The 60,948-nt window shown below is 33.0% G+C and overlaps 2 protein-coding genes across 7 annotated transcripts; both read right to left on the reverse strand.

The window, feature by feature from the left end:
* Positions 1-38,144: 38,144 nt before the first annotated feature.
* On the reverse strand, positions 38,145-43,400 carry LOC112290801 (nematode resistance protein-like HSPRO2). Of its 5 annotated transcripts, none has more exons than XM_024537503.3 (5): positions 43,309-43,400; positions 40,230-42,060; positions 39,745-40,060; positions 39,048-39,598; positions 38,145-38,782 (listed from the first exon to the last, which is right to left on the reverse strand). In XM_024537503.3, the coding sequence occupies exons 2-5, from the start codon at positions 40,923-40,925 to the stop codon at positions 38,687-38,689; spliced, it is 1,659 nt and encodes a 552-aa protein (XP_024393271.1). In that variant the 5' UTR covers positions 40,926-42,060; positions 43,309-43,400; the 3' UTR covers positions 38,145-38,686. The 5 variants fall into 5 exon arrangements, with proteins under 5 accessions (XP_024393271.1, XP_090110524.1, XP_090110523.1 ...); XM_090254398.1 differs by having other exon boundaries at positions 43,247-43,400; XM_090254397.1 differs by having other exon boundaries at positions 43,194-43,400.
* Positions 43,401-52,146: 8,746 nt separating this feature from the next.
* Positions 52,147-56,264, reverse strand: LOC112287874 (uncharacterized). Of its 2 annotated transcripts, none has more exons than XM_024531456.3 (4): positions 55,959-56,264; positions 54,222-55,258; positions 53,451-54,018; positions 52,147-53,239 (listed from the first exon to the last, which is right to left on the reverse strand). In XM_024531456.3, exons 2-4 carry the CDS (start codon positions 55,066-55,068, stop codon positions 52,561-52,563), a joined length of 2,094 nt encoding a protein of 697 aa, XP_024387224.1. In that variant the 5' UTR covers positions 55,069-55,258; positions 55,959-56,264; the 3' UTR covers positions 52,147-52,560. The 2 variants fall into 2 exon arrangements, with proteins under 2 accessions (XP_024387224.1, XP_090110531.1); XM_090254405.1 differs by having other exon boundaries at positions 55,838-56,209.
* Between the last annotated feature and the right edge of the window lie 4,684 nt (positions 56,265-60,948).

The following is a 60,948-nucleotide window of genomic DNA, read 5'->3' on the forward strand; positions in this document are numbered from 1 at the left end:
TGGTTGGAGTTGCTTCAACATCTGCACCAAACCATGTCCTTTCTCTTATGGTGGAACGCCCTTCAAATGTTAGAGAACCAAGAATTGTCCTACCCGAGAAGTTTGATGGCACCAGATCTAAGTTTCGAGGATTTATCAATCAAGTGTAATTGGTGATTGAACTTCAACCCCAAAGCTATCCAACTCCAAGATCACAAGTTAGATTTATTGGTACGCTTCTTTCAAGTTGAGCACTATCGTGGTTTTCATCTTTTCTTGAACGACAAGATCCAATATTGAATAATCTAGAGGCTTTTTCGGTGAAGTTTCGATCCATGTATGGAAAACATGATGCAATTCGTGTTGCAACCAATAAGATCCATATTTTACGACAAGGCAATCGATCAGTAATGTTATATGCTTCACAATTTTGACAACTTGCAACTAATATCAAGTGGGATGATGCTGCACTTATTAGCCAATTTCTCTACGGATTCCAATATGAGGTAAAAAAATTAATGCTCAACTTACCTGATCCTCAAACATTGAGTCAAGCAATTGACTTTGCTGTGAAGTGTGACAATCGCCTTTTTGAATTCCGATCTGAGAACCGTACAAGTGGATCTCAACGTTACTATAATTCAATGGCAATACCAATACCTCTTCAACACATACATTCGGAAGTAGAGGATATGCAAATTGATGCAGTACGTTTCAAACCTCTTACTGAGCAAGAAAAGACTCGTCGTTGTCAAAAAAGATTATGTTTATATTGTGGAGAACCAAAGCACACTGCTCAACATTGTCCAAAGAAACGACGCAATCACAAAATGAGGAATATGGCTGTGAAAGAAGACAATATGTCGGAAAACGAGTTTGTCCAGCTACAATAGGGACCGTGCGGCTGGAACCTTGTACAACATCTAGTAAAGGTCCTATTCTCTCCTCAAAGCCCTCTCCTTGTTTTACATTAAATGTTATTTTAGAACCTAAACATTACAAAGTCTCTGCCTTGTTAGATTCAGGAGCCTCAGCGTGTTTTTTAGATGAAGAATTTACTAAAAGACATAGCATATCTTTAGTAAAGAAAACTAAACCTATTCATGTAGAAGTCATAGATGGTCGTCCATTATCTTCTGGAGATATTACTCACGAAATCCTTCCTATAGAAATAATAATCAATGGTCATAATAGTTTTGTAGTATTTAATATTATTAGATCTCCTTCTAATCCAGTCATTTGAGGTTTATCGTGGTTAAAAAAATACAACCCTCAAATAGACTGGATTTCTAGAACTCTTACTTTCTCTAAAAATATAACTAATAGTGTAGTTAATCAAGTAGAGAGTCATAAGTCCAGTTCAATTAAACCCGTATTTATAGATGCAAAAGCTTTTTTGCATGCTGCTATGAAAGAATCATCATACATTATTTATGCTACACCCGTTTTTACTGGTGAAAAGACTTCAAGTGGCATTCCAAGCCAATATCAAGAATTTCAAGATGTATTTGAAAAAAAAAATGTGGATACACACCCTGAACATCGTCCCTATGATTGCTCAATTGACCTTCAAGAAGGAGCACAACTGCCATTCGGACCAATCTATAGTTTATCACAAAATGAGTTGGCTGAACTCAAGGAATATATATTGAAGAAAATCTAGCCAAGAATTTCATACACCATTCTAAATCTCCAGCAGGAGCTCCAATTCTATTTGTGAAGAAAAAAGATGGATCATTGCGGATGTGTATTGATTATCGAGGACTCAACAAGATTACCATCAAAAACAGGTATCCACTACTTTTAATACCTGGACTTCTTGATCAGCTGAATCAAGCTAAGATCTATATAAAAATAGATCTTCGGGGAGCATACAATCTAGTACGCATCAAAGAAGGAGATGAATGGAAGACTGCGTTTCGAACTAGGTATGGACATTTTGAATACAACGTCATGCCTTTTGGACTTACAAATGCACCAGCAGCTTTTCAACATCTAATGAATGATGTTTTTCGAGAGTTTTTGGACGATTTTGTGGTATGTTATCTAGACGACATCTTGATCTATTCTAAGAATCCAGAAGAATATGAACTTCATGTTCGTCATGTATTACAAAAATTAAGAGATGCAAGACTCTATGCCAAGATAGAAAAGTGTATATTCTATACTACTCAAGTCGATTTCTTAAATTACATCATTTCAAATGATGGACTTATGATGGATCCTAAGAAAGTTCGAACTATTATAGATTGGAAGATCCCAAAAACGGTAAGAGATGTCCAATGTTTTTTGGGATTTGTCAACTACTATCAGATCTTCATCAAAGACTTCTCTCGAGTTGTAGCTCCACTTACACGTTTGACTTATAAAGATAAACTCCAATGGAATCAAGAAGCGAAAGTTGCTTTTGAATCTTTGAAGACAGCGTTTGTTTCTGCACCAATCTTGTATCGTGTTGATTTTTCCAAAGCATTCTTTATGGAAACAGATGCATCGGACTTTGCTCTGGGTGCGGTTTTATCTCAAATGGGAACAGATGACAAACTTCATCCAGTAGCATTTCATTCAAGAAAATTCTCAGCAGTAGAAATCAATTATGAGATCCACGACAAAGAACTTCTTGCAATTGTGGATTCTTTTCAAGAATGGCATCATTATCTAGAAGGCGCTTCTAGTCCAGTCACCATGTATACGGATCACAAGAACCTCGAATATTTTATGTCAGCACGTGTATTAAATCGTCTCCAAGCTTGTTGGAGCATGTCTTTATCAAGATTCGAGTTCATCATCACTTATCGGCTAAAAAAACAACAAGGTTTATCCGATGCCTTGTCTAGACGTTCATATCTTGCACCAAAAGAAGGAGATGCAACTTTTGAGCAACAAAGAACGGTTCTCTTGAAGCCAGAGCAATTTCATCTTCGAGCAATAAAATCAACATTGACTGTTGATTTAACTTTTCTTAAGCAAGTCTAGTTAAGTATGTCTTCAGACCCTCTTGTTCGTGATATCAAGAACAATTCTTCTAAATCTCATGATCTATCTAAATTTGAATTCAAGAACAACCTACTCTATTTCGAAGGACGCCTATATGTTCCAGAAGGAGAAGCACGTTTACGTGTTTTTCGAGCTCGTCACGACTTCCCAGCAGCACGACATTTTAGATATAATAAGACTTTGGAGCTGATATCTAGGGATTTTTGGTGGCCTCGAATGTGGAAAGCAGTTAAAGATTTTGTACAATCATGTGATGTTTGCTCAAGATCGAAAACCCCTCGTCATCGACCTTTTGGACTTCTTCAGCCATTATCCATTCTAAAACAACTATGGTCTTGTGTTTCTATTGACTTCATCACGGATCTTCCAATCTCAGGTTCTTATGACTCTATATTCGTGATAGTAGATCGTTTTACCAAGATGGCACATTTTGTACTATGTACAAAATCTATCACAGGTGAAGAAACAACTAAGCTCTTTCTTGACAATATCTATCGCTATCATGGATTACCTAAGGATATTATATCAGAGAGGGGAACTCAATTTGTATCAAGATTTTGGTGGACTCTTTTTAAGATTCTTAAAGTCAATATAAAACTATCTTCGACATTCCATCCTCAAACTCATGGACAAACGGAGCGTGTTAATCAAGTTTTGGAGCGATATTTAAGATGTACCATTAATTACCAACAAGATGATTGGACAACTCTTTTGCCATTGGCAGAGTTTGCTTACAATAACACAGTACATTCTTCTACAAAACAAACACCTTTCTTTACTAATTATGGTTATCATCCACGACTTGATACTTTTGACTTTTCAAAAGTTGATAATCGTGCTGCAAAAGATTTGGCAATTCATTTATCAGAGCTACAAGCAACGATGAAGGCGCAGTTAAAAGAGGCTCAAGAACAACAAAAGGTCAATGTGGATGTCTATCGAAAGAAACAACCATCATTCATCTTGGGTGATAAGGTATGGCTACTTCGTCGCAATATCAAGACCACTCGTCTTTGTGACAAGTTGGACTATCGAAGGCTGGGACCATTTTCTATTTCTGCACAAATCAATCTAGTTGCATATCGTTTACATCTATCGGAGTCAATGAAAATCCATCCAGTATTTCACATGTCTCTTCTTGAACTATACAAGACAATGGACATACCAAGAAGACGACAAGCTCCACGTCCTCTTAAAGAAGTGGACAATAATGAAGAGTTTGAAGTAAAAGAAATCCTAGATTCAAGGCGACGTCGAAATAAATTAGAATATCTTGTCCATTGGCGCAGATATGGTATTAGTGAATGCACATGAGAGCCAATAAAGAATCTTGTAAATGCAACAAAGGCGGTGGAGGCTTTTCATCGATGACATCCATCAAAATTAAGATGAAAACCTTCTTTATAAAAGAAACAACATCTAGGCAAGATAACAATCTACTTTCAATTCTTGTTCGTAGCTTCATTGTAGTAGTGATGCTCAGGAGATGGAGAATCAACAACCAACGGATTCAATTCAAGAGCCTTCATTTGCTGACCTGCCGGACGAGACATTACAATTGTCACAACCTTCAAGACGACATAATCGAGATGAAGATCTTCAAGAATGACATGTTCTTCCTCGAATAGATGGCGAGATACAACGCATTTGGTATCACGATTTGGGAAGGGACTCCCGATGTTTGGTGATTTTGCTAGAGGTAGGAACAACTCCTGATGGTGTTCCAAATATTCTATTCGAAGGAAGTTACGAAGGCCTCAACAATGATCAAATAACTGGGTGGTCTTTCCGCCTTGGTATGGGACACTACCGATGGTTGAGAGGTCCTATCAATCATCTTCAAAGAGAACAAAGATCAGAATATTGGGCGAATACAATTCGTTGCATCATAGATTTTCTCAACATGTGATGATCGCTCCTTGTGGAACTCGTCTCTAGAAGGGAGGGTAATGTCACGGCCATAATCATGTAAGCTAATAATTACATATACAAATAGGTAGAAGTAAGTAAAAGTAGGTAAAAATAAGTTAATTCTATAATATTTAATATAGAAGCTTTTTAGAAGCTTCCTAGACGCTGCTTTGACTTCACAGGTGTCTTTAATTGACTTTTTGGATTAGAAACGTGGTCAACAAGTTGGCCATGTGCCACACATGTTGTTAGCTTGAAGATCAAGCTAACTATGTAGCCCACACGTAGAAAAACTTGCCTTGTAAGTCAAGGCATGTGTCCTACAAAGTCAACACATATTGGAGGTCCTATAGAACGTCGCCACATAGCCCCTAGTTAGATAGTATATATAGAGACAAGAGTGAAGGCTTCTTCACTCTTGTCAACTCCTTTCTTGCTTCTAGTCTAGTTTCAAGGGTCTCTAGTTTTCTTGTCTTTTGGCAATAGCCATTCCAGTTTCTATTTCAATATATATACTTGTTTATATATATTTTGTTACTTCTCTTTGAGTGAAGGCTCACTTGTCTGAATTGTTTTTTCATCGAGTTCTTATCCTTGACATTAAGAGATTAAGAGGTGTATAAAATTTTAAATAAGATTGACGGTTTAATCAAAAGATATCGAGGTTTTAAACTACCTTAGGATTTGATTTAGGATTTAGGATTTAGGATTTGGTTAGGATTTGGTTAGGATTTGGTTAGGATTTGGTTAGGATTTAGTTTGGGATTTAGAATTTGATTAGGGTTTGTCTAGGATTTTGGTTAGGATTTAAGATTGATTAGGATTTGGTTTAAGATTTAAGATTTGATTAGAATTTGGTTTAGGATTTAGGATTTAATTAGGATCTGATTTACGATTTAGAATTTGATTAGAGTTTGGTTAGGATTTATATAGGTTTTGGATTAGGATTTAGGATTGATTAGGATTTGATTTAGGGTTTAGGATTTAGCTAGGATTTGGTTTAGGATTTAGGATTTAGTTAGAATTTGGTTTAGGATTTAGGATTTGATTAGGATTTAATTTAGGATTTAAAATTTGATTAGAATTTTTTTAGGGTTTGATTTAGGATTTAAGATTTGATTAAGATCTAATTTAGGATTTATGATTTATTTAGAATTTGATTGAAACCTATTAGGATTTCAAGTACGATTAAATTAGAACTTAATTGAGTTTTATTTAAGATATATTTTGATTATTTTAATACTTTTTTAGGACTTATTAAGGATTCTTTTAAGATTTATTATGGATTATCTTTCAACTCCTTTAAGATTTTTTATTGTTTCTTTTGTAATTTTTTTAAGATTTTCTTTTGAATTTGATCAAAATTTGTTTAGCATTGTTAAGCTTTAATTAGAGTTTATTTAATATTATATTAGAATTAAGATTTTGTTATTATAATTTCTATTCTACCTTCTACAGCCAAGTATCCAATGCACTCTCAAGCAACACTTCACATATCACAACATATTTGGTGAACCTGAGGTGAACAACTTCAAGTAGGAGGTATTTGAAAAATTTCTTGGATTATTTAAATTATGAAGAAAGAAAGCAAGAGAGTTGAAGGAGGGGCTATGGATAGTGGTTCGATTAGAGCTACAAGTGGAGGTACTAGTGGAAGATAAGATATGTATTTTGATCCCAATTTTGTAAGCATGTTTGAGGCTTTTGCCTTATTCATGCAACAGCAACATGTAAAAGAACACAAAGAGGATATCACAAACAAAATATTACAAGCATTGTTGTATTGTAATATGACTATATGATAAAAGATAATAATATGGATCTTATTATAGAAGAGCCAAGTTAAAAGATAAAGTAGAAAAATATAGATAAAAGATAAGAAGGTAGTATAATTTTTAATAATAATACTATTATTTTAGAAAAGTACCTTCTACCTTCTTTGAAGGCCATAAATAAGGCAAAATAAGGTAGATTAGAAAAATAAAAGATATAGGCATATGTAAAAAAGAGTTAGGAATTGGTTTTAATAGAATTTACTTCAAATAGAACAAAAATTGATACTCGGAGAAGAACGGTTACCAACTAGGATTGAAATCAGACCCCAGTGCACAAAATTAAGCCTCGACAATGATTTTGGGATCATTTTGGAGATTGGAGAATAGAATTTGGAAGAAAAATTGATAGGATTTCTTTGAGCATTGATTTTGAGTGATTTGATTGTATATCAGCTTTGTAAGAGCTTTGCAAGATCACGGTTTGTTTTGGGTGACTGTGGATTTATATAATAAAATGGATGACATTTTCTGGAGAATTTTGTAAGTTTTGTAATAGATCTATGGGTGAAATTTTAAAAGTTTGTAGATACATATGTGCTTCATAATTATTGTAAGTTTGAGCTTGATCAAATAATTGAATTAACAATTATTGAATTTCAAGTAGGTTGAGGTCTCGAAAATTAAACTTTGAGAGGAAGTTAGAATTTCTAAGATCTTTAGCAATCTACCAGTTGGATTGGAATAAAATTTATTTGTGAAGGTAATAGACTTGATTTTCTACACATATATGAAATTTGAAAATAATTGAATGGTTTGAAAGGGAGATTTTGGTGCTAGAATTTCATTATTCAGATTTGAGTAGGAAGATGGCTGACACTTGAGCAAATTTTAGGGTTGATCTTCTTTTTAGTGAATTTAATCTTGAAAATTTTTGTACTTATTGTCAACTTAATTATTAAAAGGTTTAAACTTTCTATAAAAATTACTTGGAATTGATTAGCATTTGATTTAGAATCAAGATTAGGATTTTAGATTTGATTTAGGATTTATTTAGGATTTGGTTAGGATTTGTTTAAAATTTGTTTAGAATTTAACTAAGATTTATCTAGGATTTGTTTAGGATTTTTTAAGATTTGATTAGAATTTGACTAAGATTTGTCTAGGATTTATTTAAGATTTGATTAGGATTTGACTAAGATTTGTTTAAGATTTATTTAAAATTTGATTAGGATTTGATTAGGATTTAACTAAGATTTGTCTAGAGTTTGATTAAGACTTATTTAGAATTTGGTTAGGATTTTTTTAGGATTTGATTAGGATTTTTCTAGAATTCGATTAGAATTTATTTAAGATTTGATTAGGATTTGGTTAAGGTTTGTTTAGGATTTGATTATAGAATGATTAGAATTTGACTAGTATTTGACTAAGATTTGTTTAAGGTTTGATTAAGGCTTATTGAAGAATTGATTAGGATTTTACAAGGATTTGACCAAAGTTTGATTAAGATTTGATTAAGATTTGACTAGATTTTGATTAAAGTTTAATTAAAAATTTTATTTTAATATTTTATTAAAATTTCTATTTTAGCATACTTTTTTTTTGAATTTCTATGTTATTTCTTTATGATTTCTTTAAAAGATCTTTAGAAATTCTTTGTGTTTTTTATACAATTCCTTTGAAATTTTAATTAAATTTGATTGATATTTGATTATATTTGCTAATCTTTAATTATAATTTATTTAAGAATCTACTAGAATTTTTAGGACTTGTTGTTATGATTTTTCTTTTATCTTCCACAACTAGGTACCTGATGCATTTTCAAGCCAAACTTCATATAATATAACAACGGTTGAGGATAAGATTGATCAATTTGAAGAAAAAGACATCACAAAGTATTTAAGATACTATGTAAAGGAAATAGAATTGAAGCATGTTCCAAAAAGAGAGATGGTTCAATTATTTGAATTAGCTAGTATACCAAAGATAAAAAATCATGTAAGGTCTATTATAAGATATTCTAGAGGTTTATAGAAAAAATTATGTCAATCATCAAAGGATGAATTTTTCTTGAAAGATAGTAATTGAGTTACAAAGAAATCATTTTTTGAATGAGTTGAAAGGCTAAAGAAGGGTCTTTTAGTAACAAAACTATTAAGGAAGTTTAAAAAGCAATATTCTTTTTTATCAAAGAAAAAAAGACAATTATTAAATCTAAATAAAGTAGAGCTCTTTCTTCAAGTAGCTAATAGAAAGTTGTAAGAGAAGTTGGAAATCTTGCTTGAAGATAAAGAAGAAGATAAGAGATTGAGAATAAATTGAAAGGAAGTGGAAGATGCAGTAGGATTGTAAGCAAAAAGAAAAAAGAAAAAAGTTAGGATGAATAATCAAAGACCATTACAAATATCTAAAGTAAAAATTTCTATTACCCATCGAATATCTTTGATTCAACCTTCAATGGCTATATCAAAGAAAGAAGAAATGGACATTGATGAAATCATATGTGGAATGAGAGATTTGCAAATAAAATTTATAAAACTTGAAGAGAAGGACAAATCATCAAGAATATCAACAAGTTAAAGATTAGGGCCAATGGAAGATATAATACATAGGTGCATGTAGTATGATAGCACAAATCATCCAAAAAAAGAATGTGAGGATTTTATTAAGGTACTACATAAAGAAGTTATTTTTTTAAAAGATGGTATGATACACTTAAAAAAAAGTGGAAAAAAATTAGAGGAAAATTTTGGTAAAGAAAGAATAAAGGTATTTTTGAGAGATGCTTTTAAAGTGCATACAATCTCAAGTAATGAAGCATCAACATATTGAATAGAAGCAAATCTTAGTAAATATTTAAGTATAAATCTTGAGTTTCTAAGAGAATCTAGTTCTTTTTCGATAAGTAAAATGAGTTATGTTAAAAATATATATATTAGAGATGATTTAAAACGTGTTGATAATAACATTTGACAAATTATTGGATGGGATGATCGAGTAGATAGATTATTTTTGTATGCTCATATTACAAGGAGTCAACATAAAGCATTAACAGAAGAAAAATAAAAGAGAGATGAAATAATGAAGGACCTTCAAAAAAAACTGCAAGGAGAGAAAGAGTACGACAACAAAAGAATTCTATATATTGAGAGATAAAAGAGAATATTTCTATAAAAGAAAAAAAGAAATGGAGAAAAAAAAAATAAAAATGAAGGCCCTCTCTTATAAATTACAATCAGATATTGAAGGTGCTACAGATTTGAAGAAGGTATTGGATGAGCGGATTTTAAGTAAAAAGGTTGAATTTATAATTGATAAAATTTTAAGAATTGCAAAGCATGAATTTTATGAAGTCATTATTGAAAAAATAAAGAAAAAATAACAATCTATAGGAGACACTATGACATCAAATGCACAAGGAACAAGAACAATGGAAAGCAACAAAGATGAAGAAGATGAAATGCAAAATTTTATAGATGTCTTGTGAGTAAGATTTGCAAAAAGGTACAATATTATTCAAGCTTCTAGTCATTATTCTAGAAGTTATTGGATAAGAATTACTACGGAAATTTTGATAAAATTAAGAAAATTAAAAGAATCAATTGTAGCATTGATTGATTATAGTTTTAAAATCAATTTGATGTGCAAAGAATTATATAATAGGAAAAAATGGCCTATTAATATTGAACATGGGTGGATGATAAGAGCAACAAACAATTCAAAGGGAGATTTGTATATAGCTTGTCCAAATATCAAGATGACAATAGAAGATGTTATTCATGAATAAATTTTCTTTATGCAAGACATGTCTATATATCCTATTATATTAAAAAAAATCATATATTATTGCCACAAAAATGAAAATAAAGATAATAGATGATGGTTCAGCCTATAATAGAATAAGAAGCCAAGATAGAATAAAAGCAGTTTAATTTTTAACTATTTATGCTAATCATGAGAGAAATTGTAATAAATTGAGAGATTAGTCATTATCAAATGAAAAATTTGAAGACCTTAAAGGTTTTTACTACATACCATTGTAAGGCAAGATTGCAATAAATTAGAAAGAGAAATGCTTTCACTTAGTTCAAAAGAAGAGATATTATCTATTAAACTTATTAAGTTGATATAAGATTGTATATTATCTTTTAAGACTATTAACAATATGAAAAGGATGGATAAACATTATATTAAAAATATTGAATAAAACTTGAAAGAAAATAGAGAATTGATTGAAAATAAATTTATTTTAGGAGTATTTGAAGAAGTAGGTTTTGTAGATACTATAGGAAAATTAAATTATTTATTATAATGTGGATTATATAGAGAGAATAGAATTGCTAATGTATTTTCTAAAGAATTTTATGATAAAATTCAAAGATTTATAAAAAAATTAAGTCGCCAAGAGATATATATTGAAACTAAGTATAAATCAGTAGTAAAAAAGGTCAAACCAGTAGCTTTGCCACTACCATCAGATTGTAAAGAAAGGATAAGTGGAGCATCCACACAACCAAATTTAAGGGATCCAAGGAAGATAAGATATGAATTTACGGATGCTACATTAGATGGATTAAACATTGGATGTAATGAATTCTTGACAAAATATGAAGAAAAATATTTTAGAAATATGCTTTCACATCATGGAAAGGCTCTTGCATTTGAAGCACATGAAATTGAGTGTGCTGATTCAAGTATTATAGTATCTATGGTTATTTTTACTATTCTTCATGAACCATAGAATTTGAAATTAATTCCAATATCAAGAGCATATTTATCCAAATTAATAGATTTATTCAATGAAAAGATAAAAATGAAAATTTTGAAACCATCTATGACACCTTATTCTAATTGATGGTTTACAGTGCCAAAGAAAAATGAAATAATGAGATTTATATAAGACATGCAATATGTGAATAAAGTGACTATTAAAAATATGGATTCAAGTTTGATTGTGGATGAATTTTTAGAAGTATTTACTAGAAAAGTAATCTATTCAATGGATGATCTTTATTTAGGATATGATTAATTTCAATTGACAATGCAAAGTAGAGATTTGACAACTATAAAGATACTATTAGGAATGGTCAAAATGTGTACATTATCACAAGGAGCTACAAATTTTGTGGCACATATGATGAATGGAATGCATAAGGTATTAAGAGATTTTATTTCAAGAATAACAATGCATTTCTTAGATGATGTATCAATTAAAGGATGTGAAGGAAAAAGAAAGAATAAGATTTTGGATTCAAAGGGATGTAAAAATTTTGTGGTAGATCATATTGATGATTGTGAAAAGATTTTGAAAAGGTTAGAAGAAGTTCATTTAACCTTATTGGAGGCAAAATCAATATTTGGAATAAAAGAAGTTTTGGTGGTAGGACACATATATAGATCATATGGTTGCAAGCCAAGTATGAAAAAAGTTGATATTATTAAAAAGATGAAAGAATGTGCAAATATAACATAAGTGAGAAGATTTTTAAGAATATGTATTTTCTATCATATATAGATGCTTCATTTTACACGTATATAGCAGATCCATTGTATGAGTTATTAAGAAAGAATAAAAAATTTCAATAAAAAGAAGAACAAAGAAAAGCTATAAAAAAATTGAAAGAACTTCTTTCTTCACCTCCAATTTAGAAGAAAGTAAATTATAAAGGTGGAAGGTTAGTACTATTAACAGTTGATATAAATCCAATTGGAATAGGTTGAGCAATTGGTCAAGATGATGAACAAGAGAATGAATATGTAGTAAGATTTGGAGCAAAGGTTTTGAATGGTAAGCGAAGGGCATATGTGTCTATCAAAAGAGAATTATGGAGTGTAGTAATAGCTATGAAAAATGAAAAAGAGTACTTGGTTGGAATATCAACAGTTATAGAAATAAATTGTCTATTTTTATTAGACATGATTATAAGTTGTTCAACTCCTGATATTGCTATGTTAAGGTAGATAGCATATATCAAATCTATGAATCCAGAATTTAAACACATTTCAAAAAAAGAAAATTTGGTCGCAAATACATTATCAAGAGTAAGGTATTATGATGAAAAAGAATGATAGATTTGGAAGATGATGTGGATACAAAATTTTATACTAATACATTATCAAAAGAAGAAGATATATGTTTGAATATACTATTGAAAATATTTTTAAGAAATTTATATGAAGATAAATAGAAAGATGTTGGAGAGTATTTAAGCACATTAAAGCAACAAGAAAGTTGGACAAATCAAGAATTCAAGAAAATTTGTAAGAAAGCCTATGGATATTTTTTTATATAATGGATATATATGGAAGTATCCAAAGAAGAGAGAGAAAGTATCAAAAAGAGTTATATGTGATTTAAAAGCATAAGAAAAGATTATTAAAGAATTTCATAAAAATTTATGAATAGGGCATTGAAGTATATAGACAACATTTACTAAATTGAGAGAAAAATATTGGTGGAAGGATATGCACAAAGTCGTACTAAATTTTATAGGATCTTGTGAAATTTACCAAGTATATTCAAATATTTGGCATCAAGATGGGTTACATCCAATATATCATTTGGCTTTATATTATAAGTAGGTGGTGGATTTAGTGGCAATGCCTATGAGACTTGGACAAATGAAGTATTTGTTACTTGTATAAGAAGATTTATCAAATATGATTAAAGGATGTACATTAAGAATAAAGAATACTGAAGGTGTATGCCAGTTTCTATTAGAAGATGTTATTTATTGCTATGATTGTATTGAAAAAATTACAACATATAGAGATGAATTGGATGCAAAAGAAGTATGAAATTTTTTTAATAGAATAGGAATTGATCTTTTTTTTCATAAAAACATATAATCCACCAAGTAATGATAAGAGTGAGCATGGGCATTCACCTATTGTTAAGGCATTAGTAAAGGCATGCAATGGCAAAGCACATGAATGGCATAGACTACTACCATTTGTACTATAGGCAAATTGTACAAGTCATAGTTTAGTAATAAATTATATGCATTTTTAATTAATATATGGACAAAAACTAATAATGCCAATAAAAGATATAGTACCTATATGGAATATATTGCCTTGGAAGAATGATCTCAAGAGAGAAGAATTTTTAGCATTACGGATTCAACAAATAGAAAGAAGATCTAATAATACTGAAGTGGTAATAGAGAGATTGAAAGAAGTAAGGAAAAAGAATAAAAAAAAATATTTGATAAAAAACATTGATTATGTCCTAAGGCAATTGAAGATGGTGATTGGATGTTAGTTTTTGATAGTAGCTTAGTCAATCAACATAACACAACAAAGAAGTTTGCAAAGAGATGATTTGGATCTTATATTGTCAAAAAGGCATACAACAATGGAACATACTTGTTACAAGAACTTGATGGTACAGAATTGAAGATACTTATAGCAAGAAAATGAATCAAGTTATTTAAATAAAGAAATGAAGACATTTGTTTTGATGAAGAAAAAAATTAAATACAAGATATTGAGATGGGAATAGATGAGCAAATTAAAGATCAAGAATATGAACAAGATGAAGAGCATTCTATATCAACATATAAAAGAATCATTGGAGCATGCCAAAGAATTTATACATTCAAGGAGGGTGGATGCTATGACATAATATGGCTAATAGGTGAAAGTATATAGAAATTATTATATTATAGAAGATCTTAGTTCAAAATATTATAGAAAATTATCTTAAAAATATAGATAATAGTCAAAAAGATAATAAATATAAAAAAAGGTATTACTATTATATTTTATAAAATAGACTTTTATTTACTTTATAGAACCATAAGTAAGATAAAATAAATAAATAATTAAATTAAATGATATAAGCATGTATAAGAAGAAATTAAGAATAGATTTTAGCAAATTTTACCTCAAGAAGCCAAGAATTGATTCCCATAGAAGATGAGTTGTCAACTTGGATTGAAATCAGACCCTAAGGTACAAAATTACACACCTACGGCAACTACCGAGTTCTTTTGGAGATCAAAGAGTGAAATTTGATAGCAAACTTGATAGGGTTTCTATAAAGGTTGATATTGTGTGATTTAAATTTGTAATGACTTTTTAAGACCCTTACAAAGTCAAGATTGTTTTGGATGACATGAATTTTTATGAAATAAAAGAAGGTTGATATTTTGGATAGTTTCAAGAGCTTTGTAGCAGATCTACAAATGAAATTTTGTGAATCAATGGTTATAGTTATTTTTAATATGTGTTTAGAATTTTAAATTGATCTAATAGTTGAATTAAGGATTATTGAGATTTAAATGGGTGGAGATTTCAGAAAAAAGAATTTTAGGTCTAGTGAAGATTTTTAAGATTTTTTACAATCTACTAGTTGGATTGGAGTGAAAGTTATGTATGTAGGTGGTAGACTTATTTTCTTACATATATGAGAAATTTGAGATCAATTTGATGGTACAAAGGAGAAATATTAGCATTGAAAGATGAGCATCAAGGTTAGAGAAGGAAGCTGGCCAACATTTAAATAGGTTTTAGGATTTTTCTTCTATTTGATAAATGTGATTGTCTTCAAATTTGTTATACTTCTTTGTAACTAAGAGATTAATAGGTGTATAAAATTTTAAATAATATCAATGGTTTAATCAAAAGATATTGAGGTTCTAAACTACTTTAGAGTTTGATTTAAAATTTAGGATTTGGTTAGGATTTGGATTAAGATTAGAATTTGATTAAAATTTGTTTAGAATTTGGATTAAGATTTAGGCTTAATTAAGATTTGATTTAGGATTTAGGATTTGATTAAATTTTGATTTAGGATTTAGAATTTGGTTAAGATTTAGTTTAAGATTTAGGATTTGATTAGGATTTTTTTAGGATTTAGTTTAGGATTTAAGATTTAATTAGAATTTAATTTAGGATTTAGAATTTATTTAGAATTTGATTAAAGTCTATTAGGATTTTAATTATGGTTAAATTAGAATTTAATTGAGATTTATTTAAGATATATTGTGATTATTTTAATACTTTTTTAGGGCTTCTTAAGGATTCTTTTAAGATTTATTATGGATTATCTTTCAACTCTTTTAAGATTTTTTATTGTTTCTTTTGTAATTTCTTTAATTTTTCCTTTGAATTTGATTAAAGTTTGTTTAGCATTATTAAGTTTTAATTAGATTTTATTTAGTATTCTATTAGAATTAAGATTTCATTATTACAATTTCAATTCTACTTTCCATAGCTATGTGCCTAGTGCACTTTCAAGCAACACTTCACGTATTATGACAACGTTCTATAGAACATCACTACATAGCTCTTAGTTAAATAGTATATATGGAGGCAAGCGTGAAGCCTTCTTTACTCTTGTCAACCTCTTTTTAATCATTAGTCTTGTTTCAAGTCTTTCTAATATTCTTATATTTGATAATAGTCATTTCAATTTAATATTATATCATCTTTGAGTGATTCTCTAGTCTATTTGAATAACAAAAGAGTGTATTCATCTTTTAGTTCTTTGAAATTTATGTCCTTGACAGTTTGACAAAATTGCTATCTCATTGTTTTTATTTTTTTTTAAAAGTGAATGGATTATCCCACTTTTATTATTGTATTTTGAAGGTTATAAATTATCTATCTTTAAAATAGTATTTATTTTTATAATATTATTTTTTTCCTTAAAAAAAAAGATATTCTTTTTGTAGAAATTTTCATTTGATATTAGAGGTTGTGCATTATCTTCCTCTAATTTGACTTATGAATTTGTTTGAATTGTCTATAGAAGGAAAAATTATGCATGTTACTTTCAATAGAAGTGAAAATAGATTTACAATTATTATATGTCTTCTCAAGCTTATCAATCTTCTTAAGATAAAAATCTCACATATTTCCAATGTGAATCATGGAGATACTATTTCTAAGCCTATCTATATTTATTCAAGTTCGATTCATAAATGCACTTCTATCTAGAAGTGTTCTTTTATACTTTGTACCATTGATAGAAAAATTTCTTAACTATTCTATGATTTGAATTCATTCTTCATAGTGTTTATGGCCATATTTGGAGAAAGTAATTGAGAAAGGATAGCAAAGACAAAACTTGTATTTTTATGACAATAATTACAATTAGCCATCATATATGCTACTAAATTATAAAATCTTGCTACAACGTGGATTGGAATGACAAAGCTCTTATCAATCAATTTTGTTATGGATTAAAAGATAATATCAAAGCTTTAATGTTAACAATGCCTGAATCAATTTTAATAGAGCAATTTATTACTCAAGCTATTACATGCAAAAATCAAGTTTTTAAAAGATGCTAAGAATAAAGATTTGATCAGAGAGGTATAAGACAAGTCATGGCAACACCTTCTAAGTTTTTGGAAGAATATTCATCTATGCCAAAGTCTATGAAAATTATCATAATACATTTTAAACTTCTTATTGTGCAAGAAAAGTCTTCATATCATCAAAAAGAATTGTGCTTATACTATGGAGAATCCAAGAACATTACTTAATATTATTCAAAGAAGCAATATAATCACAAAATGAGGAGCATAGTTACTAAAGAGGATAATATATTAAAAAATAAGTTTTTCTAAATATAATATAGATTATACAATTAAAATTTTGTACAACATTTAATATAGATTATATTTATTTTTTAAATCCCTCACTTTATTTTATAATAGAAATTTATTTTGGATCAAAAAATAACAGAACCTTTACCTTATTAGATTTAAGAGCCTCAACTTATTTTATAGATAAAGATTATGTCAAAAAACAAGAAATATCTTTAGTCAAGAAAACCAAATCTTTACATGTAAAAGTCATAGATAATCACTTGTTATCATTTATAGATTTTATGTATAAAATAATTCTTTGAAATATAGCAACTAAAGATCATAATAGCTTAATAATATATAATCTCATTAGATCTTCTTGTCAAGGACATAAATCTTGAAGAAAGAAAATCCTCAATACACTCTTATGTCATTGAAAAGAACTAGAAAGTCACTTAAAGATGATGTATTATTGAACTAGAATGGCTATTGCTAAAGACAAGAAGACTAGAAAGTCTTGAAATAAGACTAAAGACTAGAAAGTCATTGAGAAGAGTGAAGAAGGCTTCACTTTTGCCTTCATATATACTCTTAATTAGGAGCTACATGGCGATGTCCTATAGGACCTCCAAAATGTATCGACTTTGTTAGTCACATGTCTTAACTTACAAAGCAAGTTATCTATGTATGGACCACATAGTTAGCTTGTTCTATAAGCTATTATAGGGAGTTAAGTTATTCCACAAGCTACCAATACTTGATTAACTTGTTGGTCAAGTTTTTATCTTATAAATACATCTAAATTCAAAAATTCATCTATAATACTTTTAGAAAGCTTTTCTAAAAGACTTTATGAAATTATTCTATATTTACCTACATCTACTTAATTATATAAGTAACTATTGTGATAAATGTATATACCTGTGACACTCCCTCAATTCTAGTTATTTTAGGATTACTATAGTTAAGATATATAAGCCTCAAATAGATTACATTTTTTGTAACCTTGATTTTTTTCATAGTTTAATACAAGATTCTGCCAGTCAAGTAGAAATCCATAAATCCAATACAATTAAATCTTTATTGATAGTATAAGAGCTTTTATATATGTTCTAAAAAAATAGTCAAATTTTACTATATATATCACAATTATTTTCTATAGAAAAAAGACTTCAAGTAGTATTTCAAACAAATATTAAGATTATCAAGATATTTTTGAAAAGAAGAATTCCAATATTTTTTTAGAAGATTATTTTTATAACTATTCCATCAATCTTCAAAAAAGAGCTTAACTACCATTTGGACCAATCTATAGCTTAACATAGAACAAATTGATTGCATTCACAGAGTATATTGGCAAGAATTTGATTAAAAATTCTATATACTATTCTAAATTTCTAATAATTTATATTCTTCATAAATAAGATAAAATACAAATCTCTATGGATGTGTGTGAACTATCAAGAATTCAATAAGATCACTACTAAGAATAGATATCCTATATCTTTGATTATAAGACTTTTTGATTAATTCAATTAAACAAAGATTTATATAAAAATAAATCTATAAAGAATATACAACCTGGTCTGCATCAAAGAAGGAAATGAACAAAAAAATATGTTTTGAACCAGATATGGGAATTTTAAATATAATTTCATATTTTTTGGATTCACAAATACACCAATTTCTTTTCAAAATTTCATAAATGATATCTTTTGTAAATTTTTTAATGATTTTTTTATCTATTATCTAGACAACATTTTAATCTACTCTAAAGATATAAAAGAGTATGAATTTCATATTTTTTGTATATTACAAAAATTAAAACATGCATGATTAAATATCAAGATAGAAAAGTATATAATTCATACTACTCGAGTTGACTTCTTAAAGTACATCATTTCAGACAATGGCCTTATTATACATTCTAGGAAAGTTTAAATTATCATGGACTAGAAGATTCTAAAAATAATTAGAGATATATAATATTTTTTATAATTTTCCAATTATTATCAAATCTTCATTAAGAACTTTTTTCAAGTTACAACTCTTTTTACATGCTTAATATATAAAAATAAACTTGAATGGAGCAAAGAAACTAAAACATCTTTTAAAGCTTTGAAAATAGATTTTATTTTGCACAAATCTTATATCATGTTAACTTTATTAAGGTATATTTTAAGAAAATAGATGCATCAAAATTTACTATGGATGTAATATTATTATAAATGGAAGCAAATGATAAGCTTTACCTAATAGCTTTCTATTCTAAGAAATATTTACAAGGTAAGATCAACTACAAGATCTACAACAAAGAACTTCTTATAATTATAGATTTATTTTTAAAATAGCATCATTATATAGAAGGCACTTCCAATCCAATCACTATATATAAGAATCACAAGAATCTCAAGTATTTTATAGCAGCTTGTGTTTTGAATCATTTTCAAGTCCTTTAAAATATATATTTATAAATATTTGATTTCAAGATCACTTATTGATCCAAAAAACAACAAAATTTGTCAAATACCTTTTTTAGATGTTCTTATCTTGTTATCATGGACATACATAGATATTTTAGTAAATACTTATATGATTAAGTAGGAATAGATAAAAGTAGATAAAAGTAGATTAATTTCATAAGATCTTTTAGAATAGCTTCTTAGAAGCTTTATAGATGTTGTTTGACTTTACATATATTTGTAATTGATTGGTAGATTAAAAACTTGGTCAACAACTTAACCACGTATTAGTAGCTTGTGGAACAATCTAATTATGTAGTGCACATATAAAAACTTACCTTGCAAGTTAAGATACATGTCTTGTAAAGTCAACACGTTTTAAAGGTCCTATAGGACATCACCACATTGTTGTGTAATCATACGACTATATAATCAAAATATGACTAAAAATAATTTTTTAATTAATATTCTATTATCTTAATAATTCAATGAGAATTCAACATATTTTAATAAGGCTTTTATGAAAGCCTCTTAGCATATTTTTTATCTTAATAGCAAGTAGATAAAAATTAGATAGTATTTTTATCTTCTAGGATATATAAATTCTTTTACTACCTTAGAAAGACCTTAAATTGATAAAATCAAGATAAAAAAGATAAATGGTTGATATGGTTGATATGAGAGTTAAATTAAGGATAGGGTTGGATTAAATCCTTAGGATAGGTTAGATTGATATCTGAAGGTTCACCACTTATGTCATATTACGTGTTGTCTTGCTTAAAAATACACCAAGTACTTAGCTGTGGAAGGTGAGGTTGTGCTTCACAAACATCTAAGAAATCCTAATAGGTTTTACCCATATGAGAAGAATATAATCCAAATTCTGATTCAAATTTTTACATACTTTTAGAACACCTAATTATCCAAGTATTTTCAAAATTTGAACCATAGATGTGACACCAATTTTACGAACTAGGTGAGAGTGCTAGCCCTAATTTCATTGCATAAATCCCAAGTTGCCAATATAAACCTTGATTTCCAATAACAATAGCCAAGTCTCTCCAAATCCTACCAAAACAAACCTTACGTCTCTGAAATAAGCTCCAACTTAACTCTCAAATTCTAATCTTTGATCTTCAAATGAAATCCTATTTTGCCCTAGGCGGTTGTTTTAGTGGCCAAAGGTTTGATTTCAACCCTATCTCACAAACGATCAACCTCCATGTATCAATCTAACCTATCCTAAGGATTTTTTAGTCCAATCTTACCTTTAACTTAACTCTAGTATTAACTATATTAATTATTTACCTCTTCTAAAGTGATTTTATCAATTTCTGGTCTTTCTAAGGTAATAAAAGAGTTTCTACAATTAGAAGGTAAAATTACTAATTAACTTTCAATCTTCTAACTATTAAGATAAAAAAAATAACCTAAGAAGCTTTTATAAAAGCCATGTTTAGATACCTTGAATTATTATTGAACCAAGATAATTAAATATTAATTAGAAATTCAATTTTGATTATAGTTTCACTATATAGTTGTATTCCATCATGACATTGTTTGTAGGACTAGATCAAAATCAAATTTCTAGCCATAAAAACAATGACCTAGGACAAAGTATGGAAGATTTGGAAGATTGGCAATAAGGATTAAAGAGCTAGTTTTAAGTTATTTCCAAAAGAATAAGACTTATTTTTGTAAGATTTGTGAGGACTTTGTAATTATTTTTTAAAGTTAGGGTTTATATTGGTGATTTGGATTTTATATAAGACAATTATGGCTAGCACTTTTGGCTGACTCCTACAATTGGTGTAACATCTACGGTTCAAAATTTGATATTATTTGGATTGTTAGGTGTTCTAAATGTACATAAAATTTTGTGTTAATCTAATGGTGTGATTTAGAGATATCTGGTTTTTAACACAAGAGGGTTTTGGAAGTTGGTAGTTTTGGATTGGATAGGGTTTCTATGATATCTAAAGATCTATAAGTTAGATCAAGGTAAAATTTGGCATGGTGTTGGAAGACTTGAAGATCAAGCTATACACTAATTTTGAGTTGAAGCTAATGGTTGAAGTTAAAGGAGAAATCACTGCTGGAACTTTTGTATCACCTTTTAAGTTAGCAGCCGAGTGACATCAGTGCAATTTTTGGAAGTTTTTTCATAATTTGTAAGTTGGATTTGGCTGAAATTTATTAAGCGTATAGAAGACTTACATTGAAAATTATATGCAAAATTCCACATAAAGTAGACAATCAATTTAGAAGTTATAACTTGTCAAAGCTCACCAATTAGGGTTGGAGCTTATAAGAAAAATCTAAATTGCTTAAATATGAAAGTAACAAGATAATTGGGATTTATATATGATTGAGGCTATTAATAAGAGTATTTTTTAGTACTTATGAATTGAAATTTGGATTATATTCTTCTTATATGGATGAAACTTATTAGGATTTTTTTGAATACTTGTAAAATATAACCTCACCTTCCATAGCTAGGTACCCATTGCATTTCCAAATAAGAAAATATATAATATGACAACATAGCTCTTAGTTAAGAGTATGTATGAAGGCAAGAGTAAAGACTTCTAAACTCTTCTCAATGCCTTTCTAGTCTTTAGTCTTATTCTAAGACTTTTTAGTCTTCTTATTTTTGGCAATAGTCATTCTAGTTCAATATTATATCATCTTTGAGTGACTTTTTAGCTCCTTTTAGTGATACATGAGTATATTAAGGATTTTATTTCTTTGAGATTCATATCCTTAATAGTTTGACAACAGTGCTAACATATTATTGTACTGTGAAGATTGCAAACTACCTACTTTTAAACAAAAAATCTTATTTTTTGATACTGATTTTTTCCTTAAAGAGAGTGGATTATCCCTCTTTGTAGAAATTTTTATTAGAGGTTGTGGATTATCTTCCTTTAATTTAACTTTTTGAATATATTTGAGTTATCTATGGAAGGAAAGATTATGGATGCTATTCTTAGCAGAAGTGAGAATAGATTTGCAACTATTACAAATCATCATGAGCTTGTTAATATTCTAAGAGTAGAAATTTCACATGTTTCCAATATGAATCATGGAGATACTATACCTATGCCTATGAAAGAAGTTTAGAATCTGCGGCAAGAAATTGTGCACTTGAAGGAAGCAAATAGATCAAGCTTAGAATCAAATCTAAAGAGTTTTATTTCTACAAGTATGATGGAGATAAGAATTAGTATGCTTGAGAATTTTGATGGAATAAGTTCAAAATTTCAAGGATTTTTTTCAACAAGTCAAGCTCTATCTAAAGTTGCATTTTTTCCAATATTCCAATGGATTCACTCAAGTTGGATTCATATATGCAGTTTTATCAGGAAGTACTCTCTATTAGTTTGTACTTTTAATGAAAAAAGATTCTCCACTCTTATATGATTTGAATTCATTCCTAAAAGTATTTATAGTCACATTTGGAGAAAGTGATCGAGAAAGAGTAGCAAAAACTAAGCTCTTATCTTTATGGTAAGAGTCATGGTCAACCACCATATATGTTGCTGAATTCCAAAACCTTGCTTGCGACATGGACTGGAAAGACAAAGCCCTTATTAATAAATTTTGATATGGATTAAAAGATAATATCAAAGACTTGTTATTGATATTATCAAAGATAGAATCTTTGAAATAATTTATTGCTCATGCTATTGTATGTGTCAATCAATTATTTGAAAGATGTCAAGAACAAAGATATGGGTAAAAATGAACAAATCAAATTATAATGGTAGCTCTTAAGTTTTCAAAAACTTATTAATCAAAGCCAAAATAAATGAAAATTGATATAATATATTTTAAATCCTTCATAAAGCAAAAAAAGAGTTAACAACATCAAGAAGGCTTATGTTTATATTGTGTAGAAGTTAAATATACTACTCAACATTGTCTAAAGAAACAACGCAATTATAAAATGAGAAGCATGATTGCCAAAAAAGACAATGTGTGAAAAAATGAGTTGCTTTAGTTACAATAGGAACCATGCAGTTGAAATAATATGCAACATCTAGTAAAGGTCTTATTTTCTCCTCTAATCCCTCACCTTGTTTGACAATAGAAGTTTGTTTAGGACCAAAAAATTGCAAAGTCTTAACCTTGTTGGATTCAGGAGCCTCAACTTATTTTATTGATGAAGACTTTGTCAAAAAATAAGATATATTCTTAATTAAGAAAATCAAACTTATGCATGTAGAAATAATAGATAGACGTTCATTGTGTTCTAGAGATGTTACACATGAAACTATTCTTATAAAAGTAGTAACTAATAGTCACAATAATTTAGTAATATTTAATGTGATTAAATCTCTAAATCGAATCATTTTAGGATTATCGTGGTTAAAAAGATTTAATCCTTAGACAAATTAGATTTCTTGCAATCTTGATTTCTCCCATAGTTTAGTCCATGGTCTTACTAGGCAAGTAAAAATCCATAAGTCTAATATATTCAAACTCTTATTGGTAGGTGCGAAACTTTTATGCATGCAACAAATGAAGGGCCATCTTTTGTTATATATGCCATACCCATTGCTCATCGTAAGAAGATATCAAGTGATATTCCTAGCCAATATTAAGATTTCCAAGATGTTTTTGAAAAGAAAAATTCAGATATTCTTCCAGAGCATTGTCCTTATGATTGTACCATCGATCTTCAAGAAAGAATTCAATGACCATTTGGACCAATCTATAGCCTATCACAAAATGAGTTGGTTGGACTTAAGAACTTGGCTAAGATCTTTATATGCCATTTTAAATCTCTAGCTACTACTCCTATCTTATTTGTGAAGAAAAAAGACAAATCTCTATAGATGTATGGATTATTGAGGGCTTAATAAGATCACCATTAAAAATAGATATCTTCTAGCTTTGATTTCAAGACTTCTTAATCAACTAAATCAAGTAAAGATCTATACAAAAATAAATCTATGAAGAGCATATAACATGGTCTGCATCAAAGAAGGAGATGAATTAAAGTTTACTTTCTGAACTAGATATGAATATTTTGAATATAATATCATGCCTTTTGAATTCATGAATGCACCAGCTACTTTTTAACATCTAGTGAATGATGAATTTTGTGAGTTTTTTGATGATTTTATCATCTATTGTTTAGATAATATTTTAATTTATTCTAAGAACATAAAAGAGCATGAAATTCATGTTTGTTATGTATTACAAAAACTAAAAGATGCAAGATTATACACAAAGATGGAAAAATGTGTATTCCACACTATTCAAGTTGACTTTTTGAGATACATCATTTCCAATGAAGGCCTTATCATAGATCCAAAGAAGGTCCAAACTATCATAGATTGAAAGATTCTAAGAACAGTAAGAGATGTGCAATGTTTTTTAGGCTTTGCTCATTATTACCAAATCTTCATCTAGAACTTTTTTCAAGTTATACCTCCATTTATAGTTTTGACTTGTAAAGACAAACTTCAATGGAATAAAGAAGTAGAAGTATCATTTGTTGCTTTAAAGAAGAAATTTACTTCTACACCAACTTTGTATCACGTCAATTTTTCTAAAGCATTCTTTATAGAAATAGATAAATCAGACTTTGCCTTGGATATAGTTGTAGAATAAGTAATTATTTTTAGAATGTAGATACCTAGTGTATAGTGTAAACAAGGATAGATAATTACTGAAAAGGTGGTTCAGCAGGTAGAATGGATGAATAATCATGAAAAGTAGTTATCATCTGTAATATAGGAGTTGGTATCTCGGGGTAGTATAAAGAGGATGGGAGAGGGGAAGAAAATGCCAGACTATGATAGTCATGAGCCGAGGGCCAGATTGTGAGAGTCGTGAGCCGAGGGCCATCGTTGTGATAGTGTGAACCGGGGTAAGTTTGGTGCTACCTCTTTTCTTTTGTTTGTTATTTTCTTTGAATAAGAGGATTGAGAGTTTCTGAATATTGTGAAGTGAATTATGGAATGGAAATGTGATTGATATTATTTGAGAAGAAAAAAGATTGAATGCTGAAATCTGATTATAGTTCAGCAGAGAGAATGAGTTTGTGTTTGTATGAAATACTGTAATGTGAATGGCAGTTCTGTGTGAAGAATTCCAAAGATTGGAACGACGGTAATTGTATGCTGAAAGTTGTGAGGGCGTAGTATTACAGTTGGAGATTATGAGGGTGAATATATTGATGGAAATAACAGTTATTGGTATGACTGAATTGATGTAAGGAAGAGACTGATAAGGTGAAGGAGGAGATTATAGTTTCCTTGTGTGTTCAGATATTGAAAATAGAGATGATACATTCAGGAGGTAATTGATTGTATGATCCTAACGTGAACGCTTAAGCAACTAGTCATTCTCCGTGTTCGAATCCCCCTATACAGATTTATTCTGGGAGGTTTCTTCCAGAATAAGTAAAACGATAATCACATTTTGGCGCCGCTCCCGAGGAGTGATAATAGCTTTGAGTGTTAGGAATTAATTACCAAACATGTAAAAAAATTGGCAATAGAAGACGATTTCAGTAGTGTTTGAAGCAAGATTATGGTTAATAAGAACAAGAGCATTGCATCGAGGAAAATAAATCAGTTGAGAGAAAGACAAGGAAGAGCAAAAGGAAGGAACTTGCTTAGAGAGGAGCAAGAACTTAATCTTAAAAGGAAGCATCGACAGAATTGGATTAAACCATGGTTGCAAGCTTGTCGGTGCATCCAAATATATCAAGAATTGGATAGATTATTAATTTTGCAGTCGTATGTACCGTTAGAAAAACTACTAAGAACACTCACGAAAAATTTTGTTAACATTCCAGTGGAAATCTTGAGGCCATTAACTAAAAGAGAAGGAGGCATAGAAGAATTTGGTACTCCATTGGGTATTTTTCCAATAAATAGTACCATTGAAACGAGCAATAGTGGCTCTTCAGATTGGCACAAATTGGTCACCAATAAAGATAACTATATTATATTTCAAAATCAGACGTTTTCACCTGTAATTCAACCAATAAAACTAATTGTAGAAAATAACAGTAAATCGAGGAGCACTGAGAGCTTGGAAATTAGAATAAGGGAAAGCAGAGATTATTTTAAAATGAAGTTTAGCGGAACAAGAAATTCAATGGCATCAGAAGGACCAGTCGTTTTGATTGCAGTACAAATGGATGCAGTAGGCGATCGTACGACTTGTGTCACGCCACTATCTATTTTTTGGGGATTTTTGGGTGCGGATCCCAATCATCATTTGTCTTAGTTTCTTATAGTATGTATAGCTAATAATGGAAGAACAGAAGATATTTGGTTGAGATGGCTACCAGCGACATTGAAAGACACAACATTTGAGTGGTATAACCACCAACCTGTAGGACAATTTATCAATTAGAAGGCATTAAAAAATACATTTTTAGCCCATATTTGACCAATTGGTTTTGAAGAACATCTTAGAGAAAAATTAATGAAAAGCAAAATGGTACCAGGGGAAGCGATACAGTCATATTATGGTCGTGTAGCGGATATACTTCGAAAATGGCCAAATAACCAAATGCCAAAATCATTTGTGTTGTCCATATTGGTTAATGGACTACACCCACCAGAATTGAAGATGTTTGTAAAGAAGGCCCAATCAGCCACCATTGCATCATTTCTTGAGCAAACAAAAGTATGGGAGGAATGTCACTATGACCAGAACTTAATAGTTGGAGCCACGATGATTCTATCTCAAGAAGATTATCAAATGACAAATTGGAATGACGTATCGGGAAGTTATCTGGAAATGAATGATTATGATACAATTCCACAGGGAATAGTGGATGCCGTTCCATTGGAAGCTGTACCACCATCATCATCACACCCGTATGTGCCTTATTCCGTGTATCAAAAACCAATACCTATAAAGGAATTGCCAAATGCATTGGTATCAAGGAATCCCAATGAGTCATTATTGTTAACATTGATGAAAAAAATGGATGAATTGGTTGTGAATCTGACCAAGGATAAAGAAAAAAAGCATAAACCAACGAATATGTGTCCCAATGTCTAGTGTAGCAATTATAAGGGGCAAGGTCATGTAGTAACAGAATGTCGTTCACCACCCCAAATGACTATACAATGTACATTTTACGGGGGCAAGCATATTACCACCAATTGTTGGAATTTACGGAAGCAACAACAACTCAGTAACCAGATAATGACTCAACCAACTTTGTGGGATGTCAATCAAGTACAAACAAATAATAAGTTTGACTGGAATGGAAATCGAGTGAATAAACAAAATAGGAATTATTCCAATTTCCTAAACTCTGAATTTCACCAAGAAGGTGTATCCAATACTCACAGATTGGTGATGAATCAACCAGGATATCATCAATATCTATCCATGACGAAGCCAATGCCAAAGTCTACAATAACAATGGGTCAATCAAGATCCTTTACTCATCCAACATGGAACAGACCTAGTCGTTATATACCAATAGAGACATCCAATATCCATGAAGGAGTTGGTAGGAGACCACTTTGTTGTTTTCGATGCAAACAGATTGGTCATTATGCCAATGAATGTCCCAATCCAAGGGCCAGTGATGACTATGCTTCAATATGTGGAAATTATAAGCAGTCTGGTCACACTTATCAGCAGTGCAATATGCCCTCTAATTATAATAACTAAGACTAGCAAATGCAAACAAGCCAACTGGCAAAGGACAAAGGCCCTGTTCAACGAGACTCACTAGTACATCGTGTCGAGGTGGTGAACCCAGTACTTACCAGAGGCCAACAAAAAGACAAGAATCCAATTCAAGACCTGAATGAACCAATCGTAGGAGAGCAAGTAGTACCATCCATGGGGCTAAACGAACTAATATCAGTATTAGGACATATTTCAATATTGAGACTTCAACAGACTGAGGAACCCAATTCGGTCCCACGTGCCAATTTGTCGGGACCATCAAGATCGATCCCAACTGACCAAGTACTAATACCTGTACAGCCCAATAAAAAATCTTATGCATTAAAAGAACCTTTAGTGGTAGAAAAGTTGACAAAGTTACCAATGGCAATTCCAATTGCCAAAAAGGAATTGTTACCAAACGGAGTAAAATCGAAACCAAAGAAACGTAAAAGAGCATTGAGAATTATTCTCAATATGGAACACTACGACATTTTGAAGGATTTGGATGTTATTCAGCCTTCAATTACAAGGGAGAAACTTTTGGCTGTAGCACCGGAATGTCGATCTAAATTAAATTCAGCATTAATACGACGAAGATCCTGCACTAAAGAAATTCATGAAGTTAGCTTAAATCCAGATCCGGGAGCACCAACAATCGATGTATCAATCGATGGTGTTTTAATTCTAGGGGTACAAGTCGATGGTGGCTCCAGTGTGAATTTAATGAATGCGGATACAATGGAGGACTTGCATCTAAAGCAATTGCTACTTATGATATTGGTCTTGCGAATGGCAGATCATAGTTGGATAAAGCCAATGGGAAACTTACGCAATATTGCCACTGTAATCGCAGGACTGACATACAAAATCGATTATATTATATTCCGATTACAAAGTTCTACGTTATCGTATCCCATTTTATTGGGTAGACCTTGGCTTTATCAAGCCAAAGCTAAGAACGATTGGGGTCGAGGTACATTGACAATTGAAAAAGACCAAGACCAAATTATTCTACAGATGTATCCTGTACAATATCATGGAGAATCTTAATTGCCAGAATTAGAATTTACATCGGACAACAAGAGTCAATCGATTGAGGCAGATGACGATGCTGTAGGTTCACCGCAATTTGGGATAGGACAAAATACTTCAACAGCAAAGGCAAGAGTCTACCAATGTGGAGGTCCCGATGAATATTTACTGCATCAGGAGGATGCAACTAACTCGGATCATGCTATTGCCGAATGGATGAATAATTCCACAGTCAATAGAGTCAACACATTGGAACCAGATTTGAGTGGTTTCCATATGTCGGATAATACAAGATATTCAGATTAGGAGAAGAAAATTAAATTAGAGGTTGTTGAAGACCCTGTGTGTCAATCTATTAATATGGGCACCAACAAAATGCCACAGCTAATTAAAATATGTGTCGATATTATTGGTACAGAATTGGATGTTTGGAAATAATTTTTCATCCGTTACAAATCTGCCTTTGCGTGGTCATATGCGGATTTGAAAGGGATTCCAGTTGACTTGTGTGAGCACTAGATTATTTTGGAGGAGGGTGTTATGCTAGTTTGTCAAAGACAACATCGACTTAACCCAAAATATTTCCTTTTAGTGAAAGAAGAATTGGATAAATTTCTCGACGTGGATTTTATTTATCCAATTCCGCATAGTGCATGGATGTCGCCAATCGTGATGGTATCGAAGAAGAATGGAAAAATCAGGATATGTCAAAATTTCCAAAAGTTAAATGTGGCCACCAAAAAAGATTACTTTTCATTATCTTTCACGGACAGTATGGGTAACATGTTGTCATTATCACCACTAGGTAAAAGAATAGAAGTGAAGCACCAATTAAAGTCATTCTGTGGTGTTGTTTTGAGTTGGCTGGAGTATCATTTTCTTGTATTTCTTGTGTTTTCAAGAATAATAATTCCAGTTAAGATATAACAGTGAGGAGCCAGTCACAAGTATCGATTGAAGATGTTCTAGAATAGATGAGTCAACAGCAACAACAATTGGAATTTGAAGATGTCCAGATCTTGAAATTGGAAGCTCAAGTCTGTGTAATGGGCGAGTATAATGAAGACCTTTCAGCTCAGTTGAGGCAGGAGCCGATGGAAGGATTGGAGGAGGACAAAGATTTGCAATTGGAACCAAATTTGGTCGAACCTACATTCGATAATGCAGCAAATGATTAATTAGGTGGGCCAGAGGAACTAATAACTTTGTAAAGATTTATTAAGTAGTTTTTAGATAGGAATCAATTAAGTATTTGTGAGGACGCTGCACAATTAGGAGTGGGGCTATGTAGAATAAGTAGTTCTTTTTAAAATGTAGATACCTAGTATATAGTGTAAACAAGGATAGATAATTGTTGAAAAGGTGGTTCAGCAAGTAGAATGGATGAATAATCATGAAAAGTAGTTATCATCTGTAATATAGGAGTTGGTATCTCGAGGTAGTATAAGGAGGATGGGAGATGGGAAGAAAATGCCAGACTGTGATAGTCATGAGCCGAGGGCCAGATTGTGAGAGTCGTGAGCCGAGGGCCATCGTTGTGATAGTGTGAGTCGGGGTAAGCTTGGTGCTACCTCTTTTCTTTTATTTGTTATTTTCTTTGAATAAGAGGATTGAGAGTTTCTGAATATTGTGAAGTGAATTATGGAATGGAAATGTGATTGATATTATTTGAGAAGAAGAAAGATTGAATGCTGAAATCTGATTATAGTTCAGCAGAGAGAATGAGTTTGTGTTTGTATGAAACACTGTAATGTGAATAGCAGTTCTGTGTGAAGAATTCCAATGATTGGAACGACGGTAATTGTGTACTGAAAGTTGTGAGGGCGTAGTATTACAGTTGGAGATTATGAGGGTGAATATATTGATGGAAATAACAGTTATTGGTATGACTGAATTGCTATAAGGAAGAGACTGATAAGGTGAAGGAGGAGATTATAGTTTCCTTGTGTGTTCAGATATTAGAAATAGAGATGATACATTCAAGAGGTAATTGATTGTGTAACCCTAACGTGAACGCTTAAGCAACTAGTCATTCCCCGTGTTTGAATCCTCTTATACGGGTTTATTCTAGGAGGTTTCTTTCAGAATAAGTAAAACGAGCAATCACAATAGTATTATCACAAATGGAAACAAATGATAAATTTCATTCAATAGCTTTTCATTCCATGAAATTTTTAGTGGCTGAGATTAAGTATGAGATCTACAATAAAGAACTTCTTATAATTGTGGATTCATTTCAAAAATGGCATCATTATCTAGAAGATGCTTCAAGTCCAATCATAGTATATACAAATAATAAGAACCTTGAGTATTTCATATCAACATGTATTTTAAATCATCACCAAGCTCATTGGACCATGTCATTATTAAGATTCGATTTCAAAATCACATATGAATCTAAAAAATAATAAAATTTATCAAATGTTCTTTTTAGATACTCTTATCTTATATCAAAAGAAGGAGACATATCTTTTTATCAACAAAAAATAATCATCTTGAAGCTAGAATATTTTCATCTTTGACCAATAAAATCAACATTGATTGTTGATTTGACCTTTGTCAAATAAATTTAATCAAGTATATCCTTTGATCTTCTTATTCATGATATCAAGAATCTTTCTTCTAAGTTTCATGATATTTCAAAGTTCAAGTTCAAGCACAACCTATTGTACTTTGAAGGACGCCTATATGTTTCAAACAAAGAAGTACTTTTATATGTTCTTCAAGCACGTCATGATTTTCTAGCAATACGACATATTGAATACAACAAAACTTTAGAGCTTATATCTAGAGATTTTTGGTGGCCACAAATGTAGAAGGCGATAAAAGACTTTGTTCAGTTATTTGAAGTTTGTTCAAGATCAATAACTCTTTGTCATTGATCTTATAGACTTCTCCAACTATTTCCTATACTTGAACAACTATGGTCTTCCATTTCTATGGATTTTATTACAGATCTTCCAAGTTCAAGTTCATATGATTCTATATTCATAATCATAGATCGATTCACCAAAATTGCATATTTTGTACTATATACAAAATCTATTTGAAGTGAAGAAATAGCTAAGCTATTAATTGGCAATATCTATTGCTATCATAGATTATCAAAGGATATTATATCACATAGGAGGAATCAATTTGTATTAAGATTTCGAAGAACCGTATTCAAAATTCTAAATGTAGATATAAAGCTCTCTTCAACTTTTTATTTTCAAATTAATCGACAAACAAAATGGGTGAATCAAATTTTAGAGCAATATTTGAGATATATCATCAACTATCAAGATAATTAGATAACTCTTTTGCCATTAGCAGAGTTTACATACAATAATTCAATACATTCTTGTATTCAATAAATATATTTTTTTGCCAATTATAATTATCATCTATAACTTGATACTTTTGACTTTTCAAAAGTTGATAATCCTACAAAAGAAGATTTAGCAAATCATTTGTCAGAGCTACATACAATAATGAAGACATAATTAAAAGAAGTTCAAAAATAAAAATAGACCAATGCGGATGCCTATCGCAAGGAGCAACCACAATTCAATGTAGGTGATAAGGTATAGTTACTTTGTCGCAATATTAAGATTATTCATCGTTGTAATAAGTTGGACTATCATAGACTGAGATTTTTTTCTATTTGTGAATAAATCAATCGTATTGCTTATCGATTACATCTATCAGAGTCTATGAAGATCCATTCTTGCGCCATATAAGATAGTGAATATTTTAGAAAGAAGACAAATGCCACCTCGTCGTAAAGAAGTGGATAATAATCAAGAGTTTGAGGTAGAAGAAGTCTTAGACTTAAGGCGGTGCTAAAATAGGTTGGAATATCTTGTTCATTGGTACGGATATGGTATTAGTGAAAGCACATAGAAGCCATCAAAGAATCTTGTAAATATAGTAAAGAGAGTTGAATCTTTTCATCAACAAAATCCATCAAAATTAAGATGAAAAATAGTAAATCTTTGCTATAACAGAAATAAGATCAAAGGAAGATAACATCTACCTTCTATCTTTCTTTGTAGCTTTTGTATATTTGTGACACTATCGTATTATAAATCCTTATAGTATGTAAAAATTAATTAAAACATATTATATATTAATAAATCTAGATGTGTGTTAGAGTAGTTAGTAGATTAAATTAAAAAGAGTTGGTATAAGAAACTTTACTTTTTACTTTTTACTTGTTTTGATTTTGGCATTAAAATATATATATATATATATATATATATATATATATGAATTAAATGTTTAGTATAAAGCCTTGAGAGAAGGTGGAAGCCTAAGGATGAAAATCTAAACTAGTAGGAGGCTAATTGGAAGGGATGAAAGCAAGGCATGGTTGGATGAAGGCAAGGAATGGAAAACTTCATTCCTATTGGTCAAATATCATATCCAATGGACTTTGAAGAGGTTGCTTGCGACCTTAACAAGGATTTTAGAAACTTCAAAGAAGGCATTTGGAAATTAGAAGATAGGGTTGTAAAGTTTAGAATTTGGACTACAATTTGTGTACAAAAATTAGAGGATTTGGAGTTAGGGTGAAGAAGTTATAGCCATTTGAAGTTAAGATATTAATTTAAGACATATTGTTATTCTTTTGAAGATATGAGGAATTGTACAGCAGTTTTTGAAGATCAAAAGGTGCTGTTAGAACGGCGATTTCAAGACCTACATCTTTTATGAAAGAATTATTATTTTTGAAGTTCAAGTGGAGTTATAGGGAGTTGAAGGCGACACTTTCAAATCAAAAGCAATAAGTGAGTAGTTTTATTTATAGTAATGATTGGAACCATAACTTGAGTTTTTGGACAAAATTTTGGCTAAAATTTTTTGAAGAATGTAATATTTTGTATTAAAAAGCTATACATACAAATTTTATGGCATTTGAGCTTATATTTTGTGAGGTATGAAGAAAATTATAAGCAAATATATAAAGACAAGGGTTTAAAGTGACTATTAGGATTTTCAAGATATGTCAAGATCCGCAATGAATTTGTAGTTGAAATTTATTGTAAAATGTAATAAGAATACATTAGTATCTCATATAAAATTTGAATTTGTTTGGACAGTCAGATTAAGAGATATAAGGTGTTGAAGTTTGGAAAAGTTTTTACACAAGTATATACAAGGCTTTAGAGGATTTTATTATATTTTGGGTGTTGTTGGTTACTTGAGACTTATGTATTTGGTGTAATTGAACAAAAAGAAAAAAATTATATATAAAATTAGGGCTTCTCTTATTTTGAAGCTTGATTGAATAATTAATAATAGCCAAAAGCCCAATTTTTTCTTGAGGCAAACTCTCTCTACACTAACAATCCTAAAGAGATGGAAAACCAACAACCAATAGATTCAACTCAAGAGCTTTTATTTGCAAACTTAACAAACAAAACATTACGATTGTTACAACCTTTAAGATGATGAAATTGAGATGAAGATTTTGAAGAACAACATGTCTTTCTTTAAATAGATGGCAAGATAAAAACATGTTTGGTATCACAACCTTAGAAGCGGCTCCAATGTTTGGTGATTTTATTAGAAGTAGAAACAACTCTTGACGATCTTATAAATATTTTATTTGAAGGAAGTTATGAAGGCTTCAACAATGACCAAATAACATGGTGGTCTTTTCGCCGTGATATGGCACACTATCAATAGTTGAGAGGGCCTATCAACTATCTTCAAAGACAACAAAGATCGGAGTATGTGGCAAATATAATTTGCCACATCTTGGATTTCTTCAATATATGAAAATTGCTCTTTGTGAAACTCATCCCTAGAAGGGAGGATAATGTCATGGACATACATAGGTATTCTAATAAATACTTATATGATTAGGTAGGAATATGTAAAAGTAGATAAAAATAGATTAATTTTATAAGACCTTTTAGAAGTGCTTCTTAGAAGCTTCATAGATGTTGTTTGACTTTAGATGTGTTTGTTATTGATTGATAGATTAGAAACTTAGTCAATAAGTTAATCACATATTGATAGCTTGCAAAACAAGCTAGCTATATGGCACACATATAGAAAACTTGCCTTATAAGTTAGGATATGTGTCTTGGAAAGTCGACATATTTTGGAGGTCCTATAAGACATCACCACATAGCTCCTAGTTAAGAGTATATATGGAGGCAAGAGTGAAGCCTTCTAAATTCTTGTCAATGCCTTTTATATCCTTAGTTTTGTTCCAAGTCTTTCTAGTCTTCTTGTTTTTGGCAATAGCCATTCTAGTTCAATATTATATCATCTTTGAGTGACTTTCTAGCTCTTTTTAGTGATACATGAGTGTATTAAGGATTTTCTTTCCTTGAGATTTATGTCCTTGATACTTGTATCTCATGAAAGAGATGTAGCTTTTGATCAATAAAGAATGATTTTCATGAAGTCAAAGTATTTTTATTTTTGAGCAATGAAATTAACATTGATTGTTAATTCAATATTTTTTAAGTAAGTTCAATTAAGTATATCCTTTGATCTTCTTATTCATGATTCTTAATAATTCTTCTAAATCTCAAAATACTTCTAAGTTTGAATTTAAGAATAATCTACTCTATTTCAAAGAGCAATTATATATTTCAAAGGGCAAAGTATGATTACATATTCTTCAAGTTCATTACAACTTTTTAGCAGTATAATATTTTAGATACAATAAGACTTTGGAGCTAATATTCAAAGATTTTTAGTGGCCTCAAATGTGGAAGGCAATGAAAGGCTTTATAATACATTCTACTTTAAATATAGTCACATGTTTTTGTGATTGGTGGTAAGGGACAAAATCATGAGGTAGTATTGGTTCTAAGAGTGTTAGATATAGTAGATCAACAGGCTAAATTAATGATGTTAGAGGCCAAGCAAAGAAAAGCTTAAGTGAGAATAATAGCAACCAAAGCAAGTCAGGATCTAATAGTATTGTTTTGTCTTTATGTGATGAGATAAAGTATAGATTGAGAAAGGGGAGTTTGACTTGAATGTATTGATAAATATACCAAATTAAGGTTACTAGCACTTTGTGTGGTAGATAGAGCATTGTATTTGTGACAAAATGGTATGAGTAGAGTATATTAAAGATATGAACTTAGTGTTGCATAAGGCCATTGTATATGTACTACAGAAGGACTACTACATATTGTTTTAGCTTGTAGTTATAATTCAATACGAAGATGTGATATGATGGTGGTTCTTAATATTGTAGCCAATTTCTCAAGTAGAATTGGACAAAATACTCAAAGTTTTGAAATGACTATATTGGCCTATAGAAGTTTCCAAATAGATTTTATGGTTGTATTAAGAAGATATAAGTTGCCATATAAGGTAGATTTGATAAGTGTTGAATCATATTGTGCTAAGAGATGATACTTTTGATGTTTTATGAAAATTACACTATCTTATTAGCCATAGTTATTTATTAAAAATAGTTTTTTTTATAAATTTGAAACATAAAGTGTATTGGTAAGGCAAATGGTGTATCTATTCACCATACATATTTCTACCTTTCCTAATCCATAGATGAAAAGAGTGGTGTTATTACTAAATTAGACTTCATTTTCACCAAATGAGAAAAATTCAAATGTAATAAATTAATTTTTGTTATGTGTCAAGTAATGTGTTGCAGTTCCTATTATTTGTAATGTTTGAATTATTGTGCCATATTGAGATGGCATAGATTTTATAATAGTAAAAATTCCTATTTGTGGTGGAATGATGACTCTTGTAGAATGATATTGCTAAAGTAAAGTCTTAAAATTGTGGGGATGTATAATTAATTCTCATCCTTTCATTTTTTGTGTTACGAACTTTTTTTGTAGGTGTGCTTAAGTGATAACATTACTAGCAAAATATGTATTCTCTAGTGCCAACCATACTTCATTGGTTGTTTTGCATGTTCTTATCTGTAAAAAGATGGAGTTATTGTAACAATTCCAAATGGTTGTAAGTGCAACATGGTGTTCTTCTTCCAAGTAAGAATCTTAGCATGATTTGTTGTTGGAGATTGTGTTATTCTACCTAGTTCTGGAATTGGTAGTGGCTCTTTTTCTTTGCCAAAAATTAACTCTCACATTTCCTCTATGTCAAATTTCATTTTTATATGTATACCAATAATGTATACAAGAACCATCAAATTTTGGTCATTCCTTGGTGGTAAGACTATTGCTATTGGACACCATGCCTTTCTCTAGATTTTTACATTTCTGAAACTTTTAGTTTTAAGTTCTCAATTCTTTTTCAACTCTGATACCATACTGGAATTAGTAATTAAGTATAGTTTGGTATCTATTTTTATTGATTATTGTTCTTATGTATTACAGAATATATTCTGTGAAGGAAGCCACGACCAGAGGGGTCTCGTCTTCCCCGAAGGGTGTGACTGTTCCTACTATTGCGGGAACAGGGGACATTTTGGCTATCCAGTTAATTAGGGTTTCCAATATTAATAACCCATCTGCAGTAAGATGGAAAAACCGACAGTGCAGTGTTTAAAGCCCGGAAGATGCTCCAATCGTCTATCACTGAGTGTCATTCTGTCTTCTGAAATGTGCCAGAAAATCTGCTCAAAATGCCATGTCTGCAAACTTCCTGCGTGCTTTTCTTTAGGATGTAACACGTCTTCAAACACGAGGTCAGGGGGTTATATTGATTCAGAAGATATACCCTGGCCAGTCACAGTGGCATAAGAAATGAAGATGTTTATGCAAATGAATACTGTAACGCTTTCACACATTCTTCTGCTCTACACCCACAACATCCATTGTTTTGGCAGAAAAGAACGATTGTCTTTGATCTAGAAAGGTTCACACCTAGTGCCTTCAAATTAAAATGATTCTCCACAAATTTACACATGCAGTGACCTGTGCTAGATCGAAAAATGATGCCATGAAGCAAGACACTGCTGATTCTAAGAACTGCAGAGGTACACTTTCCGTCAAGCTCATCCGCTACTACGAAAGCACCCAACGTATATTTCAGTTGATGAATCTGCACTCAAGCATGATGCTCAAAACTAAATTACACCACTGTGGGAGGGATTGCAATCTCTATCAAGTCAACTCACAAACCCTGACACTAGTGAAATCCGAACAAATAAACTAAAAATGTCCTTTATCATCGTCACCCAAGCACACAAAAATTGACCAGAAGCAGAAGGTTTTTCCTGCTGCAACTTCCTACCTCTCAAATATTACAACCAATCTAACTGTACCTTCTATGGTTTCACGTCTGAGACCGCTTTGAGCCCCAAGATTGAAGTCGATGCCGATCCTCCAATTTAAGGATCATGATTTTTGCTCCAAGTTACTCTATCAAGAGGAAGTAATTACATTCCACTCATAGCCCCGTTTTGCATGTGACGCTGCTTGTAAGCGAGGGATACATTGACAAATGGCTGTCGTTCAGTAGACCTGGAGGCATCCTGCGCAATTTAGAAAAATGTAGATATTTAATAGCAGTTCGTAGTTTAGGAACATTTCCAAGAATATTCCTATAGTGTAATCCAACCTATCCCCCATTGTTACATAATCTCTCTTTCACAAAGCAAAGAATACTTCCCTCACCTCTCGATTTACTTCGTGTAAAGTAAATGGCATTTATCCTTGACAAAGAATGGCATACACTGGTCCCTTCAAACGTCGACAATTTGATCAAGTTAATTAAGCAAGTAAAGTATCAAGGTTCACCTTCATTGTGCTGTCCCTCTCTGGAGCTTGAGAACTGCTACCCTGAACGTTAGGAGGTGCGCGTTGTTCATTTAGCATGTTTCTTGCCTTAGTTTCCACGAGCTCCCGCATGATTGCCCCCTCTTCCAAGTCAGGGTTGTGATGCCAATAATTTCCCAAAAATGTCTTTGCTCCATCAAGACTGGGAAAATAGGGAGGTTCAAAATAGAGTTGCGAAAGAGCTTCTGCAGCAGAAATCTCTGTCTGCACGGTACCCTTATATTCTCCACTACCCATCACAGCTATAACAAGTTGTTGGTATGAGAAGTAAAACTGACGCACAGAGACTTCCACGGCTTGGAAGGACTGCAAAAGATGAATTACACTGGCGTGTGTTGTTATACCGGATGTTTTCATTCCGTGAGTGTGAAATAACTCCATAATAGCTTCCTGGAGCCGCGGGCCTCCTTTGGGGTCAGCTTCTACGCCCACAGCTTTTGGCACCAGGTGTCTTAGATCTTTGCAGGCTCGGGTAACCTCTCGCAGCATGTTCGAACGTAAACAATACGCACCTGTAATAGCCAAACACATAAGTCAAGCTTGTTTACCTCCTCATCCTAATGTTTCACCGATCATCACCACCGCCCATATGCAAGGACAATGAAACTCAAGTAAGTACTGGTGTAAACAACTGGATGTTAGCAGTTTCAGAACTGACCTCCTCCGATGTGTTCAAATCCGTAGTTGACTCCTACTTGAGCTTTTGTGTTGATAGCAAGCTCGTGTTTCAGCCTCATGAAGTCATCAGGGTCCATGACTTGGAGAAGGTCCATAGTAGCCACTAGAAGCTTCCAAACCCTCTCTACAAGCCAGCACTTCTTTGCAGCTCCTACAGGGTCACCGGCCTTCACACGTTCCTCAATGACTTGCAGTAATCCATGCGCAACCATGAGCCATGCCTCTAGAATTTGATGTGCAGTGCTGAGCGTGTGATCTTCGGGATGCCCTGGTGCCGCTTGACGACAAGCGAATACCTGCAGCATGGGAAATAATATAAATTATTGAGCAACCATTGAGGAACTGAAAGTGGTGTACTCATGCAGTCGAAATTCTGCGACATATGAAGCTGGAATGTACACACAAAGTCTTACAATGCAGATACAAGTGAGGACGATGTGATGAAGAGGTTGAAGTTCTCAATACCTCCAAAGGGGTGCAGATCCTATCGTACTCTAAAACTGGTTTTCCTGCAAGGTTAGGTTCTCCAAGACCAAGAGTAAATGGTGCACGCATCATGTGGCCTTCAATGGCATACAACAACCTCGACCTCAGACTCTGAACACCCTTCCAGTTTGGTAACACAGAAAGGAGACTTGTTTGACTAGTACGGCTCATAAATGGTCTTGAGCCGACCCTCTGCCACGCTGGTGGCATGGAGCCTGCTGATGTAGTAGGAGCCTTTTTATCGCCTTCAACCAAGTGGGAGACGAGCTCAATCTCCATATTAGCCAAAGACTCTAGCTTCCGGAGCCATTCATCTCGAGCAATGTAGGGCCGAGGATCCTGCAGGATGCTTGTTATCATACGGAAAACCATTTCCAAAGTATGAAGGGCCGGTTTAACGACGCTCTCGTTAGCCCAAGTCGGACAAACGGGGGATCGCCATAGCCGCATGAGGTCAGGAAGGTGAAGGTAAAGTTCATAGGCCTCAACTTCATCTGGAGAGGGTTGCACCAATGCCTCAATGTCGCAGTTGGCAAGTGATACTTCTACAGGGGTTCCGTGAATGAGCGCACAGTGAACACCCCCACACATTCGGGAACTTAGTTTATGAGGATCTACGTCCCGATAATTTCCCCTAAGTTCCTGATCATCTATTCTACCCCTGTAGCTTCCCATTGTTGCACTCTATCCAGCCGATCCAATGTTCACGCCTTAAATATCACCGAAATTAATTCTACAAAACTTTGCTACAAATCTGAAACGACACGTGCTCGCATTCTTCTGCTCAATGTAAACCTACAAATTTTGTAATTGAAGGGAAGATGAAAATGCACGACAAATCTAAGTGTGATATAAAACTGTGTTTCTACTTTACAGTTTCCCAGGATGGCTGTCGGAGGAAGCAATATAAGGACATTCTACACAACGAGTGAGTAACTACGTTGGATTGGGTAGAAGGCTGCAATGATCGATTCGAGGCTGCAGACGCTAGAAAACCACGGCTTTTCTGTACCCGCCTGATCAATACACTGCGAGATGACTTCGAAAGTTTTCAAGATACGCTAGGAAAATCTTGAAGCAGTACACAATGTATTAAATTGCGGACCTAGACTGAAAACCCATCTAATTAATTCTGTGAACACCTTTGTCCATATTCTTAATTTCTTCCTTTTTTACCCTCTTCCTCTTGCGAAGAACTGGTCTTAAACAAATACCGTCTTCAAACAGAAGAACCCAAGAGAGCTTCTTATTCAAGTCTTCCAAGATTTCAGTCTATCAATGCTGATTTCGACTACGTAGCCTACACGTTCCAGAATGAAACAAATATACGAATATACTTCTGAGAAAGATGTAACCAGTAATAAATTTTACACCTGCATCTCCAACAATACCCGCCTTGAAACACAAAAACCCCTATCTCACAGGTGTAACTCCAGAAAATGTAGTGCAACGCCTTCTTTACACTATGTCATCTATTTGTGCAACATTCTCTCTTTATTCTACCAGGAAGAGATCTCTATTTCTCATTCTCACTCATTTTCAACTAACCTTTCCCGCTTAGTATCCGAAAAAACAGCACGTCTCCACGGTAAGACCTTCCGGGAATACAAAGCTATTCGACGACTTCCTGGATCGCAAGGCGCAGAACAGTAGATCGTAGGCATCAGAAAGGACTTGCACTAAAAAGATGTAAAAAGATCTCCCACGCCGGAAGCAAGGATGACAATTCAGGGCTATTGCCTCTTCATGCAGAAATAACCTCTTCTAAGAAAACCCCAACCTCTTTATGAACACCCTCAATCGAAGTCACCTGCACATCAGAAAGTCATTCGTCATCAAGAGAGTAAAAATGAGTGTAGGATCTACACACTTTTCACACCAGACCACCCTCGTAGTACAAATAGGTCTCATCAAGTCAGCTACAGATTCTAGGATCGGCGCGCCTACAAACATCCTATTCCACCTTACTTGTGGCGGTTCAACCATTTAAGTTCCTCAGCGCAGGCTAAAACTACCACGAAGTCGTGTTAAGGGCACCACACCGACCAGGCCTGTTATGTCAGCCGGCACCTGAAATTAGGAGTAAGGCTATAGATAAGATAAGCCTTAATCACCAACTGTACTTTCTGACTTAGAACGCATGAGCAAGGACACTACTCAAGCCAAGATTCGCACGCATGGGCGTGTGCATGGCTACTAGAGATCAGCCGATCAGGGAGCTCTGCTAGAGATCATGTTCGGTGGATACTTCAGAGGATAATGAAATTGAATAGACACTACAGGAGCGTAGCCGTACTGACTTAGACTTATCAAGCTAGCAATCCTCCTCAACTGGTCATGTCGAAAAAAAACACGAATTTGAAGCGAAACTATTATGGAAACTGTGCTGGAGAAATGATCCATCCATCGAGCAGATTCTGAACGAAGTACATGAACTACTTCAAATGGATGACTAAGGCAAGTCCAATCATACGTCCTCAGGGAGTCTCAAATCAGCAGATTAAGACACCAAACTGGACCTGAAGAAGTGCCGCATTTTCATGACAGATCAAGACCGAACGACACCCTCAAAAAACAGGCAACGATCCGCCCTGCAGCATCTCAAAAGAAGACATCGTGGAAAACGGAGACCCTGCAGCAAATCCGAGCACCAAAATCCTGGTTCCACCACACCCCGCAAATCCCAACTAAAAGACATGCCCCCCCGAACTAAAGCCACCTCTACCTTGCAGGTCACATAACAATAAAAACACTAATCACCTCGACTCTCCGAACCATTGGAAAGAAGAACTGAGTCCAAGTTCATCGATGCAGCCAGAAACATACAAAGCAACAAGCTCCCCATCCCTCTCACTGAAAACCACAAGCGACAATTTATCTATCACAGCCAAAATGTAAACTCTTCCAAACATCAAAAAGACGCGTGGGATTCTTCATCTTCACCTTCGAAGACCAAAGAACACGAGACTCCTCCAAAAACCAAACGACCGACTCACCTCCGCCTCCCTACTCTCTCGATCTTCAAACCACGACAACTTAGTGTTCATCTCTCACTTACCTCCAACAAAACCCCGAAAAGAAAGGGGACGCGGCGGACAGCAGAGCACAGCACCCACCCACCCATGCGTGCGCAATCGACAGATGATCACAAACAGAAAGAATGCGCCTGAACCCCACAATCGTTAAGTGAGTACCCACCTTGACCTCGCAACCATCGGGACCTATTACCATTCCAACAGGGTCTATATCGCGGAGGAGGCCTCCAACACCCCACCTGCAAACATCCAAACCCGTGGGAAAAAACAAAAAAGCATGGGTAGACCAGAGATTTAGCAATCTGCTACACTCCAAAATCCACTCCCGACAAGAAGAAAAAGAAGAAAACATTGGAAAGAAAAACCTGCAAGCAAACAAACAAACAGAAACTAACAAGATATCAGGCCATGGCCAGTGGATATGGCAACGACGGAATCTGATAAGGATGAGGAAATGCTAAAGAAAGAGGCGCCCGCCGTCCCCGTTAATTTCTGGATGGGATATGGCGGAGCTTCGAAATTCGAAAACAAATTTTGCTCCTCTCGCAGCAAAATATCCGATGCTAATGTTGGGGACCCCCCCCAGTGCTGCCCGCTCCTGCCTGAATCAATCTGACCGAATCTTCCATAATCATCTGTCCCTACACTCCCCGCCGTGTCACCATCCGTCCCCGCGGGGAAGTTTTGTCGCATCTTCACCGTCCGTGATATCGACGGCATCCCGCCTGTTTCTGGTCACGCGTGAGTCCACGTCACTGGGCTCAGTGTGGTCGATGGCGACGTGCAATTACTTGTTTGTGATTTTGGAATATTTGTTAATATCTTCTTTTATGCTAATGGATACATTTTACGTCCTGGATATGGATGAATGAAGGATGCAGTTAGTAAATTTCATTCGTTTTGTTTTAAAACTTTTTGTTTGCATGGAATGTCCCCAACTCTAGAGAGTATTTGTTCAATTTTTGTGTTAAACTATGCATCTCTCATGTTTGAGATTGCCCATAGTTTACAAGAATTGTTTTAAACAACAATATCATGTATTTAGCTGATTTTAGTGAATAAGTTTGGCAATGCGTCAATCATGTAGTCAAATAGCTCATTCTAATTGTCAAGGTTTGTTTGCATTGTGATGCATCTCAATAGAAACAGTACAAAATAAAATGATGAAATTACATAGAATAAATTGACATGATATGGATTAAATTATGTATCACAAGTGGTGATTGTTTAGATTTTCAGTAAACGGAATACAAAAAGTATATGCTATTAACAAAATAACAGACAATGAAAACAGTGTTAAATGCCCTGAAGAGAATTCAAAATTATAAGGAATTCTCCATACAAATGTGAAATTAATGCAATTTTTTTATTCTGCATGTTTCAACATACCAGAAATGTATTTTAAAAATAATAATTAAAGGTCATGCACTTTATTCTTGAATGAGACAGAATGAGGGAAACATCACAAGAGCATCAAACCATTAAAATTCCTGAAAATGCAAATTTCCCCCCCTCGAGACGCAGGCTGATTTCTTTCCCTTCCGCTCTCTTTAACACCCAACAGAAGAAGAAAAAAGAAAGAAGAAGAATGGAAAGCAAAAGATATCAAGCCCCCGTATGGCAGTTTGGCTCGTGTCTTGACAAACTACTCATGAACAGTAGAGAATATCTTAGGACAGCTTTTCAGTTTAGGTCCGGAGGAACTATCATTGCCAACTCAGCATCCTTTTAAACCTGGTTCATTACAGACCCAATCCCAACTCGAAACCTGTCAGAAATCAGCTCATGTGGATAAGGCTGACGTTCCCGCGATGCAAACCGTTCTGCACGCCTCGCTTCCAACATTCTGCATGTGCCACATGTACAGCTCTGAATGCTGATGTGGCCAGGGAGTGACACGGTGGGCTGTGGGTAAAGTTAGGATTGGCTGCATGTTTCCCTGTCATGCTCTTGGGTCCTCCATTTCCAGGGGCTGTTGGGATAGAAATCCAGGAAGCTTCTGGAAATCGTTGGTGGGCTTGCTTGACGATGCCTGAAGCAATTTGCCTTAATTGGCAACCTAACCACAATTGGAGGAGGAGGAAGCCCTTTTTTCTGGAAGACAATGGACTGCTCACTGGAGAGGCTCTTCCAAAGGGAGGGAGATAATGAAACTCAACTTTGTCCCATGGCTCTGCCAAAGGGCAAGTTTTTCAACCCCCCTCCCCATCTCCCTTTGGTTACTTGGCAGCCAGAGGGCTTTACAGACAATGTAGGGCACCTCCCTACACCCTCAACGTGCTTTTAAAAGGAAAACCCAGATCCTCAAGACATCCAATAAGAGTGTATGTTTTCAATGCATATTGAGGATAATTTACTGAAAAGAAAAGAAGATGTGCAATCCAATATACAATTAGCCAATGTATTGTGCTGATTGCCTCCTCACTTACCATAGGTTGTCTTTTGATCAACTTGCTAAATGCTTGGGATAGAAGGGACTCACATATGATATGTTTCTGGTTTATTTGCAAAAGCTGTCATTTCTATACTGCATTTTTTGGGATTTTTTTTACAAACTTTGACATGTATTGAATCTTTTATTTTTTGATGTTTCTTCAAAATTTTGTTCCATGAATTGCAGCTATTATCCATTGTTGTTAACAAAAATTTGCACTGTAATCTGATTAGAGAGGAGATTTTGCCTTCAAATTTCTTGTACTATGGTCCAAAAGTTCCTCACAATTGCATCATGGAATAATAGTCTGAATTTTTTATAGTGACAAATGTATATATATATATATATATATTGGTACTCCATGGCCAAAGATGATACACTTTAAAATAATGCAAGGAGACTTGCATAGTGGTAAGTTGTTTTAAGGCGAGATGATTGGTTGTAATATATTAGTACTCCACATTCATACTTCTTTTTATTTAGAAAACACCTAAAAATAAATGTAGGATGGGACATCAAAGAAAATACTTTGTGAGGATGATGTTGCTCTATTTTTTTAACCTTTTCAGTCTTTATTGGTGTTTTTAATTACATTATTTATGTGTTATTGTTGCATCTCAATGCAAATCAAGAGTTTTTAATTGGAAAAAGTTAGAGATTTTTTTTTTTCTGTTGATCTAACTAATTTGATGGTTTTCAGAGGCAAAAAAAATTAACTGCTTTTAACATAAATGATTGATATTACATGAACTTATGCATCTCTTGCAATATTGTATTAATTTGCATAAGATTGTAGATGTTTGTGTCAAGTACTTGTAAAAATTTAGAAGTATGATTCTTCAATAAATGCATTATTTTGTGTAGACATAGTAGCAGTTGATATTATATGCCAAATATATATATATATATATATATATTAGAAAAAATTCCTTGTAACAAAAGTTTAACCCTTGTTTTTTATATATTCGGAATTCTTATTTGTATACTTCTTTATGTTTTTTGTTCTCAAATAACTTTAGATCTTTGCTGTGGGAGTTATCAATGTTATATTTAGATAAATGATGATTTACAGTGCCTTAAAGATGTGTGGCAATGCATGTTTATTGTTTATAGTATCAGGGTTGTAGAAGTTCAACATTATAGTTTTCAATTTCAAATTATATATATAAGTATGTGATAGAGATACATTGTCTGCATATTATAGATAAGTTATTATAATTTTCATACATGATTGTTGGTATGTGATTGACTTAATTGTAGACTATTACTTTCATATATACTAGATTAGCTTATTCAATAATTACATTACACTGTTGGTCTGCAAGGATGTTGTTGTTATTGTTTAATTTTATTTTGCAATTTAGAATATGGTTTCTATTTTCAATAATTTTAACCATTCTACTTTAAACCTAATCTTCAATTCCTTTCAACGTAATTCATATCAACATTTTAAAGCATACAACTTACAATGAACTAAACTTTTCTATCCACAATTGATGCATCATTATGTCTTATTTAGAGTGTAGAATAACTTCGTTGTTAATTTTGAGGATTATTTTTATTTTATTTCATTTTAATTACGGTACCTAGAGAATCCAAATGTAGGTTTTCTTCCAAATAAAACTTTTAATATAATCTTATAAATTATGTCTGTAAGCCATGAAATGATTTATTTTTCACTGAGGAAATGTACACAAAAAAAAACTTTTTAAATAATTAGAATATGATTGCAGAATCAAGATTGATCAATTATAGTTTTAAAAACTTAAAACAGTGTATTTTTATTGTTATAGAAAATAATTTCAACTTGATATTTGGAATATAATTCCACAAATAAGTTGTAGTTTGATTTTGTATTCTACCAATAAAAAGCTAGGATACAATTTATATCATATCCATCAAAACTATAATAAATATAAAAATAACCACTTATACCAAAAAAAGAATTTGTACGAAAAATGAAAGGCCCTTAAGAACAACTTTTTATTTCTTCCCCTTAAAACAACTGCTGATAATTCCCATTTTAAAACAAGTCTTGCACCATTTTCCATCAAAAGCTGTAAAAACAGTTTTTAGTGAAACATCTGTAGTAACAAGGGTCAACAAATGAATTTATATTTCATTGTTCAATTGAAACGTGCGTGTGCGTGTGCGTGTGCCCCCCTTTTTTTTTTTTTTTTTTTTTTTCGGTCCATTAACAGACAGTTGGGACATTATAAGGGAATCTCTGGCCCGGGCAGACAAGAGGGCATCTTGCTTTCACTTGCTCTGCCCCGTTGCCTTCCAAAAGATCCATGTCTTCACCCACACACAGGATGGGCCTCCAAGTGATTTTAGTAGCAGATTTCCATTCATTTACTATACTCAACTATTTTTTCTGTCTATCCTTTTTTGGGGTCATGGACTTATGCCTTTGAATTTAAAGATTCAACTTGCTTTCAATACAAATATTTGACAAAGTGAAAAAGTCAGCACTTCAAGTCCATACTGTGGTTGCATGCATATTTGTATAGAGTAAAGAACAAAGTAAAAAAGGAATCAATGCTTCCAAATTCTGTATGTAGTCACGTGAAGTTTGGTTAATCTTATTTTTCTTTTTCCTCAAATTAAAATGTTACTTACTGATATATTAAAAAAATGCCAGAATTTGTGCCACTACTTCAAAGAGCACCAAATTTCAACTATGGAGTATTAGGTACTAAGTGCTACATGTTGATCACTTATAACTCAATATTGTTTTTGTTACTCTTTTGTGTATGCAAACCAAACTTTCTTGTTGCGTTTCCCCCTTCTCACTAGGACCCAGGTTTAAGGTTTAGGGTTTCAAAGTTTTGTTCATTTTTTAGGGTGTTTTTTTAAAATTATGCACTGGGTTTTGAACAAACCAGCTTTGCTGTCTCCTATGAGGCAATAATCTGTTTTGTTTTGTTTAGTTTGTTTTATTATTTGACCCAACTGGGGCACACTCAACAATCTGCTTCAAAAAGAAGGTATGAGAGGGTTAGGGGCTCCAAAGTGCCCTTTCACATGGCACAACCTTCAACTCATTGGCATCCACTATGGAACTGAGGGTGTGGGTTCCCTCTTTTCCATTTAAGGACATCCCATGATTGGAATGGAATCATGGAAAGCTTGAGCAGGGCAATGCTTCCTTAAAAATGCCCACGATTTCTACTTGTGGGTTTTCAACTTGCCACATGGGCTTGAAGTCTCCCACTAGCAATGCCCAATTAGAGCCTGGTGGACACCAGGTCATGTGGATCAGGAAGCATGTCAGTCTGATGTGGCATTCCCATTAAAATGGGATGCCACATGGCAGTTAACTATTGGAATGGGAATGGATGTTGAGATACACATGGCAGGTAGTGTTGGTGGTCCTTCTATCTCACAAGCTTTGCCAGTGTCCTTTGTGGGAAGTAGAAGAAGAAAATAGAAGAAGAGGTTTAAAACTCTCTTTCCAAAGAAGCTGTACACCAAAATAGGGGAAGTGGAGGTTGGAAAAGGAACAAAGAGAGAGAGAGAGAGAGAGAGAGAGAGAATGATGAGGAATACATGACCATGATGCATATGACTTATGAACTAGGCTGAGTTCAGATATAGACCACTAAATAGGTCCTTTGTTCTTGGGGATTGTGTGTAAGTTACACAAATCTGGTGGTAGGGGGGTGCATATTTTTTTGAGCAGATCAACCACTGTTGTGTTGAGGTTCTGCAAATATGCAATTGGAAGAGACAACAACAATAGGGTTGAGATTTTTTTGGATGAATAACAAACCAATAACATAATGCTAAGATGGAATATATTAGCAAATACACTTTGTTAATTGATAAGAACGAAGATAAAAGCATAGTTTGTGGAGAATATAAATGAAGGCACACAAAGTTGAACACAATAGCCTCTAGTCTCGTCCTATCTTCAAAATTAGCAACTACTAGAACAAATTTCTTTGTTCAAACCAAAACTATTTGCACAAGGGATACCAATGGCTTCATCCATCACTCCATTCCTATTGGTCCAGGATGATTTTTTTTTAAAAAATTACGTGAAAGTTTACTGGATCATAGCTGAAAAGAATATACCACAAAATATTCCAATCCAGCACACCTCTCGCACATGGACCAAATGAGAGGATGAAAGCACCCCGACGAACCAGGGGGTTTCCAAGTATCATCCATCGTTCAGATATCATCCAGAAAGGAGGCCAAGCGTGGGAATGAGAGAGCGCAATGAGGAGTGAGGAGGACTCGGTACTGGGGCCCTGATATCACGAGCGGGGGCTTTGCCAAATGCGCTCTCATAGTTATCCAAACCGCACCAGGGTACTGGAAACCTGGTCAGCATGCTAGCTTCACTTAATCGGATCTGGCTGGATGGATAACATTAGAGTCAGTCAGCCAGTCAGTCAGTCTGGTCAACACTAGATGACGATGCTGCTGCAGATGATGTTAGTTGAATCTCTGTGTGTCAGTCACTTATCTGCTGCCAGTGGGTTAGGCACCGCAGCAGCAGCAGCAGCAGCACATCGCATCAGACCCCTGTGTCTTCGCCGGCACCCTGAGGTGGACTGAGGGAGCAGGTTGAACTCTGGGCTGTTTTTGCAAGCTGGGTGATGGTCTGGCTAAGAATGGGTTTTGATGACCAATTGATCACTACTTGCCACAAAAAGCCACCAGTTGTGCTCCATTCTTAGCGACTCCTGAGGGTCCCACTGGCGTATGATTGTGGGCGAGTGCATGAATGCTTGTGTTATAACGCCATGGCTGCAGGTATTGCACTTGAAGCGCAAAAAGGGTTGGTGTGCTTCGACATCTCCTGGTGGTTGTATTTTCCATTTGGTTCTGGCTTCTGAGGCTGTTGGTGGAGACCACCTTCCTGTTGTGCAGGGAGTTGGGACTTTTGGGGGCCTATTCATGAATCACTGCTGTTTGGCCTTTTTCAGAGAGGATTAGGCAATGGACAGAGTCCCCCTCCCACAAGCACACACACACACACTTGTGCAATAGGAAACAGCTGCTCCTGAATCTTAATCTGTCCATGAGAATACCTCTTCTTTGCCTTTTAGGTCCAAATTCAGAGTGAGTGCACATACTGTTTTAAGAATTCATGTGGACATGCCTGCATGCTCCATCCAGATGGCCAAACCTTTCAGACCTGGTGTTGCTTAAAGCTGGACTTTAGGTTGACTATAGTTTTGCCTACATGCATGTGAAGAATTCTGCACTTCTACAATGCGGCGAGTTGATGCTGCTTACAAAGAACTGGTAGCTCTGGGGCTGTACACATTTGATTCTCCACTGGTTCAACATGCAAACCCATGCCCCCTTGTTTTGTGGCTGCATGTTTCCTAAGAATATATCAGTTGATCACTTGCTATGGTTCTCAATGCATGCTTTCTTTTGCTTGCTGTCTTTGCAAGCTATTATCACTATATATATATATATATACATACACATCTCCATATCCATACACACACATTTTCTAGTTGAATTATGTGTTGTTGAACATGGAAATAGGTAGAGTAAACTGCAGTATATCTCTTCCAGAGATAATTTGTGTAAACTCTAGTTCTTACATTAAATGATAAAGTAGAAATAAAACAATTCTTGGGGCAATAAAAAGATTTAATCATGTCTAAGTTATCTCTTTATTTTTTGTCTCTCATTTAAGGTCCATACTAAACAATAAAAATTTCTTAAGAAATTATGATATATATTTTTTCAAGTTTAAGGAATTTTTGTAATATTTCTAAAGGCCAAGGTTTCCAAATAACAACTTTAATTTTGCCAAACTAGGGATTTTAATTAGATTGTTTAGACTGCTACCATTCAAAGTGGAATTTTAAATATAAAGACCAAACAAATGATTGTTGTTCCAACAAGGATTTTGATCAATTTTTCTAAATATTTAAATATATTTTTTGTTCCAACTTTTATACTATATGTATACGATTTATACATTAAAAATCAACAATTTATGGGTTACTAAAATTGCAGGTTAAAATTAGTAAGTTAATATCTTATATTTAAATGAAACATGATTACAAAAGAATTCATTGTTTTTATCTTTATTGAAGTTATAGAAGAGGAGTTTTCATAAGTTGTGAAAATATGACATGTGAATATGTGCAACCAGATAGTTTGTGTGTAATATGTATGCATGTGCATATATACTTCTTTTATGATTGCACATTTTCAAAAAATATTTTTTGAATCTTTATCCATGTTTCTGTGCACTAAAAACATTAAGTTTATTCTAGCTATGTTGATATGCAAAGTTGCAAATTGTCAAGTAGTCAATTGACTTGAAAAATTAATGGGCAATTACAGGATTATTATATAACAAATGAATAAAGGTGATAGTTGGGCAGAATAACGATGAAAAGAAATTGGTCCCTCTTCCTGAATGCTTCAAAACCCAGATAACATGTACAAAATTTCTTCTTATATTATGATTATTACTGAAACGTTTGTTTTTATATTCAGTTTGTTCTTGGAATGCTTGCTTATGTCACATTGGAAATGACATATCAACTCCTTCAAAAGCACGTTTCATTTCCAATTAACACTATGTTGAAGGCCCTGCATGTGGGCAAATGGAGGAACCCAAAGACTTGGCTAAAACTCCAGCGATCTCTTCAGACTGAACAGCAGGTGGGGGCAGAGAACTGTACACTCTGGTTACAATGGTCACGCGAGAATCAGGAGAGAGAATCTTCTCAACGATTGATCTGCTCAAATGTGACTCTTAGCGCTGCGCAAAAATCTCCAAACCTCAGCCGTGAAAGGGCAGAATCAGAGGAAACTGTCGAGGTTCCATTTTGTTGGGAAGAGGAAGCAGGAATTAGTAAGCAGGGAGCTTCGAATTATACACAGTTGGCTTCAGTCTCCGGTGATCACAAAAGTTATCTAGACTTGTCTCTGCTATATTCCCCACGTCATCCACCTGGATGCCCATGTTGCGCATTTTGAGAGTATCGCGGGTGGTGGGAGATTGCCATGGAGCGTCCCACCAGGCAAACGGGAGGAGAGGAGTTCTGGCGCACTGCGAAGCTTGATTCTTGCAAGCCAGCTTTCCACCGAACGTCCTCCACGCGTGACCCCAACCGGACTGCTTCATCAAGCCTTGAGCCAGCAAATCTCGTTGAAAACTGCTGTAAAGTAAGCAAGGGGGTGGGCTGTCCTCACTGTCTGAAAGAGTTGTAGCTGCAGCCAGAGCACCCACAAGCTGCGCGTATGTCGTGCAAATCCTCTCGCTGGCGCCGGAGATGACGGCCACTCTTGCACGAGCAGCTAAGAAAAAGTCTACCAGGGACACCCAGCGGGGCATCTCTCCCCAGTCCCGCATTTTGCTTCGGGGAGGCTGGCCGTAATGTAAGCTCATCACCTCGCTCAAGTTTTTAAACTTGTTTAAGTATTCCTTGTAATCGAAACGAATCAGTTCTGTATTGTCCTGTAATTGTTCATTGATATCGCTAAACACTTCTGGAGTATCTGAAATGATCACCACGCGTTGCTTGCCCCTGCCATGAATAAGCACAGGTTTGAAGAGATAAGTGCTCAAGATTCTGGCAGCAAAGAATTTGCAGTCCCAATATCATTTCTAAAGAACATGTCATAATGCGGTAATACTCCACCACTTGTATTATCCTACAAATGTCTCTATCCCATCATTAATCACATGAATGGACGATATCCTCAACATGCAACAACAAAAGTGAAGACCATGTATACCTAGAAGTTTGTTGCATTGCCTGTGCGATATGGGCAAGGCAACGTGAAGCAGCCATTGGTGCATCTAGACTCCGGTTATGGCGCAAGCGCAGGTGGACGGCGAAGTCTGGCTCGGCCCCTCCCTTCAATGCCCACTCCACAGCTGCTTGGATATCGCGAGTAGGAGTTATAAAGGCTCGAAGAAGCTCTCCGAAAGTATTTGGCCGTGAGCTCGGATACGCGGGATGACCAAGGACCATGGCAGCCGCAGACCTCACGGCTGCATTTCTGTTTTTCAGTAAGAACTGCAAACCAACTGTGTCTACTGTGCCCTTGAACCATAGCACAGTGTCTGGTATGGTTGTCCAGTCATCGCATAGCGAGTTCGATCGTCCGGGTCCATGCTCAATGTCATCGACACGCATTGTCATGCGGCGGTTGTGCTTTCCAGCGCAATCGTGTACAGCCCACAGGTGTTTCACTTCTTGCATACTAAAAAATTGGTTGGAGTATACTATATAGTCTCCAAAGGGAAGGACAATGTTCCGGGGATCACCAATGTAGGATGGAGTATTCGCTCCACGCTCACCTTCAGGAACAACATTTCAATACAGTACCCTAAGTGCAAAGCTATGAAGATGTCCTGTACATGAGCTTGAAGAACACTTAACTGTTCGAAATTGATTGAGTTCATTGCCTATTTTTCAATTTTAAAAGAGTCCGTGAGAATTATCACTAAAGCTAAGGATGAAAAAAGAAGAAGAAAACACGAAACTTAAATTGTCAACGTACCTATTATGAGCGAACGATTGAGCATGAGGGCAAGGCCTGCGCCACTCAGAACTTTGTACATATTATTACCAAAACCATCTTCAGAAGCAAGTCCCATTACAAACTTGCGCTCACAGAATTCCAATCCAGGGAGGTTGCGAATCGTTTCCGCTCCATGATCAAGCATCCACGTTTTGATCATGTCACGTAATCGAAGGCTTGCAGCCCTTGTGTCGCCAACAGCTACAGATCCCATCTCCTCAACTGTACCACATTGCTTTGGAGGTTCCCAGCACTTTGAGAATACTCTGGGAACTTCGGAGCGTGAGATAAAAGAGGAATCATCCTTCTCACAGCCAATAACCTCTTCTTCGGTGGCTGATTTACCTGGCATATCCAGAGGCTCAATCTCAGAAGAAGAGATCCATGGCCCCAAAAATCCTAGTAGCTTTTGACCGATGGTAGGAGATGTCGAAGAGCTAGAGAACACATTCTTGTTCACACCCTGAGATTTCTTAGAAAGCAGATGGGGAGCTGCGTTGGCTCCCATTTCGGACTCAAACGTTTCTGTCATTTGAATACTTTGAACTTTCTCCTCTTGGTTTCTCTTCTCCAAGTCCTGCTCTTGAAGAACATTTGAACGCAAACTAGACCATTGCCCCTTTGCTCTTGCGAGGTCATCCATCTGAAGAGCCCCATTTCCTACACCTACATTCCCATCGCTAGATAGTTCGTAAATTGTTAGCAACACGCTGATGCATATCATACAGAGACCGAGAAGCTGAAAACCTAAAGAATAGTTGCTGTAGATGCGGCGGTGCTCCCTAATCTGCTTGGAATTACTTCTTCGTAAGATTGGGGGCGGCATGTTGGAAATGTAAATGAGGTTCTTGATAATGAGCTCAATGTGCCTGTAGACTAAATTCTTGCAAAGTCTAGAAGGTCTTCGTGGATCTGGCGGGAGGTAGGATCAAGAAAGAGTCGTGACTCACAGTACAATCAGCCATTCTTAAACTGGGAGCCCAGTACTACGCCATTAACTTGACAATTGTTTACGCCTGCATACACAGACATAGATTAGTGGCAGTCTAAAAGCAATGCAGACATTAACGAGATGAATCAGATAAAATTCGAAGAGGGGAAAGCTCAATCCAAGTTCAGGAGATGGTTAATGTTCGAGGGTTTGTGGAAAGACATTCGCAATAGGATTTAATAGAAAATAGCTGCTAATAAAGGATTGGTAAGAAAATTCTGATGCCAGTGAAGACTCGAACAGAAGGTTTGTTTCAGAAACTAGCTGCTTGAACACCGGGAGTCTTTGCCACCAGATGGTAGAGTATTCCGATGCGAAGAAAGAAGAGAGAAATAAAACAGAGAAGGGGTGGTAGAAAGAAAGAAAAAAAGAAGAAATTAAGGGAAACAAGAAAAAGAAAGAAAGAAAGAAAAAAAAAATGGAGACCGCGGTTTTGAATTCTTCAACTCGTACTGCGAGCTTACTAATCATTCATTAGAATTGAGCTATTCCTAAGAAACGCAAGGACTGCAAAACGGAAAACCGACAACACACGGCTAGGGGAGTGTGTATGAAAAAAGGCAAAACACTTAGCGCACCAACCCCAACCAACTCTACAACTCACCTCAACAACCACGACTACCCACTTCACTGGAAAACGAAAAACACAAACTGCGTCACCATCACCACCTTGAGCCTTCCATTCCATGTGCAACTTCAGTTGTGAATCAACACTCAGTACTCACCCAAATCCCTTTCGCGTTTTGCCAAGTAGACAGCAAAATGTGAGACGACGACTCCACTGTGGGGTCGGATCTAATGTGGGCATGGCATCAGTGGAGAGTTCGGCCACCACGGAACAAGCAACACCAGCACCAGCACCAGCAGGAGCCCCAGGCATAGCCAGTAAGTAGACCCCCAACAAAAGTGCCACAATCCCTCGTCCTCATTCAGAGCTGACGGTCTCGCTACAATGCAACAAAACCCCCACTTCTCCCACTTCTGCTAATGAAAGGGACCCAATAATGCTGGTGCCAATAATCCCCCACCTCCTCCTCCTTAGTATGGGGCTTGCCCTAACACTGGGAGCTTTACCCAATACTCCACACACCCTCTCGTTTCCCTTTAATTGGTGTGTGGTTTTGGGTCCCACGTTTTTTCTTTTCGTTTTGAATGTTCGGATCAACTTTATGAAGAAAGTAGATCCTTTGCTTGTTGAACATGGTAATAGTTCTTGTGAACTCCACCCAGTTTTTGTGGACTTTAACGTGAATTTTACCCAATTTTTACTTCGTTATCATTGTGGAGACGTTTTTCACTTTGGAATTTGGAGGTGTCTTTCATGAAGTTCGTATGATGTCTACTTGTTACACCCTTGTTTAGCCAACGATTCTTTTGAATTCACATAATATTTTAATTAATGAATTCAGAATACAGTGTTTTATTTTAAATTGATGTTTAAAATATTTATTTTATTTTATTTAGATTGATGCATAAGTTTTTTAAAAATAATAATAGTGCTAAATTTTGATTTTTGACAAAAAAATATAGATTTTTAATCTCTATTGGGATTTTTTAAATGTACATTAGAAAATAAATATAAGATTCATTTATAGAATAAAATTACAATTGATCAAAACCACAAAAGAACAACTAAATTATTTTATAAATAGAATTTAGAATTTAGAATTTAGAATTTTAAAAGTTCTAATCATAAATATTTTTATTAGCCCACAACCTCCTTGCATCAAAGACGACATTTTAAAGTTGTAGATTACCTATAGAGTTTAAGAATTTAAATTAATGATAAAAGATGACGTTTTTCTTTTTCTTGTTGTTTTTTCTTTGTTTTTTCTAATCAGTCAAAAAAAATACAAGGAATTCTAAATTTTACTTAGCTTGAATTAGTTTATTAAATACTTTGTGTATTTTTTAAAATATTTATAATAATTTAAAAAAAGAAAAAGCACAACTATAACATGTTTATGGTTTTTATATTTAATATACAAATATAATATAGTAGATATATATTCTAACTCTAAAAATAATTTTGTTAAATTTTATGAATATAAAAAACAAAAATAACAAACTTATAAATATTTATATTTACTAGAACATTTATGTAATAAATAAATTAAAAAAATTACTTAAGATTTTAAAGACATGTTTTTGAATCATTTACATTCTATTTTTTAATAAAACTATTATAATGAAATTCTCTTTATTAAATTGAATCTATAATGTATTATAAGTAGAATATCTTATTTGGTAAAAAAAATTTACAATTTCAATTTATAATTTTTATTAAAATTTCTTTTATTGAAGAAATTGATACATTTTTATTTTTTTTAAAGAAATAAAAAATAAGAGATAAAAAAGATAATATATTATAAATATATTTTGGCATATTGTAATCCAATAATATCACCATATACAAACATCTACCTATGTTATTATTATTGTTATTAATTTATCTTGTTGTAAAGTATAAAAGAATCTTAAAATTATAAATGCTAATCTTAAAACAAAATTATAAAATTTATACTTATATGTGGCACAATTCTATAACTATTATAAATAAAATTGAAGTCTTTCAAATTTTACAAATTTTTTTATTATATTTAATAAATAATAAATTAATATCACCAGGTTGCATTATCAAGTTAAGATTCTTTTTATAAATCTTTTAAGTATCAAAATATTATATAATATAATGTAGATTTAATATGGAACAATTTATGAAATTAATTTTTAGACAAGTAGAGGTAGTAGGATTGTAAACAAAGTCAAGTTTAGTAGAGAAAGTATCATTAATTAAAATATCTTGGTTGAATAAAACAAAAAAAAAGAGTTTGAAAATCATTTTTATTAAGTGGATAGAAAGAAGTATTACAAATAGAGGTTTGAGTAAGTTGTAGCTTACCGTATTTTTAAAAAAAATTTAGTTGTTATTTTTTTATTTAACTTTTGGAATAGAAAAATAATAGATGTATTAAAATGACTCAACAATATGATGCATAAAATTCTCGTAGAATATAATTTTTTCTTATTATTAGAATGGTTTAATTATATGCCAAAGTGTTTGAATTCAGATATTCTAGGATAGACGTCAATTACGGTTTTAGGAATATGATTTAGGTTTTTAAGATGAATTAGAATTAAAAATTAAATTTAATCTTAATAATATTTGAATTCTTATAATAGATTAGAAGTAGATTATTAGAATATATATAAGGATTAAGTGAAAGTTATTTGATTATTTAATCTTAAATGTTTAGTCTTTGGATTTCAAGTTTAGCTTATTAAATTTAAAATACATACATGGTGCAACAATATAAAAAAGTATGCAATAAATATTTTATAATACATAATAAATAAGATGTGCAATTGTAGATGTGTAATAGTAGAAAAAATTAAAGGAACAAATGTGTCAAAGACATGAATTTCAAGAAACTAAAAAGATCAATAAATTCTTATGTCACTCAAATAGACTAAAAACTCACTAAAAGATGGTATAATATTAAACTAGAATGGCTATTTTTAAATATAAGATGACTATAAAATCTTGAAACAAGATTAAGAACTAAAAAAATATTGACAAGAATAAAAAATGCTTCACTCTTGCCTCTATGTATACTATCTAATTAGGAGTTAAATGGCAATATTCAATAGGACGTCCAACACATGTTTAATTTCCTAGACATATGTTTTAACTTACAAGCTAAGTTTTTTTTACATCCTTGCCATATTATTTGCTTGTATCTTAAGCTACTCATATGTGCAAAATATGGCTAATTTATTGGTAAAGTTTCTAACCTAATAATTAATTATAATCATGTATAAAATAAACTACACATTTATGAAGCTTGTAGAAAACTTTGCTATAAGATAATATCAAATCTACTTATATTTATCTCCCATCTAGCACTTTTTATCTAAAAAAATATGAATGTCTATGATAATATATATATATATATATATATATATATATATATATATATATATATTATTTCAGGATAATTTTTAGAAAGAGTGGTCATCATATGTTGAGGAAGTCGAAGATGCGACAAATTAAGTTTGCCACATAATTTGATCTTTATTCCTTTTGAAAGTGGTTGATAGGTCCTCTCACCCATTGATGGTGTTCTATATCAAAGCAATAAGACCATCTTATTACTTGATCATTGTTGAGGCTTTTGTAACTTACTTCAAATAAAATATTTGAAACACTATCAAGAATCATTCATATCTCTAATAAAATCACCAAATATTGAGAATCTCTTCCAAAATTATGATATCAAATACATTATATCTTACCATTTATTCAAGAAATAATATGTCATTTTTAAGGATCTTCATCTCTATTACATTATCTTGAAGGTTTTGACAATTGCAATATCTCATTTGATAAATCAACAAATAATAGCTCTTAAGTTGAATTTTCTTACTATTGATTTTCTATCTCTTAAGTGCCACTAATATATAAAAACTACAAACAAGGATAGAAAATAAAATGTAATCTTTCTTGGATCTTGTTTCTTTTATAGCAAAGATTTGCTATTCTTCATCTTGATTTTGAAGGATGTCATAGATAAAAACATCAACTTTTTTTATTGTATTTGTAAGATTCTTTGCAATTTTCCATGTGTACTTATTAATATCATATTTATGCTAATGAATAAGTTATTATAATCTATTTTGGCACTGCCTTGAATCTAAAACTTCTTCAAGCTCATATTTTTTATTATTGTCCACTTCTATATGAAAAAGTAGCATTTGCCTTCTTCTCAAGTTATTCATTAACTTATATGGTTTAAAAAGAGATATGTGAAATATATGATGGATCTTCATAGACTATAATAGATATAATTGATAAGCAATTGAATTAATTTATTCATACATAAGAAATAATCTAAGCCTATGATAATTCAACTTATCACAAGGACAAGTAGTCTTAATATTGCAACAAAATAACCATACCTTGTTGCCAACATGGAATTGAAATTTCTTTTAAAATATGAATTTGTATTGATCTTTTGTCATTCTTAAGCTTCTCTTAATTATGCCTTTATTATTGTATGTAGCTCAGATAAATAATTTGCCAAATCTTTTGTTGTAGGATTATCAACTTCTAAGAAGTCAAAAATATCAAGTTGTAGATAATAATCATAATTAATAAAGAAAGATATTTATTACATAAAAAATATACTATGTTATTATAAGCAAACTTTATCAATAATAAAAAAAATTTCAATCATCTTATTGATAGTTTATGATATATCTCAAATATTGCTTCAAAACTTGATTTATGTACTTTATTTGTCTATTGATTTGATGATGAAGATCATTTTATTTTTATTTTTAAAAACTTAAAAAAAATTCTCTAAAATCTTGATATAAATTAAATTCTCCTATTTAATATTATATCCTTGGACAATCCATGATAGTGATAGATATTATTAACAAAAACTTAGATGTTTCTTTACTTGTGATAGATTTTGTACATGATATAAAGTATATAATTTTCGTGAAATAATCTATTATCACAAATATAGAATCAGAAGAATTCAAGACTAGAAGATCTATAATAAAATCTATAGAAATAAAAGACCATGATTGTTTTGAAATATATAATAGCTGAAAAAGCCCATAAAGTTTGACAAGGAATTTTTGACCTTGAAAAAACATCACATGATTGTATAAAGTCTTTGTCTGCCTTTTATATATGAGGCCACT

The sequence above is a fragment of the Physcomitrium patens genome, chromosome 1, assembly GCF_059467195.1.
Source record: "Physcomitrium patens ecotype Gransden chromosome 1, ASM5946719v1, whole genome shotgun sequence".
Lineage (NCBI taxonomy): Eukaryota > Viridiplantae > Streptophyta > Bryopsida > Funariales > Funariaceae > Physcomitrium > Physcomitrium patens.

What these genes read in the sequence shown, in the direction of transcription:
- LOC112287874 (XM_024531456.3), bottom strand. Translation starts at nt 55,068, where the DNA reads ATGCCGCCCCCAATCTTACGAAGAAGTAATTCCAAGCAGATTAGGGAG. An exon ending in CAATCGTTCGCTCATAATAG is followed by an intron (nt 54,019 to 54,221) that starts GTACGTTGACAA and finishes TTGTTCCTGAAG; the next exon opens with GTGAGCGTGGAGCGAATACT. An exon ending in GCAATGCAACAAACTTCTAG is followed by an intron (nt 53,240 to 53,450) that starts GTATACATGGTC and finishes TATTCATGGCAG; the next exon opens with GGGCAAGCAACGCGTGGTGA.
- LOC112290801 (XM_024537503.3), bottom strand. Translation starts at nt 40,925, where the DNA reads ATGGGAAGCTACAGGGGTAGAATAGATGATCAGGAACTTAGGGGAAAT. An exon ending in GGATCTGCACCCCTTTGGAG is followed by an intron (nt 40,061 to 40,229) that starts GTATTGAGAACT and finishes CCCATGCTGCAG; the next exon opens with GTATTCGCTTGTCGTCAAGC. An exon ending in AGAGGGACAGCACAATGAAG is followed by an intron (nt 38,783 to 39,047) that starts GTGAACCTTGAT and finishes TAAATTGCGCAG; the next exon opens with GATGCCTCCAGGTCTACTGA.